This window comes from Hibiscus syriacus, unplaced genomic scaffold, assembly GCF_006381635.1.
Source record: "Hibiscus syriacus cultivar Baekdansim isolate YM2019G1 unplaced genomic scaffold, ASM638163v2 tig00110410_pilon, whole genome shotgun sequence".
Lineage (NCBI taxonomy): Eukaryota > Viridiplantae > Streptophyta > Magnoliopsida > Malvales > Malvaceae > Hibiscus > Hibiscus syriacus.
Genome location: NW_024062726.1, coordinates 1217887 through 1268393, shown reverse-complemented (window position 1 = coordinate 1268393; position 50507 = coordinate 1217887). Strand labels below are relative to the sequence as shown.

Genomic DNA, 50507 nt, shown 5'->3' with positions numbered 1-50507 from the left:
CCTAACTAAATTTATGTAAGCAATGACATCATTAATTAAATGATGTAAGCAATGACATCTTTAATTAAATGATGTAAGTAATGACATCAATTTAGTTTGGGTTTGGGTTTAGGCTCCCATAATGGATCAAGTTTATGATCCAACACCCTCCCTTAAACTTGATCTCGTGACCCCTAGTAGGTTCCTTAATCTTAAGAAGTCTTCGCTGGTCAGTGGCTTGGTAAAAATATCAGCAACTTGATCTTGTAACTTCACATATTCAACTTCCACATCTTTTCTTGCAACACACTCCCTTATATAGTGGTAGCGAATATCAATGTGCTTGCTTCGATCATGGAATACTGGATTCTTCGCTAAGGCAATGGCTGACTTGTTGTCGACACAAACCTTGGTAGGCTCTTCTTGTATCAAACCAATCTCCTTCAATAGATTTCTAAGCCAAATTGCATGACAAACACATGAGGTAGCAGCAACATATTCCGCTTCACAAGTGGACAATGTGACAATCGGTTGTTTCTTTGACATCCATGTGAACGCAATATCTCCCATGAAAAATACGAATCCAGTAGTGCTCCTTCGATTATCTATGTCTCCACCCCAATCACTGTCGCTATATCCAACAAGCTTGTAATCATTAGAAACTGAATAGAACAAGCCAAAGTCAATTGTACCTTTCAGATAGCGAAGAATTCTCTTTGCAGCTTTAAAATGGGTGGTTGTTGGAGATTCCATGTAGCGACTAACCAATCCAACTGCGTGAAGAATATCGGGTCTCGTGCAAGTTAGATAGCGTAGACTTCCTACCAAACTTTTGAAGAATGTTGGATCTACACTTTCGCCTTCTTCATGTTTGGTCATCTTGATCCCGTATTCTGCCGGTGTGCTTATTGGCTTATAGTTCTCCATCTTGAACTTCTTCAGTATCTCCTTTGCATAGCTTTCCTGTGAAATGAAAATTCCATCATTTTGTTGCTTAACTTCAATGCCAAGGTAGTACGCCATGAGCCCCGTGTCTGTCATCTCGAATTCTTTCATCATCACATCCTTGAATTCATTAAACATGCTTGGGTTACTTCCAGTGAAGATCAAATCGTCCACGTAGAGACACACGATCAAAATATCTCCATCTTTGATCTTGATATATAGAGCATGCTCGTAGGGACATTTGTTGAAGCCATTCTCTTGGAAGTACTTGTCGATTCGGCTATTCCATGCCCTTGGTGCTTGTTTTAGCCCGTAAAGAGCCTTCTTCAACTTCAACACCTTGTCTTCATGCCCTTTGACTTCATAGCCTGATGGTTGCTGAATGTAAAGTTCCTCTTCAAGAACTCCATTTAGGAAGGCGGACTTTACATCCATTTGTTGTATCTTCCACTTGTTTTGAGCTTCCAAAGAAATGATTAGTCTGATAGTCTCCAATCGAGCAACAGGAGCAAATACCTCATCATAGTCAATTCCAGCCTTTTGACTATAGCCTTTAGCAACTAGCCTCGCCTTGTGCCTTTCAATCTCTCCTTTGGCATTTTGCTTTGTTTTGTACACCCATTTGACACCTATCGCCTTATGTCCCTTGGGAAGTGAGGTAAGTTCCCATGTGTCATTCTTCTCGATGGCCTTGATTTCTTCGTCCATCGCATCTCTCCATTTCTTTTCTTGTACCGCTTCTTGAAAGCTCACTGGTTCACAATCGGCAAACAGACAAAATAATGTAAGATTATCTTGTCGTTCAGTTACCTCATAAAGATCTCTAAGGCTTCTTGTGCGTTGCACAACTCTTTCACTTTGACTCCCACTTGACGATGATGAAGGTGATGAGTCTCCTTGAGTTGTTGATGTTGGTGAAGTGGGTGGAGTTGCAAGCTCTTGTTGAGATTCATCTAGTTGCTCCCTCATTGTCTGCTCATCTTCTTCAAACTGAGTAAAGAAATTGAAGTCATCTGTATGAGAGTTAAAATCTCATTCTCCTTCTTCGTTGAAGACCACATCTCGACTAATCACAAACTTCTTATTGTCTGGATTGTACAACTTGTAGCCCTTCGAATTAGCATCATAGCCGATGAAGATAAAACTCTCGCTTTTATCATCAAGCTTCGTTCTTCTCTCGTCTGGTAGTGAACATGGGATATACTTCCAAAGGTTCTCAAGTGGGAAATACCAGGCTTTCTTCCACTCCATGCCTCTTGCGGTGTCTTTCCCCATTCACTTCTTGTTGGAGATCGATTTGACAAGTAGACTGCACACGATACTGCTTCCGCCCAAAATTCTTTGGGTAGTTTCTTGCTTTTGAGCATGCTTCGTGCCATGTCGAGGATTGTTCTATTCTTTCTTTCTGCCACATCATTTTGTTGGGGGGATCTAGGAACTGTCATTGGTCGACGAATTCCATTTGCTTCACAAAACTCTTGAAAATCCTTGGAAGTAAATTCTCCACCTCGGTCGGATCTCATGGCTTTGATCTTTCTACCGCTTTCTCTTTCCACTACTGCTTTGAACTTCTTGAAGACTTCGAAAACTTCTGACTTCTGTTTCAAGAAATATACCCAGGTTTTTCTTGAAAAATCATCAATGAAGAGAAGAAAACAGTTACTGTTACCGAGAGAGCTCGGCTTGATCGGTCCACACACATCGGTATGGATGAGCTCAAGTGGCTTCTTGGCTCTTGTCTCTGACTCCTTTGGAAAGCTTTTCCTGAATTGTTTCCCAGCTAGACATCCTTCACAAAGCTGATCAGGATGGTTGATGCGAGGTAGTCCCTTCACCATCTCCTTCTTAGATAGCAGCTCTAGACCTCCAAAATTGAGATGCCCAAATCGAAGATGCCAAAGCCATGATGCATCTTTATAGCAAGCTTTCAGGCACTTTGCAACATCATTTTGTATGTTGATCAAGAACATTCTATTCTTTGACATCGGCACTTTAGCAATGAAGTTATTCTTATCATCTTTTATAGAAAGATTATAATTATTTATATGAATATCATAACCCCTAAACTTAAAATGTTACTTTTCATATTGGGCACATAGTAGACATTTGAAATAAATTGATGTCTCCCATTTTTCAAACGGATAAGAATGTTACCTCTCCCTTTCACTGCTATTGTGGAATCATCTCCAAACGAAACATTTCCACTTACTGACTCGTCTAGCTCCACAAACATGTCTTTCCTTCCACACATGTGATTGCTTGCACCACTGTCAAGATACCAGGAATTTGCTTGGCCACCATCAGTTTCCTTTCGTGCTAGAAGAAGAGTTTCTTTGCCATCTGTCTTTTCCTCCACGTAATTGGCCTTCTCCTCAATTTTGTTGTTGGGAGCTCTACATTCTGAAGCATAATGCCCAAATTTTTGACAATTATAACATCGAATTTGAGATTGGTCATACTTTGAGTTTGGATTAATTCTTCCACGGCCTCGTGTTGAGCTTTCTCCTTTCTCATAGTTATTGTTGGAATTGTTATTGTTGTAATTCCAGCCTCGTCCACGACCTCGACTTCCACCTCGTCCATGGCCTCTACCTCTGCCTTGGCCACGTTGGTTTCTATCATTGCGTTGGCTCTCATGCATATCCTTGAGTTGCAGCTTGAGGAGTTGCTCAGTAAACTCATGCTTCTTTTTATGCTTCTCTTCGTATGCTTGCAATGATCCTTGGAGCTGTTCGATCTTCATTTCTTCCAAGTCTTTAGTTTCTTCAATCGTCACGACGATGTGCTCAAATTTGGGATCCAGCGAACGGAGTATCTTCTCTATTATCCTCACATCGTCTAACTTTTCACCATTTCTTTTTAATTGATTAGAAACAACTACTACTCTTGAGAAATAATCTGAAATAGACTCAGATGCTTTCATGTTTAAGGATTCGAATTCACCTCTTAATGTTTGGAGACTAACATTCTTCACTTGCTCGGATCCTTTGTAAGAGGTTTGCAGCTTCTCCCACGCTTCCTTGCTAGAGCTTGCACTTGAAATCTTTTCAAAACCATCATCATCTAATGCTTGATAGATGAGGTAGAGAGCCTTCTTGTCTCTCTTTCTTGAATCCTTCAAAGTTGTCTTTTGATCTGGTGTAAGAGTAGCAAAAGCATCATCATCCGCAGGCTCGTTATAGCCTTTCTCTATGATATCCCACACATCTTGTGATCCAAGAAGTGCCTTCATTTTGATACTCCAATTGTCGTAGTTGTTGTTGTTGAGTGTCGGAACTTGGAATGGTGCCATACCATTTGCCATATCTCTCAATATAATGAGATTTTGTAAAATCCGATTGCACGGATGAATCCGGAACGATGAAAAAAAACTTTGGAGGGACTTGGAAAACTCGGTCAAGGGCTCCAACTCGGCTGACTCGGCTCAACTCGGTGAGTCAACTCGATTTTCTGGCAGCAGTCTTCCGGCGGTGCGTGGCGGTGCGTCACAACTCAGATTGAGAAAATTCTGGCGGCGTCGGATTCCTCTCGTCGAGACCTTCGATCTTTCCAACTCTCTCTGATGCCACTTTGTTGGGAAAAAAAACACTCACACAAACAACTTTTATTGAAACTCAAACAAATATTACAAGAGTACTCTCACTCAAAAACAAGAACTACAACTCACTCTTATAAGACTTTGCTTCTTCACTCACTTAGAAGCTCTTAATTTTTCTTGATGCTTAAAACTAAAATGGGAAGGGGTATTTATACTACTCAAGAACAATCATACACCACACAAATAAACTAATTTAAACCATTACAAATTCAACAAATATCTAACTCTCACCTAACTAAATTGATGTAAGCAATGACATCATTAATTAAATGATGTAAGCAATGACATCTTTAATTAAATGATGTAAGTAATGACATCAATTTAGTTTGGGTTTGGGTTTAGGCTCCCATAATGGATCAAGTTTATGATCCAACAGACCCTTGGTTTTGAATTATTACATATTCAAACAGATTCCGCCACTACTGTCAAGCTCATCACAGGCACTTCCGTGCACCAAAGCCCCTTTCCTATCTTTCGATCCATCAATAGTTGAGGCAAAGATGTTGGGTAACCAAAATTGCTTGGACACCCCGAGAATGCAACAGACTAGTCGATGTCATTGCCAATATGCCTCCTCCAGATCCTCTGTAGCTTTCTGTCCTTGACCAGGTTCCTCTTCACGTTCGCAGTGTAAAGATATGAACACATATCAAAACTACGAAAGCAAGAATGAGAAACATAACTAAAAAGAGAAATCTTCTAAAACTTCATTATTTCCAAGTGAGTGAATACAAGTCTCAATGTGAACATTTATAACTAGGATTACAGGTGTAACTAATGGTGTAACTAACTTCACCAAACTAACTGCTTCAACTGATTAGCTGCAGTGTTATCAAATGTATGCGCAACCAGTGTTATCAGTTGTATGTGCAACCATCATGCACAATATGTATACTCACATGCGCAACACCTTCATTCATTCATTTACACTAACATTCCCATTGAAACCTTCAACTTCAAACCTCCTTCAAAACTCAAATTGAACAAATGTTCATTTACACTAACATTCCCATTGCAACCTTCAACTTCAAACCTCCTTTAAAACCTCAACTGATTTGTTTTTAAGCTGCACCACCAGCAGCCGTTGTATGTGTTTGAAAAATAAAGGTGCTGATAAAGGCTTGGTCAGCACACCAACAACCTGCTCGACTGCAGGAACTTCATGTACTTGTAGCTACCCCATAGCCACCATTTCTCGAACAAAGAACAAGTCTAACTCAACATGTTTAAACTTGGAATGAAGGACATGATTAACACATATTATGACTGCACTTATATTATCACACCACAACGTGGCCTTGCCATGAGTAATTATATGCAGTTCTCCCAACAGTGATCGAAGCCACACCATTTCAGCACCTGCACAAGCCACACTTCTGTACTCAGCCTCAGTAGTTGAACGTGCAACAACCTGTTACTTTCGAGAGCTCCACGAGACCAAGTTCTCACAAAAATATATACATAATCCTGAAGTTAACTATATATCATCAACATCAGAACCCCAATTTGCATTTGCAAAACCAATCAAAGCCATTCTCGAGGATGGTGTAAATCGTAGTCCAAAGTCAACGGTGCCTTGTAGGTAACGAAGTATTCGCTTGACTGCCTGAAAGTGAACATCCAGTGGGGCTTGCATGAATTGACACACCCTATTCACAGCAAATGCCATATCAGGCCGAGTGATCACAATGTACTACAGGGCACCTACAATGCTTCTGTATCGTGCGACATCTTCAAGTGGTGTTCCTTCCTTGGCTGACAGCCTGATGTTAGAGACCATAGGGGTGAGAAGGCTTTTCACTTCACCAAAACCATCCTTCTGTAGAAGGTCTTGAATATACTTTTGTTGACTCAAAACAACATCACAACCATCATAACTGACTTCCATTCCTAGGAAAAAACTCAATGGTCCAAGATCCTTCAACGAAAACTGAGCATTCAGTTTGTCTATAACACTTTGAACAACCACCTCTTTATCCCATATTAATATGATATCATCAACGTACACCAGTAAGTACACCAAGCTATCCGAGGTCTTTCGAACATAGAGATAGGCATCCGACTTGGCTAGGCAAAAACCTTCAAATTCTAGGTATGCCTTCAGTCGCTCAAACCAGGCCCTCAGTGCTTGTTTCAACCCATAAATCGCCTTGTGTAGCTTATATACCAACTCACTTTTCCTTGCTCATACCCTGGTGGTTGATTCATGTACACCTCTTCAGTGAGCAGCTCATTCAAGAAGGCATTGTTGACATCGATCTGTCTCAGCTTCCACCCTCATGACAACACCAAGGAAATGATTACCCTGACCGTTGCAGGCTTGACCACCTGGCTAAAAACTTCATCAAAGTCAATTCTCGGTTTCTGAAGGAAACACTTTGCTACTAAACGTTTTTTATACCTTGAAATTGAACCATCAGTATTTTGCTTTATTCGAAAAATCCATTTACAGTTTACTGCCTTCCTATCTCTAGGAAGAGGAACTAGAGTCCACGTGTCGTTCCTTACTAGGGCATCAAACTTAGCTTGTGCAACTTCTTTCCAATGAGGACTCATCAAGGCCTCTGTTATATTGGTTGGTTCTCGATATGAACTTGCAATGTTATAAACTTTCGGCTTCCATATTCCATGCTTACTCCTGGTCATCATGGGATGTACATTGGAGACTGCTTGTGGTACATCAATCTCCACACTGGGTTGAACTTCAAACACTCATTTCTTGGACCCCACGTAAGCTGTCACCACGATTATTTTCCACACCACTATCTTCTTCTTGGATCACGCCATGTGGATTACTCCCATGTGCATTGGATTCACGTGTATAATGACCGGTCTTATTTCCATGATTATTTGTCGCACCACTATCTTCTTCTTGGACCACGTCATGTGTACTACTCCCATGTGCATTGAATTCACACGTATAATGACCGGTCCCATTTCCACTATTATTTGCCACACCACTACCTTCTTCTTGGACCACACCATGTGCACTACTCCCATGTGTATTAGATTCACGTGTATAATGGTCGGTCCCATTTCCACTATTATTTTCCGTACCATTATCTTCTCCTTGGACCACGCCATGTGCACTACCATTATTTAACTCTTGGACCCATGCCTTTGTTGAAGTATCAACATGGGTGGGCACCATGCCATGCACATCATTATTTAATTCTTCAACATGAGTGGACACCATGCCATGCACATCATTGTTTAATTCTTGAACGTTTGTGGGCACCATTCCATGCGCAACATTGTTTAATTCTTGAACGTTTGTTGAAATCTCAACATGGGTGGGCACCACACCAAGAGCATTACCATGTGCATCCACCATTCCAAAAGGCATGGCCCCAACAACATTTTGATTTGGATTATGCACACCTACCCCAACATTATTATGATTTCCAAGCGGTGTGGCTCCACGCTTATTATAAACTACATGCAATTGTCCAGTCTTGATAACTTCTTGTCTGTGACACTTACACACAAGTTGATTCTTATCAAAGGGAAATACTTGCTCATCAAACCTTACATGACGAGAGACAAAAACTCTACCATCATTGTCTAAACATTTGCACCCATGATGTGAGGTGCTGGGCCCAAGAAACACACACTGCCTTGACTGAAAATCCAATTTATGTTTATTAAATGGCCTCAAGAAAGGGAAACAAGCACATCCAAAAACTCTCATACCCGAGTAGTCAGGAGCTTTCTGATAAAGAACTTCAAACGGGGTCTTGCCTGAAATGGTATTGGATGGTAACCTGTTTATGATGTGTGCACTGCCATAGTAAAAGAATGACTCCAGAACTTTATTGGCAGTAATGCTTGAGCTAACATGGCTAGTCTCATCTCAACAATGTGGCGATGTTTACGCTCAGCCTTCCCATTCTGCTCTGACATGCTGGGACAGGAGATTCGATGTTGTACACCATTGGTAAAAAAACCAATTCTTCAGGGCTTGGTATTCACCTCCACCATCGCTTTGTAATGCTTTGATTTTCTTCCCAAACTGAACCTCAGCTATTTTAACAAGGTTGAGAAAGCATTGGCTGACTTCATACTTCTTTCTAATTAGATACACCCAGGTATGTCTGCTAAACACGTCAATAAATGAGACATAATATACGTAACCTTCAGTCGAAACTACAGGTGTTGGTCCCCATACATCTGACACAACCAACTGAAAAATTTCTTTGTATTCAGTTAATGAATTCAAAAAGACAGCTTGTGAGCCTTGCCTTGTAAACATGCAGAACAAGCATTGTTCAATTTGTTTTCACTAAAAGAAATACTACACATTTTCATAACATCTTTAACAGTCATCACACAGGAGTATCCTAAACGCCTATGCCAAAGTTCCAAACTGCTTGAAGCCTTGGCCATATTGTTTACTATGCAACTTGAATCCTTCTCTTCATATGGTAGCAGCTGGTATAATCATTCACGTGTGAGTTTCCCTCTTAACAGAATGGTCCGAGTCTGTGCATCATTCACCAATCATTCAAAAGGATGAAACTCAATAAAAACATTGTTATCATGAGTGAATTGAGATACTGGCAATAATTTCTTTTTAATGTATGGGGCATGTAGCATATTTTGTAACACCAGAGGTTTGAGACATCAATTTTAATTCCTTCACCATTTCCCATTAGAAGAGTGTTGTTATCTTTGTATGTTATAGCTGAATTGAATGGTACAAGATCATTTGATACGTGATGAGTGGCACCCGTGTCTGGATACCACAAAGCATTAGAGTGTTTTGGAACACTGTGAACTGCTGCCATACTAGGCACAGTAGATACAAAGGTTGTAGGTGCAATGTGAATAAATGACTCTTGTCCATATGTTGTTGCAGGATGAGTTACACAGTCCCCAGGAAAAGTATTCATTACTTGACTCGAGGAGTAAGGCAATCCTTGACGAGTCAAAGCATAGGGCATACCCTGCATAGAGCTGGATTGATAGTGGTAGAAAATAGGAGAATTCAACGTGTGATTATATGGATGTCCATTCACATGAACAACCTGTTCTGATGGTTTCTTCCACTGCTCAGCAGACTAATCTTCATTGACAACTCCAGTGAAATCTCGATCAAAACGACGATAACACCGCTAAACAATGTGCCCAAACTTCCACACAACTGGCACTGTGGTCTATTCAAATTGTTAAACCTTCCTCTGTCTCGACCACGATAGCCTCCCTGCTGACTTCCCTGTTGACCTATCACGGAATAAAATTGTTTTTCTGTTGCATTTGTTTTAGTGACATCCTGAGACCTTGACACATTCTCTTCTTTTGGCTGGACATCCATATTTGTAGCAATACCATCACTTAAAAAAGCTTTCTGCCTAGCCTCACAATCCAGGAGCATTTCAATGAGACTAACCAAGGATACTACATCACGAGACGTTATAGCAATAAGGGACTCGAATTCCATTGACAATCCAGCAAGAATTACACTTACTTGTTCTTGTTCAGGTATAACACAACCTGCTGCATTCAACTAGTCACAGATTATCTTGATCTTGGCTAGATAATCACTCATAGTCAAGCCAACTTTCCTCTAAGAGTGCAAACTGTGTCTAAGAGAAGAGATCTTGGCACTAGAACGAACTCCAAACAATCTTGTTACTGTATTCCATATTGTGCGAGAGGATGTGAGCCCCGTAAGATGTGACAAAACCTCCATGCTAACCGTTGTCAACAACCACGAAGCAAACAACTTATCTTATTGCCTATGCACAACATACACTGGATTTTCCTCAAGCTGTCCTAACTCATTTGTAAGAAACTGAGATGGAGCATAACTATCACCAGAGATATAAGTCAACAATCCATAGCCATCAATTATAAGGGTCACCTGATGCTTCCAAAGAAGGTATGATGACTCGGTAAGTTTTATGACATCCTGTTTGGGTATATGTTGTACACTGGACAGAATAGAAAAGCCATATGACGAAAAATTGACTGTGGTATTCACCGGAGACTGAACACCAGCTTGTTGTGAGTCCACCATCTTCCAAATAATAGCAAGAACTTTCAAGAATCTTCAAGAAAAAGAGCAAACCAGAAACCGCATGACCATTTTTGCGACTGATACCATGTAAAGATATGAACACATAACTAAACTATGAAAGCAAGAATGAGAAATATAACTAAAAAGAGAAATCTTCTAAAACTTCATTATTTTCAAGTGAGTGAATACAAGTCTCAAGGTGAACATTCATAGCTAGGATTACAAGTGTAACTAATGGTGTAATAACTTCAACAAACTAACTACTTCAACTGATTAACTGCAGTGTTATCAGCTGTATGCGCAACCAGTGTTATCAGTTGTATGCGCAACCATCATGTACAATACGTGTACTCACATGCACAACACCTTTATTCATTCATTTACACTAACACTCAACAGTATGAACAAGGATATTTCTAGTCCCCGATACTACAGGCTTGGAACTTTGTAATCTTTTATTGTTATCTCTCTTATAATAAAATAATAATAATAATAATATAATAAAATATAATAATAATAATATAATAATAATATAATAATAATAATAATAATAATAATAATAAAATAAGGACGAAAAGATGATTCCAACTCAAAGGAAACACTAAGACTTAGGTTGCGTTTGGTTCGTTGGAATGTTTATGATTTATGAGGGAGTTGAATCTGTGAAGGAATTAGAATCTGTCAGGAATTAGAATCCAATTCCATATCTGTTTGGTTGCAAGAAATTGAATTGGAATCCAATTCCATATTCATATTCTGTTGGTTCGCAGACATGTCAGATGAATTTGATTTCAGTAATGTAAATGACAGGATTGTCCTTCTTTTTTTGCTTAAGTTTAGTTTGTTTTATAAATTACATGTAGCAATATATTATAAATTTTTTTAAAAAATTAAATTTTAATTTTATTGATTGATTATTCATTTCAATAAATTATAAAATCAGTTAATAACATCATAAGTTAAAATCATCCCAATTAGGGATGGTCATGGGTCGGGTTGGGTCGGGTTTTTGGTCCACCCGACCCGACCCCGAGAACAAGGGAACCTCAATCCGAGACCCGACCTGACCAAAATAAAGTTTCAACCGACCCGACCCGAATATATGAATTAGAAACCCGACCCGACCCAAAATAATAAAAAAAGTATTTTTATTCAATAAAAACAGTGCTCAATTGGAAAAAATATATTGAGAGGGGTATTATTGTAATTATTCCTAAATATATAAGGTAAAATTTATTTTTTGGGTCGGGTCGGGTATTTTTCACCCTAAACCCGAACTGACCCGACCCGAATATCACACTTAAAAAATTACCCGACCCGACCCGAATATATGAATTAGAAATCCAACCCGACCCGACCCAAAATAATAAAAAATTATTTTTATTCAATAAACAGTGACTTAATTGAAAAAATATATATAGAGGGGTATTATTGTAATTATTCCTAAATATATAAGGTAAAATTATATATATTTTCGGGTCGAGTATTTTTCACCCTAAACCCGAACTCGACCCGACCCGAATATCACACTTAAAAAACCGACCGACCCGACCAAAATAAAGTTTCACCCAACCTGACCCGAATTATGAATTAGAAAACCGACACGACCTAAAATAATAATAAAATATTTTTATTTAATATATGAATAAGTTATCAAAAGATTGATGATGGAATTCACTTTTCCTGATTTGATGGAAAGTTGAAGCCGTGAGAGATTCTAATTCCCTTAGAAAAGTTGAACCAAACATGAAAAAGTTGTGGAATTGGATTCCAATTATCCCTAATTCCAAGGGATTTATGTCAACCAAACACCACTTTAAGATCTAAGCTTCAATTATAGCAAATACAGTTAAAGCAGTCGGTTAATCAAAAACAATGAGACCCCTAAATCATATTCGGGGGAAATAAGACTTTGGTTGAATTAATAGACGGAGACATTGTTCCAAGAAAGTATCTATAGAAGATATCTCACGAGGTTAGGTTTAATAACATGGATAATCTCTGTTTTGAAAATCGGACAGGGTTAAACCGGGAACCGTTGTTTAGTAGTCCGGTTCAATTTAAACCGGTTGAACCGTTATTAGTGAACCGGCCAGAACCGCTGAACCGTTCGAACCGGATCGACTAAAAACCGGAAAAAATCGGAAAAAATCGGGAAAAATCTGAAAAAACGAGATTTTGTTTTTTTAAAAAAAAATTAAACCAAACAACGTCGTTTGTTAAACGAGCCAAGTCAAACTCGAGTATTGCTGAGCTCGACTCGAACTTGAAAACTTAAAAGTAAACTCAACTCAACTCAAACTCACAAGCTAAAAATTATCAACTTCACTCAAACTCGAAATATAATATTGAAACTTGAACTCAAAAAGGCTTGAACTCAAAAAAAATTAGAAGCTCGTTGAAGCCTAAAATTCAAGCTTGATTGAAGTGAAAGATAGTTATATAATTATAGTTATAATTTTGTTATGATTTTTTAACCCCCAAATTTATTTTTTAATTATAGTTATATAATTATATTTATTATTTAATATGTTTACCTTAAATATTATGTTGTAGTTAATTTGAATCATTTTTTTCACTTGATTTTATGGTTTTTTACTTATATGTTATGACTTGATTTGAATATGACTTATGATATAAAAAATTATTTTTTATTATATTTTTGGTATTTTTATTTAATTTTTTAAATAATTATGACGTCGTCCGGTTCTTCCGACCGATCAGACCGATTCGACCGGTTGAACCAGTGAACCGATAACATGACCGATTCGCTAACCGGTCCGGTTCTAAAAACCATGTGGTAATGCATTGAATGTAAAGAATTATATAAATAACAAATTGATTGGATTATATAGTGCTTTCATACTACAATCACATGAATGGATTAGATGTGAAAACACCGTTTGTCAAAATGAATTAAACAGAAAAACTAGTAGGAGTACATTTAGAATTTACAAATTCACCCATTGTTTTAATTCAAATCAGATTTTAAACTGCTCTAACTGAACACATTTTCCAGCAACGGAGCATACTCTCCCAGGTAAGCATCCAGTGATCGGACAAGGCAGATTTATCGATGTTCTCATGGTGGTAAGATTTGCAGACAAAGTAAATCACTGTCTGTATAACTAATCCAAACAGACTCAACATGGAATGCAAAAACAAACAAATTATCGCATACACAACCCTAGCACCCATGCCGGAGTTGTTTCCTTGCAGAACCAGCCTCTGAAATGCAAACTGGACGCCGCCGCCGGCCATTCCGAGTACAGGAAAAATGACGACCGCCACCAAAGTGTTTCCCTTTATTAGGTTTTTGCCCTTCACCATGGCGTTGAAACCGTAGGCCTCTTCTAAAACGGAGACGACGCTGGCCAAGTGCCAGATTACGGTCAAATACAAAAACCCCACCACGTAAACGGCGGCGAAAATAACGAACAAACCAAACCCAAATCGCTTCCCCCGCCGATCGAAACGGCTAAAATGAACAAGACGGCCAAGACGTTGTACAGAAACATGGCGATGAAAATGCTTAAGAAAGTAACCATCAGCCGCTTCCACACCTTGGGAACGACGTTGATGACGTCGTTGAAGCTGAGTTCCCGATCTGTGTATGCAGGCAACGGTGTACACGACGGCAGCGGATGAAATAAGCGAAAAGATGAAATATAGCGTAAAGTAAGCAGCTTTGAAAAGGAAGAAGTAAGCCCACTCGTCGGAGATAAGGTCGGAAAGTTTCTCGTATCTGGCAGTTCCCGATCGAGTACGGTGGAGTTCTATCTCGTCGTAGATGATTGTCCTGAAGAAGAGATTCGATACTTCCATGTGAACAAGGTAGATGAATGATAATGGGAGGATTAAAGATAAAGTTATTTTGGTGAAGATTTTTCTCCATGCAAAGATGGCTCTGTAGGATTCAACGAAGATGCCGAAGCACCCTACGAATTGCATCTCTTCTTGCTCTTTATCCATGGTTCTTTGAGTTACAGGGAATAAGAAAATGGAGAGGATGGCAATGTAATGACAAGAATATCAAATTGCGTCTCTTATATCTAAGAAACAAAGTCAAATTCAACATTTTGGTAAATAATAGTACATCCTATTTAATCTTACTTTTCCAACAAAAATCTGTGCAAGCTCGTAAGAAATGGATTTCCAAGTTCGTTTGAATTATTTGTAAAAGTAGACATAATAATTAAAAATAACCAATACCAGAGCTTAAAATAGTTAACGAATCTTTTCCAAAACAACAATGGTATTAGACAACTTCGAAATTTATGCAAACACATTAAAATTATAGATTGTTTCAAACAAAATTCATATAAATTTTAAAATTAAATATTATTTCAATTATTTACGCTTTATTTAGTGTTCGCGAATATCATCGTTTAATGTTCGTGACCATGCTTGTTTAATATTCGTCAATATGTTTGTTTAATGTCCGTGACACGTTTGTTTATATGTTTAGAAAATTGGTGAAATTGCATTCTTAATCCCCTTGTAGGCTTCAAATTTCGAACTCTAAAATTCATCACGTGTTTAATTTAGTCACTGCCTTTATTAATATTTAAAATTTAAAAAATAAAATAAAAATGAGAAACGGATAAACGAGCTAATAAATGAGCTTGATCGTGAATATAACGAACTAAACACATCTTTGTTCGTATTCGTTTGTTTATTAAATGAACATAAAATTTTTGTTTTTACCTCCTAAAATTTTATAAGTTCGTATCTAAAATAAAATATTGTGTTTGTCTTGGATTCATTTATTAGCTTGATTAAAAATAAACAAAGATTACTACTCCTTTTCAATTAAGCTAATAAAAACGGACATACAATTATAATCTATAAGGCCCATTTGTTTGGGCTTACAATACAATACAGTAGCCCACTTACAACCGCATCATTTTCTAGGGTTTTGAGTCTTCTCGGTTTAAATTTCGCTGCTACTGCTGCTGCTGCTGCTACTTATTCTTCTTTGTTGTCGTTGCCTCAAAATCTATCTAAACCTTCGAACAACCTTCCTCGACCAACATGGGGTATGTTCTCTTGTTATCACTTCTACCTCAATCCGGTTGCTTTGTTTTCTCGTTACCTGCTTATGTTCCATTTTTAAAGTTTCTGAGCTGTTCTTGCTTATTCAACGAAAGGAATGGTTCTTCGTGAGAATTGTTAGTTTCTAAGATCTGGTTTTATGATCTTTTGTTGATTCTTTCAATTGTTTGATTTGAGTGTTGAATTAGATGGGATGGGGGAAATAGATAATTTTTACAGCTCCTGCTTTTAATTTTTGACACTCCGAAAGTTTAAATATTGATGTCTGTTTAGGGTTTATAAATAAGCTGTAAGTGTTGAATTTGAATATAAATTCGGGTTTCTGGTTTCTTTTGTGAGAAGTGACATTAGCTTATCTACATGAAGAAAATGCTTGTTTCGTTCTGATGTTTATAGATTTAGAAGAATCCCAGAGGAATACTATTGAACAAAGCTTGTTTGAAATTATACCTTAAATGATAATTAGAAATTAGAATATAAAATTATTGATTTATGGCTTAATTATGTAATCTTTTAGGAAAACACGTGGTATGGGAGCTGGACGCAAGCTGAGGACTCACCGCAGGAGGCAGAGGTGGGCCGATAAGGCATACAAGAAGTCTAACCTTGGAAATGAATGGAAGAAGCCATTTGCTGGTTCTTCCCATGCCAAAGGAATTGTACTTGAGAAGATGTAATGCAATTCTATATCCTTTTTTTTCATTTCACTCTTTTGTTTTCATTGAACTCCGATTCAAGAAAGATCACTGATGGCTTCGGAACCTGCAGCGGTATTGAGGCCAAGCAGCCAAACTCTGCTATCAGAAAGTGTGCTAGAGTTCAGTTGATCAAGAATGGCAAGAAGATTGCTGCTTTCGTTCCGAACGATGGTTGCTTAAACTACATCGAAGAGAATGTGAGTATTAGCACACAACCGAAATTATTTAAGTATTGTTTTTTCCAGTACTCTTCTGATGATCAATAATATATTGAATTAGGATGAGGTTGATTGCTGGATTCGGTCGAAAGGGTCATGCAGTGGGTGATATTCCCGGAGTTCGATTCAAGGTTGTGAAGGTTTCTGGTGTTTCCCTCTTGGCACTCTTCAAAGAGAAAAAGGAGAAGCCTAGATCCTAACTTTGCAATGAGGCCGATTCTTTGGTGATCTTTCAGTAGTTCTAATTAAAACTGAGAGCATTATATTGCATGGTAGCTTTTCGGTACAATATCATTTTGTTTATCTTCGGGCTATCTTTGTATTGAACTTTGGTGTCGATTTTCATAAAAGGATTTGGTGCTTTATTGCAGTTCCAAACTGTTCTTTCTTCTCCATGCTATGGTTTAGATTGATTACATTATTTATATATATAACTGCTTAGGATTGTACTAGAACTTTTTTTTTTGCTTGGGTCCAGTCTAGTTGGGTTCGGAAATTAATTGGGATTGAGCTTATTCCGCTAAATGTGTAGTTCAGTATGACCAGCTGTGGCCAAGTCCCAATCTTCCATTATCTAGATTCTCATTTGTCGTCCTGTTGATTGGAAGCTGGAGCCAGAGATGTATTATTTAGGAAGATTGTCAATGTCCAATGATCCCCAAGAATATAGAAAGGTGTCCAATGATTTTTGAATTTATTATCAATTATATAAATTGGGTTTGAACATTTTAAGTTAAAATCCGTCCCAAATCAGCCTAGGTAGGGTTGCACAGAAGTCGGATTTCAATCCGATCTGGATCGGTTTTATCCGATCCGGATCGGTTTTATCCGATCCGGTTTTTTCCCATAGAAAAAAACCGGTTTATAAAATAACCGGTTCGGTTTCTAACCAGTTTGGAGGGCCGGATATCCTAACCGGTGTAATCGGTTTTGGTTTTAAAAAACCGGTTTTTTAAAAAATCGGTTATAAAAAAACCGATTTTAATATTATTAAAATTACATCGTCATCAATTGCGGTGTAAGATTCGATTGACTAGGATCCGATCTTGAGCGAAGTGCCTTGCATGATTTTGTCAAATGGTTCTTCAACGTTGTGTTTCCTTCCGATGCAAGAAACTTTAGACAAAGTTTACAACGCGCCCTCCTCGAGCCATTTGACATCTCACATAAATCGTAGTGATCTCAAATATCTTTGTTTCGAGTGTGTTCGATCACTCTCATGACTTCAAGGTTTCCCCCGACGGAAGATTCAGCCGTGTTACTCATGATGAACAAAAAATTACAAAATAAGATTTGAGAGATGTTTAGGTGTTGTGTAATAAGATTTGAGAAAGTTGTAATCAACCAAATACACCCTAACCTATTTATACATGTTTAGGGTGGTAAAATGGTAATTTTTAAAGAAAAAAAAACGGTCAAAAACGTCACAAAACCCCCCAACGGTTATATTAACGGCTAATTTTTTAAACCGACCGATTTTTTCCGGATAAAAATGGTTTTTTAACCGGTTTTTTTCAAACGGTTTTTTATCCGTAAAAAAACCAGTCTAGGTTTTTTCTCTAAATCGGTTAAAATAGGTTTAAAAAAATCGATCCAGTTAAAAAAATCGATTTTTTCCAAATCCGGTTTCGGATATTTTTTTCGTAAAATCAGATATTCGGATTTTTTGTGCACCCTAAGCCTAGGTAGGTTAGGCTGTTGCACACCAAATTACCCGTAATTTAGTTGGAAGAACAAGTAGAGCAATTTTTCATTACAAGCTTGGAGAGATTTGCATAGAGGTTTTAAGAGGGAAAAATAACATTAACAAAATGAACTTAAGTTTCATGTTTAATTCGGAAAGGAAATGAGGGTCATCATCTTTTATTAAACGAAAAGTAGCCTCCGGGTTATGTCATCTTACTGAAAATACAGCAAATGCCAATGATGAATTGCTTTCAGGAGAAAATAATAATAATCTATTTTGAAGCTTTTTCGAAACAATTTGTATAGGAGAATAATCAACGAAACGTGGGATAAAGCTGAGGACGGAGGGCTTATTCAGGCGAATGGATGAGTCAAGGCAATCATCTTCTTCGAAAGAAACGTGGATGAGGCTCAGCTCAGCCCCTTGGAAACCGAATTGTAAAATGAAATACAATTTCGGATTGCGAAAATATAAAAAAATTATTAAAATACGTAAAACAACTCCAATTCAGATTAAAGTGGAACCATCCTTGCCCTATATAGACATATAAAAAAGAGAATAATTTCAGTGATCGAAAATATCTTATAATATATGATTTTAATCAATTCTTTTTGGATTTACAAAAATAACCAACAAATTCGCAACGCGAACTCCTATTTCGCAACACAGTTTCCAAATTCGCAATGCAAACATGGAAATTTTCGCAACCCTAATTACCGATATAGGTAAACACAACTATTCGTACACGAATTTCGTTTTCGCAATGCGAATTTGGAATTCGCAACACAGAATTAGAATTCACAACTCGAACATGAAAATTTTCGCAACGCGAGTTTCGTTTTCGCAACGCTAATTACCAATATAAGTAAACACAACTATTCACAACGCAAATTTCATTTTCGTAACGCGAATTCGCCAATTTCGTAACTAAATTACCGATATAGGTAAACATGGTAGAAAAAATCTATTCAACAATCCGAATTCACCAATTTGAAAACTGAGTTGCGAATTTGGTAAATTCGTGTTACGAAATGTAAAATCTCGCCTCTTAAAGAAAAAATCATTTCGACAGTTCGTTTGTTTGGTTAAAGTTAAACGAACGAACATGAACATACCTTCGTTCGTGTTTGTTCAATTCATTTACAGACGTAAGTTTAACTGAGTAATTCATACGTGAACTTAACAACTAGGATATCCTAGGTTGAAAATACTCCAATGCATTTTATGTCCTTTAATTTTTTTTTAAGAAACGAAATTTTACATTTCGTAACACGAATTTGTCAAATTCACAACTCAGTTTTTAAATTGTCAAATTCAAATTTTTTACCGAATTTTTTCTACCGTGTTTACCTATATCGGTAATTGAATTACGAATTCAAGTTACGAAATTGGCGAATTCGCATTGCGAAAACGAAATTCACGTTGCGAACATTTCTATGTTCGTGTTGCGAATTTGAAAACTGTATTACGAAATAGGAATTCGCGTTGCGAATTTATTGATTATTTTTGCAAATCCAAAAAAAATTAGTTAAAATCGTATATTATAAAGCATTTTCGGTACTTAAAATTATTTTCTCATATAAAAATCGATATTTGAATCTCAAAACTATTGCAAATAGAAATAAAGCAAAGTGGTCAGTCCTATATTGCCAACTGTTTGATCCCATCATTTTCAATATAACCTACCACCATCAATAATGTTATCACACCTCATAAAACAATAGCATTTACAAGTTCAAACCTTTCCCTGCGAATGCTTAAGCTGTTACCTCTCTCTGGACATCAACTTGACTAGAATCCAATTCATGAAGCAGGCAGCATTTTAATCTCCACTTCTTCCATCCACTCTGCTCTTCTTACCATCACCTTGGGAAGCTTCGCTTGATGTGGAAGCCAGTCGCTTGAGGCGGTAAATAATGGTGAGGGTCCGAAAATGCTGTATTTTCCAGAACTGCTGAAAGCCGTTTCTGCATCCGTTTGCCTTTTAAAAACACCTTGACCTGTATGCTCTTTCTGAACACTTCAGTCCCTCTCGTATCCAAAGGAAAATAACGGCTAAATATCTGATTCAGCTCTTCTACCGCGGGAACTGAATCAATGTCTGAAAATTTTAGGATCAAAGAAGTTGGAGAGTGATCCTCTGCTTCCATTCCAAGATTTTCATCTACAGCTGCATGTTTCTGTTCAGAATCCAAATTGGCACATGCTTTAGCAGCTGACTGTGATTCAACAACCAAAAAACTGTTCCCCGCGGTTTGGTTGTTCTTGTCAATTGTTAACTGCTCTTCAGGAAAGTATTGGATTATCCTTTCAGAACAAGAGGAGTCTTCGATTGAGGTGAACTCAGACATCCCGGTAAGCTTGAACTTGATTGATTTCTCCCCCATTATGGCATCAGTTCCTTGTTCCAAAGATCGTTCAGACATTTAAGAGTTGTTAATATCCATAGTAATTGAATTCCTCAACTCAGTAAAGAAAAAAACTATAGAGGCCAAGAAATTGTACCCTTTCAAGGGATCTGTAGCAGCCAAATGAAGCTGTGAGAGCATCTTATCAGAAGAGATATCTGTTTCAGGAACCTTCTTCCCTCGTGATTTACCAGAAGAAGATTTTCCTTTACTTTTATTACCAGCTGCCGCCTTCAGAGATTTCCCATCAGAATGCTTTAGTAACGGTGTCGAAAATATTGAACCACTCAGTTGGCTTGCAACCCTAAGAATGCTAGCTCCAACTCCAAAAGTTTGCTTAGACTGTAGAGGCTTATCAACAGATGCTGTTGACAAACTATTTTTATTCTGTTTCATTGCCAAGTCCTTGCACACAGGGTCAACAGCCTTTTGCTTTTTAGCAGGGGGTGAAGACATTGACTTGTCATCACCTTTTTTATTCAATTTCCTTTTAACATTTTGCAAATTCAAGCCCCTTTCAGCTATGAACTCTGACAAGCTTTTCTCCTTTTTTCCGGAAACTGTAAGTTTCTTTTGTTTAGAAGTTGAGCCATCTCGGCTATCTTGCTCCTCTTCTTCAAAGTACACCCTTTTGTCAACTTTGACACTAGGAACTTCATTTTCTCTCAGTTTGCTACATTTCTTCATTTCCTCAGACAGAGGGATTTCAGCATTAGTCTCCAACGATCCGCAAATATTTTGAAACTCCGGTAGCTGAGAATAACCCTTCCAATGATGGAATGCTAACAATTGCGCCTGTGATATTGTGAATTGCAATCTATCAACGTTGGTATAAGAAGGTGATTGAGCCAATTTTTCCATAGTTTTAACAAGTTCCAAAGGGTCAAAGGAGGAAGCACTCGAAAACCTATCCCCACCGTCTCGTCTGCTAGATTCTTCCCGGATCCCAGTATTAGCAATTATCTCAGTTTTAATCTGGGAATATGCTTCCTCCGAAATGCAAGAACAGGCCAGACCAAACTCTACCCGTCTAGAAACCTCATCCAAAGCACAATCCACAGCATGGTGAAACTCTTCCATATTGGTCTTCTTTTCCATATGTGAGAAATAAGACCTAAAGGGTTTGATCTGAGATGCCTCGTTCCAAGCAAATGTCTGATCACCATAATATGCAATCAAATAACTTCCCTTTTTGAAATACTTCTTTGCCTTTGCAGTAGCAGCAGAACTATCAAATATCTGCCCTGGCCACCATGGATGACTCCTTACTTTACCCCACACTAAATCAGAGACACAAAATTCCGGCACTTCAGGTTTCGCATCGACATCAGATGATCCATCCTCATAGGTGCTTGTAGTTTGATTCGAGTTTTCTGCATCCTGTGAATTCCTTTCACCTTGGATCACAGTAGCTTGATTCTTTTTGGTACTATCGGGTGTGCCAGTTTCCATATCACAATTTTCTAATCCACCAGAAGATCCTTCCTTTCCTTTGAACTCATTTTCTGGTCCTCATCAGGTAAACAACTTTGAACAGCTGAAGAAAGAGGCCTCCCATCACCAGAATGAATAGTATTATCAGCAAGTGAGCTCGACCGGACACTAGTTCCCTCTATCAACGAGTCCTCATTAGGAGAAGTGCTAACATTAAGGTCCTCAGTAACCCCACCAGTAGACCCCGCAGCCATTTGTTCATCCTCCACGGGTTTGTCGTCTTCCATGGAACCAATCTTTCCATCTCCATCTCCAGTTCCTGCACCTCCATCAACCTCCATCAAAGAAGCCCCACCTGAACTCAACCTGGCACTAACTTTATCATCAACAACTTCACCTAAAGAACCAACATCAGCTTCCAAATCTATCCCTCGACTCTTCACACTCTTAATCTTGCTTTCTTTCCCCAACTCATCAACTCCAGCAGCCAACACAGTTTCGGTTAAACAAGAGGTGGCCAATCCAGAGGCAGGCTGCCCAACAATAACATCACTTCTCTCGTTTTCTTGGTGAACCGGAACAGCATCACAGTTCAAGTCGATTTCTTCGGGAACTTTGTTCGACATTAAGGTGTACCCTAAACATAAAATAAGAAAGCAATAATCAAAAACCCTAAATCACTATAAAACAAAACAAACCCCTAATAAGAAAGCAATAATCAAGAACCCTAAATCACTATAAAACAAAACAAACCCCTAATTTTTGGTGAACCCTAAAGATAAAAGTACTGATAAATACCTAATTTCGCACACAAGTAACATTAACAAAAGAGGAAGCTGCGTACCGTGGTTTACTTGGATCGGGAGCTTTACAGAAACGAGGGGTGCCCTAGTTTTAAGAGTAGTAAGAAATAGGAAGGGAAGTCGTGTTTTGTGTGTGCACCGGAACTGCTGTTTTAGTTTCAAAGTACGACCAGACGTGGCGGAGATCGGAGCGCTTTAGTTTAAAAGAGAATAGAAAAACACGTACATGGAGAAAATATCTGTAATACTGATATTATACTATAGTTAGTCATTACTTTTTATTTTTATTTCAAATCTAAAAAATTATTTTTTTTTGGTAATATTTCATCAATTTAATCTTTTTTTTTGTCTATAAGTATAATATCAAAAATATCCTTAAATTTTGATTACGGATTCCTTTTGAGTCTTATTTTTTACAACATTTTTATTCTCTAAATAATTTTATTTAAGATAAAATGATTTCTAATATTTTATTAAATAGTCACTTTAATTTATATTCTTTATTCTTTAAATATTTTGACCATTGATATCTTATTTCAAGATAAAAAAATTTCCTATTTTTGAGCGATATAATTGTATGTTGATCTACTATTTTTATCCACAAAGAGATAACTTTTCTCCAAAATTAAAATTCATGATCATAATTAGAGATGCATATAGCTGGATTTAAATCCGATCTGGATTGGATAAAAATCGATCTGATTTTTTCACTAAGTCAAAAAATCGGTTTATAAAAAAATCGGTTCGGATCATAACCGGTTTGGAGGGCCGGATGATGTAACCAGTTTTGGTTTGAAAAAATCGGTTTTTTAAAAAAGCCGGTTTTCAATCTGGTAAAAAATCCGAAAAAATCCGGTCATCCAATTTTTTAAACCCTAGACCGGATTTTTTTCCCGGATAAAAAACCAGTTTTTTATCCAGTTTTTTCAAACCGGTTATACTATCCGTTTTTAAAATATCCGATCCGGTTTAAAAAAAATCGGTTTTTCCTAAATCCGATTTCGGATATTTTTGCGCAAAATCGAATATTCAGATTTTTTGTGCACCTCTAATCATAATGAATGACAATCACAAATTTTAGATTAATTTCCAGACAATCACTCACCTTTTAATTACATATAGGAAAGAGGTAAGAATTCAACTTGGGAAAAAATGATATGGAGAAATGTTATTGGTTTGGACCACGGATGACGTGGTAAGTTGATACCATCTAATAATTTCTCAAACTTATAGTTGAGGAATTATTTGATGGATCTGGTTCATCACGTCATCCGTGGTCCTAGTAAATAAGAGTCACAAATTTTAAAATAACTTTCAAATAACTACTTACTTCATATTTACATGTAGGAAAGAAATGAAAATTTACCTTAGAAAAAATAATATGGACAAATGTTATTAATTGAGATTACGAATGACGTGATGAATAAGAATCATCTAATAATTTTATTCTACTTAGCCGATCGATCCTCCACCCATCGAAGGCGAACACCCAACAACTTCATTAATAGTTTTAAGAGAAAATAACTTCAGTGACAAAAAATGCCTTATAATATACGATTTAACTAACTTTTTTTGGATTTGCCAAAATGACCAACTAAATCGCAATGCGATCGATAATTCGCAACGTGATCTCCTGTATTGCAAATAAGTTTCCAGATTCGCAACGCGATTCTGACTATCGCATTGCGATTTTCCAAATTCGCGTTGCGATTTTCCGAATTCGCAATGCGAATATGTAAATTGCAATGCGAATATGTAAATCGTAATGTGATTATGACTATCGCAACGCGATTCTGACTATCGCAACGCGATTCTGACTATCGCAACGCGATTCTGACTGTCGCAACACTGAATTTCAAATTCGCAACAGGTTTTAGTTTCATAACACAAATATTTTGGGTATATAACTACGCAGTAGAAGTAACTCATAACCTAAATCCCTAAATCGCAACTCATTCCATCTTCATTTATCACTCTCTCCGGCGACATCCGTTCCTATATCCAACGACATCCTTCCCCATCCGGCAACAGGTTTTAGTTTCACAACTCGTTTGTTTAGTAAATTAATTTACAATAATGAAATCATCTAATGTTGATCATGTTTGGATAGATTTGTGTTTTGGAGGGTCATGGGAGAATGTTCATAGTGTTTTACAATATATGCCTTTACCCATGAATCTTCAACTAAAACTGTCATTAAAAAAGTTAACTTATGAAACTCTAATGTTACGTGTTGTAAATAAATTGAATTTAGAGCCCTTAAGTGGATTTAGGCTATCTTATCAGAGAAAAGGTAAAGTTTATTTGTTAACCGACAATGAAGATGTTGAACGATTCATTGCTTACATCATTGCTTACATTAGTGTTTCGCAAGATGATGTTACATTGTATGTTGTTGAACCTAGAAGTAGTGAAGTTGGGTCAGTAGCGGGTAGTAATCAACTAAGTTTTTCAACCCCAGTTTATGGTGCTCAAAATTTAATGGTTCCACCACAATTTCATCACCAAGCAAATTTTGTTTCACTACATTTCCAATACCAAACACAATCTCAAAACCCACAACCTTTCCCTAATCCAAATCCCAATCAACTTTCAGCACCAAATTCCGGTTTTCGTATTAACCAGTTAGACGATGATGATCCAACAGAAAATATTGTGAGTACTAGTCGGTATTCGAAATTTGATCTTGGTCAATACCCGGACTTTGATCTTGGTCAATACTCGAATTTTGATGATGTTTCAGAAGAAGAAACATACCTTGTGTGTAATGATTTTGATATTGGTCAATACCCGAATTTTGATGATGAAACAGCCGCTGCCGAGGAAAATGTTGTTGATGATAATAAGGAGGAAGTTACGACTTTGAATGAACATGTTGAACATCCATTCTGTAATTCATATAACCCTGAAGAAGAAAAAGAAGAAGAAGAAATTCCCGAAGAAAAGTCCCCGAAGAAAATGCCACGGGAGTATAACTGGAATATGCCAGAATTACTTCAGATACCGGAAGAAGAGTTGGTAAAAATAGCAGTTGATTGTTACACAAAAAATTATTCGTATCAAGAAAGATGATTGTTTTGATACAAAGAAGACTTGAAGATAGCTTTGTATATGAAATATGTGGAAAATGGCTATCAACTAAAAGTTAACAAATCAAGCAAATATCGTTTCGAAACAAGGTGTATGATTGACAAAAACTGTACGTGGCGTATGATTGCAAAGAGGATAAAAGATTGCGAAATGTTTCAAGTTAGGAATTTTATTGATAAACATACATGTTCAAGAACCCACGTTTTTTCTCACCATAGACAGGCAAACAAAAAGGTGTTGGGTAGTTTTCTAGCTGAGTTAATGTTTTTGAATGGCAGGGTATATCGGGGACATGAAATTATGACTGACATGAATGCTCGGTTCAAGATTAGTATCTCATATTCTCAAGCTTGGAGAGCCAAATGTTATGCCTTGGAATTGTTGAGGGGGTCGCCAGAAGCATCGTTTGCCCAACTGCCGACTTATTGTCACAATTTAAAGCTGAAAAATCATGGGTCGGTAACTCATATCAAAACAGATAGAGATGGACACTTTGAGTTGATGTTTATCGCCATTGGTGCTGCGGTTAGTAAATCAATATAATTTTATTGACTCATTTTTGTTAGTTACATGCATTTCACATTTAAATGATTATATTTCTTGTGTATATGATTTTGTAGATTCGTTCGTTTATTACTTGCATGCGCCCAGTTATTATAGTTGACGGAGCACATTTAAAAGGTCGATACCTTGGAGTAAACTTATTAGCAGTAGCCATGGATGCTAACAATGAGATACTGCCAATAGCTTACGGGGTTGGCAAATCTGAAACCTCTGATTCATGGACATGGTTTATGGGGCATCTTAGGGATTACATAGGTCCTATTAGTAATCTGAAAATCATATCCGATAGGGCAAACTCAATTGACAACGCTGTTAGAAGGTGTTTCCCAGATGCTTTTCATGGACTTTGTGGTGTTCATTTATATAGAAATATAAAATCAAGGTCTGCTGGTATAAAAAATCACAAATGGACATACTGGAAGGCTGTAAAAGCTTATCGGGAATGAATTTTAATAAGCATATAAATTGTTTAAGACGTGTTTTGCCTCAGTGTGCTCAAACACTAGAAGATGTTGGGTTTGAAAGATGGTCAAGAGTACATCAACTTGGACCAAAATATGGTTTCATGACGTCTAATAGTGCAGAATCAATCAACGCTCTAAGTCGTCATTCCCGAAATTACCCATTACTATGTTAATGGAATTTTTCGAGCCTCTATTCAACAGTGATACTACAAGAAAAGAAACCATGCATGTATTATTTCTTTAAATTCATAACTTATCATATATTTTACTAAGTATTATTTATTTAAATTTACAGGAACATCGTGTTACACCATGGACTGAAAAAAAAATAACGAAACGTGTTGTGAAGTCAACGTCATGGAGAGTTGAACCATGTTCAAACACTTTGTTTGAAGTACTGGATAATAACTTAAATGGGCTTGTCGATCTAAATGCAAAGACGTGTAGTTGTATGAAATGGAAAACATCTGGTTATCCGTGTGGGCATGTTATAAAAGTTTCTCTTCATCTAAACCAAGATGATTCAAGCGCATACGCTATGGATTGCTACACTACAGAAGTATATCGACAGACTTATGCCGAGATTATCTACCCTATTTCACATCCTTCTGAGTAGGACATACCAGATGACTTACAAAACTTTGCCACCAGCCATGGACAGAAGGCTACTGGCCGACCAAAAAGTCACGATCGTATACCGTCTAAGGGTGAAGAGAAGAAGAGATCGACATGTAGTCGGTGCAAGGAAAGTGGTCATACAAGGTTGACATGTGGATCACCAGTGCCATCACAATCATCTTTTCCTCTACCAAAATATGGATCCTCATCAAAATCCAAAGCTCATATGGTGTCAAGAAAAAGGCAATCAAAATTGCAATCAAAATCAAAATCCCAATCACAACCGGCTTCACCTTTTGGGACTATTAACTTAGGTGATTTTTAAATGCAAACGTTGTATTATGTGTAAACTTTTAACATTTTCAGTTAGGCATGTATTAGTAACTTGAGTTTGAACATTGCTATGATCTGTTCAGTTGTTATCACTTATTACACATTCATTTGAATATCGCAACGCGAATTTGACTATTATGTGTATTTTATGTGTAAACTTTTAACATTTTCAGTTAGGCATGTATTAGTAACTTGAGTTTGAACATTGCTATGATATGTTCAGTTGTTATCACTTATTACACATTCATTTGAATATCGCAACGCGAATTTGACTATCGCAACTCAAAAATCGCAACGCGAATTTGACTATCACAACACGAATATGACTATTGCAACGCGAATTTGACTATCGCAACGCGAATTTGATTATCGCAACGGGTATTTGACTATCGCAACGAGAAAATTGCAACGCGAATTTGACTATCACAACGCGAATTTGATTATCGCAACGGGTGTTTGACTATCGTAACGAGAAAATTGCAAAGCGTATTAGACTATCGCAACACGAATTGACTTTCGCGTTGCGATTTTGGCTTTCGCATTGCGATTTTGAGTTTAGCGTTGCAAAAGTGTACCTCCAACAGGTCTTTTGCCTTCAATATGATGCATATTGAAATCAACAAATCAACTTTTATATTTCAATCAATTAAACAAGCACAAATAAGAATTATTTACACATCAATATTAAACAAATCAACTTTTACAAGTCAATTTTTATAAATCAATTAAACAAGCAAAAAATGATAATAATTCTTATTTTCCTCATCAATTAAACAAATCAGACTTTTAAGAATCAATTAAACAATCAAAAAAGTGTACCCCATACAGTTGTTTATGCACCCATACATCAATTTCACGCAGCTCACTTCAGGATTAACCTACAGAAACCAAACATTTGCTCAAATAACACTTTTTGCACATCTAAAACCAACAAACAACAAATTATTATTGAATTCTAGGTACTTAACAACACTTGCATTTGACTTACAATTTGTTTATGGACACTTTCATAACGCGGATGCAGGTAGGCAGCGTCTCGCATATATCGCTCTAGCCATAAAATGCCGAAACCACAAGCCTACTGCACCTCTATCTATATCGGTGGGAGGTAGAAACTGTGTACTTCCTGTCGTCAAACGCTCCAAGCACATGCATACGAGAGGACCACAATCCCCTCTGGCTTCCGGCGTTTGTTGTGGCGCGGTCTCGTCTCTGATAACTGTAACATTGAACTTCTTTGGCTTCGTGTTTCCAGAATAAGTCCAATAATTAATCGCATCCAAGAATTTAGCCAAATGAAAGCTCCATCCCTTAATAATATCTCTCAAATCAGACAATGATATGTAATTTATCATGCTGTCATATACTATTGTCTTTAGGGATGGGAGATGAAGCTCGACGAGAAGCCAATGAGTACGTTCCAAAACAGGGATAAACACCTGCATCGAAATGTAATAATTCAAATTGCGCACTTATTTATGAACACCTTTAAAATATTTAAACAAATAATACTAACCTTATCGACCTTCCACCATGCAGGATAAAGTTTAGCTTGTCCATTAGCCAACACATATGATTCCTTTCGTTGATTCTTCAAGTGAACTACGTGAAAAGACGTCGGCATAATTGTATATTGCGTATTTTTTTTTATTTTTCTTCAATTTCCTTACTATTATAAGACGTGACACCCATGCATCAATATGCTGTTTTACAAAAAAAGACATATTAGTGAATTACATAAATTTAAAAAAAAATTAATCAAAATGAAATATAAGAAGAAATATAAGACTTACCCCCCATCGAAATAGCCATTGTCTTCAACCCCTAATAACACATCCCACCAAGACCGTTCAATCAACAAATGCATATCATCGTTGAGTTTGTATATGTCACCGTAAAACCCTTGGCTCCGCTCATGTAGATAAAAATCAACTGCGGTCTTAACCCAAAGGGTATTATCCATAATTGTTTCCGGTAGTTGTTTCCTCTACACTTCATCTGCCGGAATGGTACTGGCCGGTAACTTATACGAAAGCCAACAGTCATCCATCATGTCCGGCACGTGAGGAGGTTTCTCAATAATTCGATATATTACGCCGTGTGAATCGGGCTCTAGAATGTTGGGAGGGACCTCTTCAACGATGACAGTGGCCTCTTGAACAGTGGGAGGAGACTCTTGAGGGATGATAGGGGCCTCTTGAACGATAGGGGAGGCCTCTTGAATGATGATAGGTGAGTCGGGCTTTTTCTTACGGATTCTTTGCACTATTGGGGTGAACGAAGACGTAATGGCACGAGCACGCCGTTTGATGCGTGAACTCCGTCTTGCAAGAAAAACCCGACGTAGAGCATCCACCTTAGCGGGCCGCTAAAAATAAATTAATACATAAATCAGTAAATAAACAGACATGATATTAAACAGTGAAACAAAGACAAATATATTTCAAACTTGCACGGTATTCACCCAAGTCATTATTCTATCATTGTTCACAAAATGCATCAGATAACATTCCAGAAGTAATCACTTATATAAACATTTAAAAGGAAAACATATAGGTTTAGTGCAGGTTCAATGACAACATAAAGAGTAGTAGTTTATTCTTGAAACTTAAATTTTCAACACTGTGAAGTTAGTATTTGTCTTTATCTTTTGGTTGAAGTAATGCAATTCATTCAAGTTTCAATTTGCAGAAGAAGAATAGAATCTGAAACTTAAAATCGCAACACGAATGACTATCGCAACGCGAAAATGACTATCGCAACGGAATTTGACTATCGCAATGAGAGAATCGCAATGCGATTTTCATTTCGCATTGCGATTCTTTTGTAAATCGCATTGCGATTCTTTCGTTGCGATAGTCATTTTCGCGTTGCGAAAGTAAACTATTATTCTTCTGCAAATTGAAACTTGAATGGATTGCATTACTTCAACCAAAAGACCAACCAAAAACAAATACTAACTTCACAGGGTTAAAGAATAAACAATTTAGCAGTATTGGCAGCAACCAAATGAATTTACTAAGCAATCTAAGTGAAATGGTTAATCTAAGTGAAATTACGAGTAAATTTATCATCAAGTTAAATATGAAAAATATTAAACTTACCTCGTTGCGTAGAGTATGAACCTCATTCTGCAACGATGCTACCATCTCACGTAGAGTGTGTACCTCACCACGTAAAGTAGACACCTCAACACGCCATGCACCATTATCATCGCGTAAAGTACCGACCTCCTCACGCAAGGCATTGACCTCATCACGTAACTCCCCTAACTCATCCTGTGGAGGTGGAGGTGGAGAACAGGAAGATAAACATCGTGGCATCTTTGCCGGTCGCCAATCATGAGGTGATGGTGGAGAAGAGGCTCGATGATGTGACATAATAGGTGATGGCTCTCGTTGTGGAGGTGTATAGTCGGGTCGATCAGGTGATGGCTCTGGGTGAGGTGATGGCTCTCGAAGTGGAGGTTGCTCATCATCTGTGCCATCAAAATAATGCTTACTAGCTTGCCACCAATCAGTGGCAAGCTCAGCTTCCGTGGGTGTCAGCCTCTGTAATGGAGTATTGGCCTCCTAACAATATAAAATCTCAAACAAAGTTAAACGTGTATTAGTAATAACTTGTTTATAAACATATGTTAGTATTTGTGTTAACTTACTTTATTTATTGTCGTATACGGTAGTAAATCTTCCCATTGCTGCAAGGTCCGTTTCCTCTTCCAGGAAATAGCCCTAGGAATATCATTAGAAGTTTTTAATGCATATGTCTGCATGGCGGGAAAGGCCTCAAATATCCAAATCTACAAACAATATAATAACAAACATTAGTAATTGTTAAATAATTAATTATAATTTTGGAAACATTATATAAAAATTCTTACCTTAAAGGCCCAAATAAAGCCTGACAAAGTGTATTTGGAACCATCGCCACGCAAACTTTTTCAATCATCAAAGGCATACGACAACTTATTCCATGTAGCTTTCCATAGATACGAACCCCACGGAAACAGGTTCCATGCATTTAGGTCCTCTACCAGTTTAATTAGATCATTAGGAATATGTAGTCTGGCCTCTCTGCCTAAAAAGCCGGTATGCAAAAGTATTAGAAGGCATACTCGGACAACATCGACGTCATCCATCCGAGTAAAACCATCTTTCTTATTCAATAATCTCGTCAAGTCTTCCACGTGTAAATTCGGCTTCTCCATTGACAGCTCAGGAAAAACCCGGGATAACCATGATAGGCGGGTAATATGTCTAGTGTACCGACCTACATCATCGTGTCCGAAGCGTAGACCGGTGATTAAGCAAAACTCCTCCCACCCAAAACACGTATACGCCGGTAGAAAATCAAACCATATCTCTTCATCACGACGTTGTATAGTCTCTGGTAGATCGCTAGTCATGGTTTGAAGAAACAGATGGGTCAACATAGCATCTCCACCCGGATGTTGTACTTTCAGCCATGGCCCGAAGCAAGTATCCTCAAATATTTTTCTTTGTGCAGGTGAAAGCTTCGACGCAATTGTTTTGGCCAGGCTTACTTTATTTCTTAAGGTCAATTGAGCCGAATAAAAGTTCTACAAAAATAATAAACATACCAAGTTAGATATACCAAAAACTACACTGTGAAGATATACCAAGAACAATAAACATAAAGAGTAGTAGTTTATTCTTCAAACTTAAATTTGTAACACTGTAAATTTAGTATTTGTCTTTGTTTTTTTGTTGAAGTAATGCAATTCATTCAAGTTTCAATTTGCAGAAGAAGAATAGAATCTGAAACTTAAAATCGTAACACGAATGACTATCGCAACGCGAAAATGACTATCGCAACGCGAATTTGACTATCGCAATAAGAGAATCGCAATGCGATTTTCATTTCGCATTGCGATTCTTTTGTAAATCGCATTGCGATTCTTTCGTTGCGATAGTCATTTTCGCGTTGCGAAAGTAAACTATTATTCTTCTGCAAATTGAAACTTGAATGGATTGCATTACTTCAACCAAAAGACAACCAAAAACAAATACTAACTTCACAGGGTTAAAGAATAAACAATTTAGCAGTATTGGCAGCAACCAAATGAATTTACTAAGCAATCTAAGTGAAATGGTTAATCTAAGTGAAATTACGAGTAAATTTATCATCAAGTTAAATATGAAAAATATTAAACTTACCTCGTTGCGTAGAGTATGAACCTCATTCTGCAACGATGCTACCATCTCACGTAGAGTGTGTACCTCACCACGTAAAGTAGACACCTCAACACGCCATGCACCATTATCATCGCGTAAAGTACCGACCTCCTCACGCAAGGCATTGACCTCATCACGTAACTCCCCTAACTCATCCTGTGGAGGTGGAGGTGGAGAACAGGAAGATAAACATCGTGGCATCTTTGCCGGTCGCCAATCATGAGGTGATGGTGGAGAAGAGGCTCGATGATGTGACATAATAGGTGATGGCTCTCGTTGTGGAGGTGTATAGTCGGGTCGATCAGGTGATGGCTCTGGGTGAGGTGATGGCTCTCGAAGTGGAGGTTGCTCATCATCTGTGCCATCAAAATAATGCTTACTAGCTTGCCACCAATCAGTGGCAAGCTCAGCTTCCGTGGGTGTCAGCCTCTGTAATGGAGTGTTGGCCTCCTAACAATATAAAATCTCAAACAAAGTTAAACGTGTATTAGTAATAACTTGTTTATAAACATATGTTAGTATTTGTTGTTAACTTACTTTATTTATTGTCGTATACGGTAGTAAATCTTCCCATTGCTGCAAGGTCCGTTTCCTCTTCCAGGAAATAGCCCTAGGAATATCATTAGAAGTTTTTAATGCATATGTCTGCATGGCGGGAAAGGCCTCAAATATCCAAATCTACAAACAATATAATAACAAACATTAGTAATTGTTAAATAATTAATTATAATTTTGGAAACATTATATAAAAATTCTTACCTTAAAGGCCCAAATAAAGCCTGACAAAGTGTATTTGGAACCATCGCCACGCAAACTTTTTCAATCATCAAAGGCATACGACAACTTATTCCATGTAGCTTTCCATAGATACGAACCCCACGGAAACAGGTTCCATGCATTTAGGTCCTCTACCAGTTTAATTAGATCATTAGGAATATGTAGTCTGGCCTCTCTGCCTAAAAAGCCGGTATGCAAAAGTATTAGAAGGCATACTCGGACAACATCGACGTCATCCATCCGAGTAAAACCATCTTTCTTATTCAATAATCTCGTCAAGTCTTCCACGTGTAAATTCGGCTTCTCCATTGACAGCTCAGGAAAAACCCGGGATAACCATGATAGGCGGGTAATATGTCTAGTGTACCGACCTACATCATCGTGTCCGAAGCGTAGACCGGTGATTAAGCAAAACTCCTCCCACCCAAAACACGTATACGCCGGTAGAAAATCAAACCATATCTCTTCATCACGACGTTGTATAGTCTCTGGTAGATCGCTAGTCATGGTTTGAAGAAACAGATGGGTCAACATAGCATCTCCACCCGGATGTTGTACTTTCAGCCATGGCCCGAAGCAAGTATCCTCAAATATTTTTCTTTGTGCAGGTGAAAGCTTCGACGCAATTGTTTTGGCCAGGCTTACTTTATTTCTTAAGGTCAATTGAGCCGAATAAAAGTTCTACAAAAATAATAAACATACCAAGTTAGATATACCAAAAACTACACTGTGAAGATATACCAAGAACAATAAACATAAAGAGTAGTAGTTTATTCTTCAAACTTAAATTTGTAACACTGTAAATTTAGTATTTGTCTTTGTTTTTTTGTTGAAGTAATGCAATTCATTCAAGTTTCAATTTGCAGAAGAAGAATAGTTTTTGAAACTTAAAATCGCAACACGAAAATGACTATCACAACGCGAATTTGACTATCGCAACGCGAAATGAAAATCGCAACGTGAAACTAAAATTGCATTGCGATTCTGTCGTTGCAATTTTCATTTCGCGTTGTGATTCTCGGTTTCAAATACTAAAATTGAAACTTGAATGGATTGCATTACTTTAACCAAAAGACAAAACAAAGACAAATACTAAATTCACAGGGTTTAAAGACTAAACAGTTTAGCAGTATTGGCAGCAATCGAATGAATTTAATAAGCAATCTAAATGAAATGGTTAATCTATTATTGAAATTAACAGTAAACTTATCATCAATTTCAATATGAAAAACCTAATAATAATACAAAAATTTCAAAATAAAAATAATTAAAAAACTAACCCTCGGTGGTTGATTTGGTTGATTTTCCATTTCTGACCGTGAATGATTGTGAGGGTGGCTCTGAGAGATGGAGATAGACGGATTTCGCTGGAGATGAGGACTGATTTCGCCGGAGATGGGGACTGATTTCGTCGGAGATGGGGACGGATGTCGCCTTAGAGAGTGAGAGATGGAGATGGGACTGAGTTGTGATTTAGGGTTTTAGGTTATGAGTTGCGATTACGGGATATACTGTGGATGGTTCAGTGTTCCGATATATTAATATTCGTGTTTGGAATTTGAAAAAAAATACGCGTTGCGATAATAATGGCACTTTGAAAATCGCATTGCGATAGTCAGCATCGCGTTGTGATAGTCAGAATCTCGTTGCGATAGTCAGAATCGCGTTGCGATAGTCATAATCGCATTGCGATTTACATATTCGCATTGCGATAGTCGGAAAATCGCAATGCGATAGTCAGAATCGCGTTGCGAATCTGGAAACTGATTTGCGATACCGGAGATCGCGTTGTGAATTATCGATCGCATTGCGATTTAGTTGGTCATTTTGGCAAATCCAAAAAAAATTGGTTAAAATCGTATATTATAAGGCATTTTTGTCACTGAGGTTATTTTCTCTTGTTTTAATAGTCTTTGTTTAACAATATTTGTATTAAACAAAGTTGATTAATAGTTTTAATAGTCCTTGTTTACAACCACTACACTCTTCCTCAACTTTATCTTCCTCGTACTTTGTTTCACAGTCACTGCCAAAAACAAAACCCTACAGTGTTCACATGAAACCTCAAGACAAGCCATATTCTTTTGAAACACACCGTTATTACATCTATTCTGCATTAACACACACAGCGAAAAAGACATTCAATTTATCACACGAAAAGATTTGACTAAATATTTTTTGCATTTGCAATAAGCAGTACAATTACGTTACATTACATAAGATTAACCATGTTACAAATTAGTAAAAGTATACAATGTTGATGTTGTTTTACTGACTCTGAACCAGAGTGGCATAAATAGGATCATCTCCCATGGAAGCCATAATCCCACTCGCTTCCATAATAAGAATTAGGCAAACCCAACCAGAACTTGGATGCCTCGGCCGCTCTCTTCTTTTCGACCCTCCGGTCCAGCCTCGCTTGTGAAGCATGCTTGCTAGTAAACATCCTCGAATGCATCTCCACATAGATTTTCTTGTATTTGGTCTTGTTTGGTGGTATGCCATTCTCTTCCATGCAAGCCACAATTTCCAATGCCATCTTGAAGAAAGCAGCCCTCACATATATATCAGCTAGAGCATCTAATAGACCTTCGTCTGGTTTCAATGGCAGCGGAAGAGCGGGAGAATCAGACTCTGTCGCGGCCGTCTTTCGGTTGGGTCCAGAATTGGGTTACGACTTGAAGTATTTGAATTAGAGTCGTCACCTATCACTTTAAAAACATTTAGTGGATCGGACACCATCTTACATGATCTGCACTTTACCAGAAATATGTTGAGTTCGGGAGTCGGTTACGGTCAAGGAAGATTAGTACCCTTGAACCGCCCTTTTGGTACCAATTAATTTATCGATTGTCTTAATTGCGAAAATTAAAAACTCAAATTGAAATTTAAAAACCCGATTCAAATTGCTTACCTTTGATCAATTTGAAGGTGTACCCTTGAAAAGTCGAGAAACGTATTAGAGGGGAAAATAAAATAAATGAAATAAAAAATATAAAAATATAAAACAAAAATATAAAGAAGGTAAAGATAAAAAGGCAATAAAATAAAATAAAGAAAGTATAAAATAAAAGTAAAAAAAGAAAATAGGTAAAATAATAATATAATAAAAAATAAATAAAATATAAGAATAAAATAAAGAATAAAAAACAGAACTAAGGATATAAAAATACAGAAAATCAAGAAAATAAAGCAAATAATAATATACCTATTAAGTAAATAAATAAATAAAAACAAACAAATAAATAAAGAAATAAATATAAATGAAATAAAAATAATAAAAACAAATAAATGTAAAACTAAAAAATATATATAATAGCGAGAATAATAAAAGAAATGAATAAAATATCTCTATAATAAATAAAGGGCTAATATAAAAGAAAAGTCAAAATTGGGGCCAAATTCGGAAGAAAATTAGCGTTAAAAATATGAATTAAGGAGTGAAACGAAAGATTCAAAAACAAAGGGGACCAAAAATAGGATTAACCCATTTTCTTTCAAAAACATGCGGATCCCCTAGGGGATCCGTTCGGGTCGGGTCGGTTTAGTGGGTCCGATATAAATGCCACCAAATCCCCAAATTACATTCATTTCCCTTCTCCAAACAAACACCTCAACCCTCGCCTAAATCATCTCAACTCTCTCCCTTCCCCGATGGCCGACCACCGCCTGGTGACCTCTCCCGTCGTGACGCTGCCACTCCGGTCTTCGTATCCGGTGGCCGAAAAAGACCAAACTCTCCTACAACCTCCTTCCGTCACCCCGAAGTCGTATTCGTCCTCAAAATCACGAAAGAGCTACTAGATCATAGTAGATCTAGCCTAGAAAGTCCTGATTCTTACCCTTTTCGGCGAAAACTCTACACATTTCCGATGCTTTGACGATCCGAGACTCTTGGCCTTGGATGTTGTTCTCGGTCTCTGTTTCTTTAGGTTGTCTTGTGATATCTTGTGTAGCTACTGTTGTGGTTTTTTACTGCGTGTTTGATGTTTCTGTGGCACCGTTGTTGTATTTAGGTTGTGGCTATATTGTTGATCTTTTGTCTCGATTTATTGTTTGTTGGTTTCGACTTGTTGTGTTTGGTGTACTGTTGATGTTCTCATTTTTTGTTTGGTTTGTGGATGCTCTTTGTTGTTGGTGTGGTTTCGATCTGTGTTCCCGTGGGTTCTGTTGGTACCGTGCTTTGCATGGCCTCACTGAGGGCTTTTTATAGCCCGGTGTTGGCCGTTTTGGTCCCGAGATGAGCGGGATTGTGGTCGTTGTGAGGCCGGTCGTCCTGGGATAGGTCAGTCTTGGGATTATCGGCAGGCCATTTCGCTTATTCTTCAACAGTTTGACTGGCGCGTGTTGTCACGTGCGCTCCCTTGACCCCCTCTATGATGTGTCTTTGTTGATTTTGTTTTAGAGTTCCCAAACCTTAAACTTCGAAGGGCTGGACCAGGCCCAAATCTGGTTGGACTGCTACTTGACCGTTTCATTGGACCCTATTTTGAACCTGGACAAAAAAAATAATAAATAATATAAATAATAATAATATAAAAAATATATTATATAAACAATATTTTCAAAAACATATAATATATAAGTTTCCAAAATGTTTTTTTAAAAAACTATATATTATACGTATTTTCAAAAACGTTTTAAAAAACTATATATATATATATATATATATATTCAAAATGTTTTTAAAAACTATATAATATATAAATGTTTTCAAAACTATATATTATATAAATTTTCAAAAATGTTTTCAAAACTATATATTATATAAGTTTTCAAAATGATTTTAAAAACTATATATTATATATATTTTCTAAAATGTTTTAAAAACTATATATTATATAGTTTTCAAAAATGTTTTAAAAACTATATATTATATACATTTTTAATACATTTTTAAAAACTATATATTATATACGTATTTTCAAAGACCGTTTGCAAACTATAATATATATATATAGATATATATGTATAAAAAAAAAATATATATATATATATAGACGAAAATTAGTGTCTACAACTGCCCCTCTTTGTCCTTTTTCGTAGAACGGAAAATAGGATATAAAAATACACAAATTTTCGTTCGGTGGAGTTGAAAAATTGACTCTGAAAGAACAACTCCCTGTTGAATTGAGTTACGGATGACTCCTCCGTCTCGAAATCGAGTCTATCATGAAATGGGACTGAAGCCGTAGTTCAAAATTTGAATTGGAATGTGGCTTCTCGTTGCCAAATTGTAGTCAACTTCAGTCTTCTTCTCGATTTAAGGGCCCTGGTTAAAATTTTGACTGGAAAGTAGTTCTATGACTCTACCATGTGGTTGATAGGCCTTCGAGCTGAAGGAAATCGAACTCGAAAGGTCTTCGTTGACTGATAGCTTTTCTCGACTTAAGTTATCCTACCAAAAAATTATTTATTATCACTAAGGCACGGCTAAGCCATGTCCTCTTCTTGACTTGAAAACCTCGACTACAACCGACAATAGTGTATTGATGTATCATCGAGCTGAATGGAATCGAACTCGACAGTTTTTGTTGGCAGATAACTTTTCTTGACTTAAGCTATGCTGTAAATCTGACATGCCCTTGAGCTGAGTGTAGTCAAACTCGAAGGTCTTTGGCAGATAGTCATTCTTGCCTTAAGCTATGCTGTAAATGATGTACCTTAGAGCTGAGCGTAGTTGAACTCGAAGGTCTTTGTTGACAGATAACCCTTCTAGCCTTGAGTTATTCTGTAAATGATGTGCCTTTGAGATGGGTGTAATCGAACTCGAAGGTCTTTGGTTGGCATATAGCCTTTCTCGACTTAAGTTATGCTGCAAATAATGTGCCTTGGAGCTGAGCGTAGTCGAACTCGAAGGTCTTTTGTTGGAAAATAACCCTATTGCCTTGAGTTATGTTGCAAATGATGTGCCTTAGAGCTGAGTGTAGTCGAACTCGAAGGTCTTTGGTTGACAGATAACCCTTCTAGACTTGAGTTATACTGCAAATGATGGGCCTGGGAGCTGAGCGTAGTCGAACTCGAAGGTCTTTTGGTGGCAGATAGCCATTCTAGCCTTGAGCTATACTGCAAATGATATGCCTTAGAGCTGAGCGTAGTCAAACTCGAAGGTCTTTTGTTGGAAAATAGCCCTTCTTTCCTTGAGCTATGTTGCAAATGATGTGCCTGGAAGATGAGCATAGTCGAACTCGAAGGGTGGCAGATAGTCTTTCCAGCCTTGAGCTATGCTGCAATAATATGCCTTGGAGCTGAGCGTAGTCGAACTCGAAGGTCTTTTGTTGGAAGATAACCCTTCTAGCCTTGAGTTATGCTACAAATGATGTGCCTTGGAGCTGAGCGTAATCAAACTCGAAGGTCTTTTATTGGCAAATAACCATTATCGCGTTAAGTTATGCTATAAATGATGTGCCCTCGAAGCTGAGCGTAGTAGAACTTGAAGGTCTTTGGTCGGCATATAACCCTTCTAGCCTTGAGTTATGCTGAAAATGATATGCCTTGAGGTTGAGCGTAGTCAAACTCGAAGGTCTTTGGGTGGAAGATAACCCTTCTAGCCTTGAGCTATGCTGCAAATGATATACCTTGAAGCTGAGCGTAGTCGAACTCGAAGGTCTTGGTTGACAGATAACCTTTCTCGCCTTGAGTTATGCTGCCGATAGTTTCTAAAAAATGGCTTCCCTTCACGGGTCTAAGCCGGTCATAATTCTTCAGGTGGTTCCCCTGAGTGGGTCTGAACCAAGTAACGTGATTTTTGGATGACTCCCTTTCACGGGAAAGCCCATTGATAAATTCTGTCAGCCTGATATCTTTCATCATGGAATTGAAATCTGGCTTGAAAATGTTAATTGGAAACCTGCTACTCGTTATTGAGTTAAGTTGATCTGGATTCATTCTAAATTGGCTATTGAACCCATCTGAAATTGATTCTAAGATCTGTAGATATGTCAAGTCAATTGAGGTGTAGATTCTCACTGCTGAGTCAAGCAACCACCATTGATCTTTAAAGGAGATTTCGAATCGAGTATCTTTCATTATGAAGTCGAAACTTACTCTGAAAGCTGCAAAAAATTATGCATGTAAAAATGATAAATATAATACTCTTAAGTACATCTAAGATGCATGCAATATGAAATAGCCTTGGACGGAGTCTCGTGCTTTGTCTGCCGATCTTGATCCTTGGAATCGATCATGCCCCATTTTCTTCTCGGGTTGCAACCTTTCATATTTGAGACTGTCCTGTTTGAAAATATATTTCTTATTTCTCTTATTTAGGAGGAAAAATGATATGAAAATAGAAGAATTCTGTAAAACATTGCCTCTTAATTTAGACTCGCAATCAAATCAAATCAAATTATAAACATGAGTTCAAAGAATATCAAATGAATCAATAGCTCTTTAATGCTTTCAGAGTTATAGCTCTTTGACAAGTATTCAAGTGGATGAGTTGGCTTTAGGTTGACCTAAGGTTTCAGCCATAAAAAATGTCATTTTTTCGGTTATTGCAACATGTTTTTTCTTTGGCTTGGCATTTTAATTGGATGCAGACAAAATAAGGTAACTAGCATTATCAATTACTATACCTTCTATTTCGGTACTCTAAAATCTTCCATTTGTTCAATTTTGTAAGCTCCTCTAACAAAGTAAGTACAGAAATGTCTGCTTAAAAATGAAATTCTTGAGTGCTCGTGTGAATTTGACTATAACAGGTGTTCCTTAACTCCCTTAGTCCATTTTTACCAAAACTCCTTATCTAAATTTGCTGTTGTCTGGCTAGATGAATCCAAAAAGCCGGGGCATGTAACCAATTGCTCTAGAGGGTCAACTTAATATCATTGTATAGATATTATAATCACCTTTATCAGGCTAGCTGAATATTATCCATAAAGTCGGGGCGTTTAACCAATTGCTCTAGAGGGACAACTCAAGCTTTATTTTATATTATAATCACCTTTATCAGGCTAGTTGAATCTTATCCATAAAGCCGGGGTGTTTAACCAATTGCTTTAGAGGGACAACTCAAGTTTTATTGTATATATATAATATATTATAATTTGGGTATACGGGTTCAATTTCTTAAGTTTGTCAAGAAGAACCTGTTATAGTCTAGGTGTTTTTGAAAGTCAAGGAATCTCATCTTTAGAGTTTAATTTCCAAACAACTGACCTAAACTAGATTTGATTACTCGACTATTTCATTTGTGAAGATCATTATCATCACTGAACGTCTTAAAAAAAGTATAGTAATTGTCATATACAAAAGATGCCCCATGTTGTCTGCACCTATGTATATCTAAATACCAAGCCTTATAAAGGGAGAAGGCTATATTGGTTATTTGCAAGAGAATGGTACGGTGTTTGAGCATATCTTCTGGGGTAAGGTCAAAGTTCTTTGTTTTATCGGCTTTTAATCGTGTTACCTTGTCAAAGATCTATAACTCCGATCATTTACAAAGTTTCTTAATTCAGTTGATAGTCAATGAATTTCAAGTCTAAATTTAATTCAGTGCTCAGTATGAATTCACTTAAATATCCAAAAAAAGAAAGTTCAATGTTACAAAAATATGAGAAAGTTAAAAAACACAATCAAACATGATGCTGCAAAATGGAATAAAGCCTCATTAGGATGCCCCATTAGTTAGATTAGGGCCTTCATCTGCACTTGCTTGATATAGGCCAGATAACTTGGCCACAATTTCATCGACCAAAGACTCTTGGCTTTTTGTGATTGCATCCAGAGTACTTCGACTGCTCTAGTTTATATTATCTTCCAACTTTCTCTGGAGCTTCAACATGTTCTCCTCTGAGCAATTTTGGCTTCCATCTTCTTCTTTTTTGAGCGGGTGTTATGCGGATGGGGCGTGTTAAATGCTTGATGTGGTACATCCCGTATTTTTTTTCTTTTTTTAAGGAGACATGTTTCTGTTAGTTAATGTGAATGTAAAGAAATGAAAATAACAAAATGCAAAATATATTTAAATGCATAATGCATGCAATGTTCGAGGCATTGATCCAAAAAATGTGTCCGTTAGTATAGATAACCCTTATTGGGGACAAAAGTATTACGTCTGAAGAGACAAAAAAACATTTTGATGGTATAGATCCCGAACAACCTCTGATAAGTTGATTCGTCTTCCGTCTTTTTTCTGTCACCAGTTGAATATCCTGTCGAACCGTTCCTTCTTCTTTGGCTAAACTGTGCAAGTGACGAGCTGCTTGCCCGAAAAAAACTCGAATGACTGCATCTCCAGCTTTCACTCTCTGCTGAGCCTATTCCTTAACGAAAGTGACATTGGATTCCTCTATCGATAGGAACTATCTGAAGCTTCCTTCTTGAATTTGTCAATAGTGGCATGTTGTCTTTGAAGGAGCTTTCCAAGTCAATATCCTTTTCTCGTCTTGCCCCTGTAACCTTTGCCAGCTCAAAAATTCGACTTTTGGTGTGCACAGTGTAAATCCCAGACCCTTCTGAATTAGACTTTTGTATTTTTCACCTCTTGTATTATAATCCCTTTGTCCATTAATGTAAATTATTTACGTTTAACGAACACATTTTTGGTGGATCAACACCTCTTTCGAATGATGCAGATGATGGAAATAAAAATAAAAGAGAGCAAAAGTGAAAAGAGTTAGTAAAATAATAATCAAAACAATCATGAAAATAAAAGTATACCCCACATGATATCTACCCCACATGCTTATTATTCCTACCCGAACATGATCTTTATCCCACAAGTTGATTTTGAACAAGTCCTAACCGCATAAACTTCTAGTTCACATGCTTTGAACATGAAATAAAGTAGGAAATAATATCGAAATAGCCTAGGGTTTGCAATGATGTTTTGGGGTGGGCTCTAACTCCTTGTAGTCTCCCGGTTTAAGTTCTAAAAAGGTACCTGAGTTCTCCTTGCTAGTGCCCCCTTGGGCTTGCCAGACCCTTAGTCCTAAGCCCATTACAAGCATATGTGGACTAAGTTAAACTCGAGAGGAAACATTCTCTTATGCCCATACGGAGAATAAATTCACACGAAGGCATAAGGTATATGAATCCAGAAGGTTACTTGCTAGGCCTATACGAAGAATAAATTCTCACGAGAGCGTCGCTTTCACCCCCCACTTAAAACGAGTTTGGAGCTCGGGTATCGAGCCTGAGATGAATTTTTTTCAAAAATCTGAAATCATCGAAAGAAAACTTCAATACAATTATTTATTTGAAAAATAATCAACGATAAATAATAAGAATCGAATAAATCAATTAAAATTTAAACTTATAATTTTCACTCAAAAAGACAACCGAAAATTAATTTCGGTCTGACTCACTTACCTGTCCCCAGCAAAGTCGCCAAGCTATCACTGTCGTCTTTCGGTTGGGCTCAAAATTGGGCTACGACTTGAAATATTTGAATTACACTCGCCACCGATCACTTTAAAAATATTTAGGTTGATCGAACAACATATTACCTGATATGCGCTTTACCAGAAATATGTCGTGTTCAAAAGTCGTTTACGGTCAATGAAGGATTAGCACCCTTGAATCGCCCTTTCGGTACCAATTAATTTATCGATTGTCTTAATTTCGAAAATTAAAAACTTAAATTGAAATTTAAAAATCCGATTCGAATTACTTACCTTTGATCAATTTGAAGGTGTACCCTTGAAAAGTCGAGAAACGTATTAGAGGGAAAAATAAAATAAATGAAATAAAAAATATTAAAAAAATATAAAAAAAATATAAAGAAGGTAAAGATAAAAAGGTAATAAAATAAAATAAAAAGTATAAAATAAAAGTAAAAAAATGAAAATAGGTAAAATAATAATATAATAAAAAATTAAATAAAGAATAAAAAACAGAACTAAGGATATAAAAATATAGAAAATCAAGAAAATAAAGCAAATAATAATATACCTATTAAGTAAATAAATAAATAAAAACAAACATAAATAAATAAATAAATAAATATAAACGAAATAAAAATAATAAACACAAATAAAAATAAAATATATATATATATATATAATAGCGATAATAATAAAGAAATGAGTAAAATATCTCTATAATAAATAAAGGGCTAATATAAAAGAAAAGTCAAAATTGGGGCCAAATTTGGAAGAAGATTAGCGTTAAAAATACGAATTAAGGAGTGAAACGAAAGATTTAAAAACAAAGGGGACCAAAAATGGGATTAGCCCATTTTCTTTCAAAAACACGCGGATCCCTAGGGATCCGCTCGGGTTGGGTCGGTTTAGTGGGTCCGATATAAATGCCACCAAATCCCCAAATTACATTCATTTCCCTTCTCCAAACAAACACCTCAACCCTCGCCTAAATCCTCTCAACTCTCTCCCTTCCTCGATGGCCGACCACTGCCCGGTGACCTCTCCCTTCGTGTGATGCCGCTCCGGCTGTCGCCTCCGATGGCCAGAAAATACCAAACTCTCCTAAAAGCTCATTCTCGTCACCCCGAAGCCAAATCCGTCCTCAAAATCACAAAAGAGCCACTAGATCGGAGTAGATCTAGCCTAGAAAGTCTCGATTCTTACTTTCCGGTGAAAACTCTTCGCCTTTCCGATGATTTGACGATCCGGGACTCTTGGCCTTGGATGTTTTTCTTGGTCTCTGGCTTCTTTGGGTTATCTTGTGATATCTTGTGTAGCTACTATTGTGGTTTTTTACTGCGTGTTCAATGTTTCTGTGGCACCGTTGTTGTATTTGGGTTGTGGCTATATTGTTGATCTTTTATCTCGATTTACTGTTTGTTGGTTTCGATTTGTTGTGTTTGGTGTATGTTGATGTTCTCGGTTTTCTGTTTGGTTTATGGATTCTCTTTGTTGTTGGTGTGGTTTCGATTTGTGTTCCCGTGGGTTCTGTTGGTACTGTGCTTTGCATGGCCTCACCGGGGGGCTTTTTATAGCCCCAGTGTTGGCCGTTTTGGTCCCGAGATGAGCGGGATTGTGGCTGTTGTGAGGCTGGTCATCCCGGGATGGGTCAGTCTCGGGATTATCTGCCGACCGTTTTGCCTGTTCTTCAACAGTTTGACCGGCGCGTATTGTCACATGCACCCCCTTGACCCTTCTCTGTGGTGCCTTTATTGATTTTGTTTTACCAAACCCTAAACTTCGACGGGCTGAACCAGGCCCAAGTCTGGTTGGATTGCTACTAGACCATTTCATTGGACCCTATTTTGAACCTAGATAGAAAAACAAAAAGAAATAAATAAATAATAAATAATAATAATAATAATAAATAATATATTATATAACAAATATTTTCAAAAATATATAATATATAAGTTTCCAAAATGGTTTTTTAAAACTATATATTATACGTATTTTCAAAAACGTTTTAAAAAACTATATAATATATATATTTTCAAAAATGTTTTTAAAAAACTATATATTATATATATTTTCAATATGTTTTTTAAAAAACTATATATTATATATATTTTCAATATGTTTTTTAAAAAACTATATATTATATATATTTTCAATATGTTTTTTAAAAAACTATATAATATATAAATGTTTTCAAAACTATATATTATATAAATTTTCAAAAATGTTTTCAAAACTATATATTATATAAGTTTTCAAAATGATTTTAAAAACTATATATTATATATATTTTCTAAAATGTTTTAAAAATTATATATTATATAGTTTTCAAAAATGTTTTAAAAACTATATATTATATACATTTTTAAAATGCTTTTAAAAACTATATATTATATACGTATTTTCAAAGACCGTTTGCAAACTATATAATATATATATATAAAATAAAATAAAAATATATATATATGGACGAAAATGAGTGTCTACACCTGCCTTCTTCATCTCGCACCTATCCTTTATCTCTTGCCAGAGCAAGAGTGCTTCCCCTGGTTTTCTAGCCAATGCAATCCCATTTGCTAGAGTGCCATAAGTAGAAACATTGGGGTAAAATCCGTTTTCCTTCATTCTTTGGATTACTTTCTTAGCTTCTTCGACCAGTCCCAATCTACAATATCCCTCCACCAACATATTCCATGCGACCAAATCGACTTTCACCTGTGGATCTCTAAGCATCTCGTCAAAAACCTTGTTAGATAACTTCGGTTGACCAGACAAAGCAAAAGCTTTCATCAATGTTGTGTAACTGGTCTTCGTAGGAGTGATTCCTTGCTCCCGCATGTCGTTGAAAAAGGCAAGAGCCCCAGCGCTGTCGTCAATCAATATGCATCCGTCAATTAATATATTATATGAAACCACATCGGGCTTAATCCCAGCATCATCAGCCATGTCCCTTAGCAGTTTCTTTGCCTTGTCCATTCGCAACTGCTGGCAATAACCCTTGAGAAGAATATTGTAAGTAATCGGATTTGCTGGCACGCAAATTCTGGTCATTTCGGCAAGCACTTCTCGTGCTCTATCCATCAATACGGCCTTCACAAAGGCAGAAACAATTGTTGTATATGTAACATTATCGGGATGACTAGCTTTATCATCTTGACGCCTACTTGCTTCTAAAGTCTTCACTGTGTCTGTAACTCTACCTGTCTTCATATAACCTTCCATTAATGTCGTATATATCCTAGAATTTGGTGCATATACTTTCGGCAATAATGGTGGTTCACTGGACGGCTCAATCGAATTAGGAAGCAACTTCTCAAACAGTATATCATCTATCTTGTTTTGACTCGAATTTTTTGTATCTTCCTCTTCATCGTCATCCTCCCCATCATAGTCGTAGTTGTCATCATCATCGTCGTCTTCCTTAGCACGTTCTAGATCTTCCAAATATGCATCTCGGAGGATTTTACAAAGATCATTCCTTCCTTCCCTCATAGCTTGAACAATTTTCTCAGCCGTTTCAAGATCATCAAATCCAACATAAGCAGCAACGAGGGAATGCACAGTAGTCATACAAAAACGTATTCTCTGCTCAATAATCCTCTCCAACACGAACACAAGCAAATCTTTCCTATCATCTCTAGCACACAACTTTATCATAGCATTGTAAGTCAAAACATCAGCTTCACAACCCCATTCACGCATTTCATCGAACAGTTTCAGAAACTACTTTTGTCACCCAAGTTAGCACAAGCGTTAAGCACAGCATTATAGATTTATAGGCAGCCATGTCAGGTTTAAAATCAGCAACAATTGAAGGAGCCGCGGCAAGTCACGGCATCAAAAAGGCTTATCGACTCAGAGGGTGACTCAGTGGAAAGCCGCGAAACGACGGCGCTCCATGCTTTGACGTGGGGGAGGTAACCAGAGCGAAGCATAGACTTGACGAGGGAAGAGGCGTAAAGGGTATGCCCGGATTTCCCCGAGGTCGATGCCAGGAGGCCGAGGGAGTTGGCGTCGAGTTGGTGAAGCTGGCGTTCATTGCGGAGGTGCGTAGTGATGATTGAACGAGCGCGTGATAGAGATTGCGGAGTGGATTGGTAAGAGAGCTGACAAACTAAGCGGCTTAAGCAAGTAGGGGTGGGGAGGTGAGGGGATTGGGAATAATGGGTCCAAGGTTGTTCGGTTTTCCTTTGGCGGAGGAGAGAGAGAAGGGTTTGATCATCGTTACTGTTTTTATTAGAGGGAAGAGATAAATCAGTATCGGCGGGTTGAGTTTGCTGGTGGGCTATAGCTTGCAAGCAGAATGAACGCGTGGGCTTAGAGGAAGTTGTGGTGGTGGTTGAAGGCGGAGAAGAAGGTGGCGGATGAAGGGGAGAAAGCCAGTGTAGACACTATAGCAATATTGACCTATTGCGGCGTTTTTAAGCGCCGCTAAAAGCACTCGCGGCGATAGTAAAAACGCCGCAAGAAGCGCCACCCAAACCATAGTCACTAAAGTTAGTGATGTTTGTGAACAAAAAATGCTGCAATAGGTCGAGATCTATAGCGGCGTTTTTGTATACAAACGCCATTAACGACTGTTCATATTTCATTTTTGCTATACATCACCTAAATTTAAATATCATGTAGATTTATCTAATTAACAACAACCATAATTTTTAATTAAGATACAAATTATGCAGAAAAATACTTAACAACAAAATAAATTAAAATTTATAAACATTAAAATTAAACGTAATGTAGTTTGAAATTGTTCTCTAGAATTTAATCTAGGTTTTTTTACTTTAAATTAAAAAAACAGTTTTCATTGTTTGATGAAGCATCGTTAAGTTTTTCCTCCCTGTAAACTGTATATGGAGAACATCTTCATCCATTTCACCAAATAAATCCCCTAGCTCCGGTTCACCAAGAAGACTCCTTGCACGCTTAAATGCTTCACTTGAAACAGATAACGTCCTTCCACCTACGGTATGAAACTTGATTGGAGGTGGTTTGGGAATTGAATCAAACATTAAACAAAAAATCAAAGTAAAAAAGAAAAGTGTTTACTTGGAGTAACAATAGAGGCACCGTCTTCTTCATCGAGGATAGATAATGCTTTTGCAATTGAAGATTCTTTCAACGCCATAGATTTCCCCAATCTGGTTCTAAACATCGGGTATTTATCCACTTCTCTCTCATCGTTCTCAATAAGTTGTGAACATCATGCGTTCAATCTATGAAATTTGAGAGTACAAAATAAAAATATAGCGCCAGAAAGATTCAGAGATTATTACCTTGAAGTAGGAGATCGACCATGGAAGGGTATGGAGCAATAGGAGTTCTTTTCGGGTCATCATAGGGTTTTGATGGCAAGAACAGACCGGAAGCCTCCCAACGATAATTTGATTTGGCGTCAGAGCAAATACGCCACATGGACATTCTGTTGATTTTGCTTAGGGATTTTGGATTAAATTTTCTAAAGTTTTATCCACAATCAAGTTCTCTTACACTGTCCATACATATGGGTGATCGAGTTTATAAATCTTCTCTTATATACCTCATTGTTTCAGTTAAAGAGCAGCACAAAAAGGCCCATTTCAAATGAAGTAAACAAAGGAAACAAAGTAACTCAGAGGATATATATCCTTAGTTAATGCTACTTTAACTAATCACTTAAAGTAACAAGTAATATTGATAGTATAAAAAACAAAATTGATGTTAAGAAACATAAAGACTAATGATCTCACTCAGACTCCAAGTCTTAACATTGCGGAAAACCAACAAGAAGGAGAGATGCAAATAAAATATCCTGTTTTGAAGGAATAATAATTCTGTTTGACAGGAAAAGTGAGTGCATCGTACCTTTGCGGCGTTTTAATTGTTCTTTAAAACTGTAAGTGAATTGAAGGACCACTTTGCATGTTGAAATATAAAGAATGCAAAATACAAAATAAAGGGGGATTATTAATAAAATATTGCTAAGAGAAATAATCTCCTTCTATCAATATGTTCAAATTGACCTTCCATTTTATAAAACAACGTGATGCAAGTCTATGAAACTCGAACATACATGCTTAAGTTACAGTTCACATTAAGTTGTGAGTATAAATGGTTGATCAACATACATACAAGTGCTAAATAAAGATTCAAACTTTGTATGTCATACTCAGGTGAATAGGGATTGTTTGCGATATCCCTCAGATTTTTGACCAAACCTTCAATATAGTTCTGTATTGATGATAAAAGAAGTATTATCTTTTCACATGTATAGAAAATAATAATATAATATTATCAGGAAGCGAGGAAATCAAT

General features: G+C 37.0%; 3 protein-coding genes and 1 pseudogene across 3 annotated transcripts; 1 reads left to right on the top strand and 3 right to left on the bottom strand.

Moving 5' to 3' along the window:
• The first annotated feature begins 15478 nt into the window (after window positions 1-15478).
• On the top strand, window positions 15479-16890 carry LOC120124007 (40S ribosomal protein S23-like). Its single transcript, XM_039142781.1, has 4 exons — window positions 15479-15580; window positions 16114-16269; window positions 16365-16491; window positions 16574-16890. Exons 1-4 carry the CDS (start codon window positions 15576-15578, stop codon window positions 16619-16621), a joined length of 336 nt encoding a protein of 111 aa, XP_038998712.1. The 5' UTR covers window positions 15479-15575; the 3' UTR covers window positions 16622-16890.
• A 3471-nt stretch (window positions 16891-20361) lies between these two features.
• Window positions 20362-22089, bottom strand: LOC120124014. The gene is made up of 2 exons (XM_039142785.1): window positions 20705-22089; window positions 20362-20600 (listed from the first exon to the last, which is right to left on the bottom strand). Exons 1-2 carry the CDS (start codon window positions 22057-22059, stop codon window positions 20594-20596), a joined length of 1362 nt encoding a protein of 453 aa, XP_038998716.1. The 5' UTR covers window positions 22060-22089; the 3' UTR covers window positions 20362-20593.
• On the bottom strand, window positions 22049-23055 carry LOC120124015. The gene is made up of 2 exons (XM_039142786.1): window positions 22886-23055; window positions 22049-22678 (listed from the first exon to the last, which is right to left on the bottom strand). The coding sequence occupies exon 2, from the start codon at window positions 22665-22667 to the stop codon at window positions 22071-22073; it is 597 nt and encodes a 198-aa protein (XP_038998717.1). The 5' UTR covers window positions 22668-22678; window positions 22886-23055; the 3' UTR covers window positions 22049-22070.
• Window positions 23056-36187: 13132 nt separating this feature from the next.
• Window positions 36188-49341, bottom strand: LOC120124043 (annotated as a pseudogene).
• Between the last annotated feature and the right edge of the window lie 1166 nt (window positions 49342-50507).

What these genes read in the sequence shown, in the direction of transcription:
- LOC120124014 (XM_039142785.1), bottom strand. Translation starts at nt 22,059, where the DNA reads ATGGAAACTGGCACACCCGATAGTACCAAAAAGAATCAAGCTACTGTG.
- LOC120124007 (XM_039142781.1), top strand. An exon ending in GGAATTGTACTTGAGAAGAT is followed by an intron (nt 16,270 to 16,364) that starts GTAATGCAATTC and finishes CGGAACCTGCAG; the next exon opens with CGGTATTGAGGCCAAGCAGC. An exon ending in TAAACTACATCGAAGAGAAT is followed by an intron (nt 16,492 to 16,573) that starts GTGAGTATTAGC and finishes ATATTGAATTAG; the next exon opens with GATGAGGTTGATTGCTGGAT.
- LOC120124015 (XM_039142786.1), bottom strand. Translation starts at nt 22,667, where the DNA reads ATGTCGAACAAAGTTCCCGAAGAAATCGACTTGAACTGTGATGCTGTT.